The 72,089-nt window shown below is 39.7% G+C and overlaps 1 protein-coding gene and 1 non-coding gene across 6 annotated transcripts; both read right to left on the bottom strand.

Moving 5' to 3' along the window:
* Positions 1-21,658: 21,658 nt before the first annotated feature.
* NDUFAF6 (NADH:ubiquinone oxidoreductase complex assembly factor 6) lies at positions 21,659-60,659 on the bottom strand. 5 transcript variants are annotated; one of them, XM_060116316.1, is made up of 10 exons: positions 60,453-60,659; positions 54,700-54,799; positions 42,335-42,457; positions 37,242-37,298; positions 33,016-33,118; positions 31,092-31,225; positions 29,936-30,037; positions 27,486-27,542; positions 23,830-23,910; positions 21,662-23,175 (listed from the first exon to the last, which is right to left on the bottom strand). In XM_060116316.1, the coding sequence occupies exons 1-10, from the start codon at positions 60,647-60,649 to the stop codon at positions 23,047-23,049; spliced, it is 1,083 nt and encodes a 360-aa protein (XP_059972299.1). In that variant the 5' UTR covers positions 60,650-60,659; the 3' UTR covers positions 21,662-23,046. The 5 variants fall into 5 exon arrangements, with proteins under 5 accessions (XP_059972301.1, XP_059972303.1, XP_059972302.1 ...); XM_060116320.1 differs by lacking the exon at positions 54,700-54,799 and having other exon boundaries at positions 21,661-23,175; positions 60,453-60,530; XM_060116319.1 differs by lacking the exon at positions 60,453-60,659 and having other exon boundaries at positions 21,661-23,175; positions 54,696-54,794.
* Positions 29,208-29,331, bottom strand: LOC132501132 (small nucleolar RNA SNORA14). The gene has a single exon (XR_009534166.1). It is a non-coding gene; the product is annotated as a small nucleolar RNA SNORA14 (small nucleolar RNA).
* Positions 60,660-72,089: the final 11,430 nt, after the last annotated feature.

Below are 72,089 nucleotides of genomic sequence, written 5' to 3'. Positions count from 1 at the left end.
TTGAAGTCCAGTGCCCAGATGAGGCACTTGGAATTTACACTGCGAGCAACATAGCTGCCCTGAGAGGTCATGAGCAGAGGAAGAACTTGAGGGAAATGGCGTTTGAATGTTAGTGGAAAATCTGGCATTGGAGAGCTTCTGCCTAGGGACATGCAATTTTTATTAAGAATTCCAGAAAATCGTGAATAGTGCAAGGAAAAAACAAAACCAAACCCTGCCTCTTTCTGGTCAAAGATTGATTTTTCTAATAATAAAGCATTAGGTAACAGGACCATTAAGACCTCATTTAAAAATTGATCTTTTTTATGATATAACCAGGTCAGCTTCTAGAGGGGTGGGTCACCACCCTTGTTTAGAGCTTTCAGAGGGTTGGGTTCATTCCACTGGCCCTATGGGAGATCCCAGCAAGTGGCTCTGTCTTCTTTTATTGGTTTGATTTTATATGGTTACCTTGCCCTGCTCACAAGACCACTGATCTGTGTTTGACAAAGAGTCTTTCGTGGTAATTAACCAAAAAAACCCTGGAGCTAGTAAGGCAGAAAGATTTCTAGGCTTAAGTAACTGGTGAGATAGGGGTGCAGCTGGCCTCAGGCATGCCTGCAACCAGGAACTTTGGTCCTTCAAATCTCTCTTGTGCTGGCTTCATTCTCTCAGGCTGGCTGGCTGTACAAGACTCACAACCTAAATGGCTACATCATTAACTTCCTTCCCTTCCTCACCAGAGGGAAATTTAAGAGTCTATCAACCAACCCCAGCCTGTGGTCTAATTTGAATCCCAATTCAAATAAACTGTGTTTTAAAAAATGAAAATTTGCACCTGACTTGGTATTTGATAATGTAAGAAATCATTGTTAATTTTTAAGGCAGGGTGGTAGTATTGTGCTTATTTTTTTTAAAGAGTCCTTATCTTTTGAAATTCATACTGAAATGTTTATTGTGAAAGCTACGACGTTGGGCATTTGCTCCTAAATAATAATGCAGGGAGAAGTGGGTGAGGGTTGGGTGAAACAAGATTAAAGAGAACCCTTCTTCACCAGAACCAACTGGAAAATTCCAGAGAAACACTGATTAGGTCATGTACCCACTCCTGCCCAAAAAGATGCTTATGGTTGCCCTGGGGAGGAGAAAATTCCTCCTCAAAAAAGGGGGGGGGGTGCTAACCTAGACTGATAAAATAATAAATGTCTGTTTTGGGGCCTCAAAGAAATTATTTTTATTTTCAAGCATTTTGAGCCTGCATGTTTGGTCCTGGTGACCTGATAGGTTAAAATTTCCAAGACCGTCTCAACTTCATTTAATGTAATTTTTTTCTCAAAAAAGTGTATAACTAAATATGATTTGTTTGTGTACACCTTTGTACAATTTCATATGAATGAGTGACTAAATCTGCAAGTCATTTGTCAAATCTTGTGTCCTTGGTTTCAAAAAACTGGGTGGGTTGCTCTACTGTTGAGCACACTGGCAAAAACAGCAAGAATCTCGTGATCTTTCTTCTTTACTTCTGTCATTTGATCTCTTCATCTGTCTGTTGACCCACTTGAATGGGATCCTCATGACCTTAGATTCTGTTGATCGTCCAGGTCTAGGTGTGGTAGGTGTGGTTGACCTACAAACAATCGGTGAAAGATATGTTTGCTAAGCAACTGAGAAATAATGTTTTCCACATTAGACTCTATTTGGGGTGTGAGGCTTTTTTTGCTGGCTGCCTGATAATCATCATTCCAACCTTCTTTGAATGAGACTCTCTTGAGATTGTGAGGGCAGGAAGTTAGGGTTTGCAGAGTCCAAATCATGATATCCCCTCTTAGGCTGCAACTAAATACAAGGCTCTTGATCTAACGGCGTCTCTAATGGTTGGTGGCAGGGAGGAATGGCTGGAAGGAGGATAGTAAGGGCAGGAAATGGGCAAGGAAGTCAATGCACACAGGGGAGAACCACACCTGGCATTAGACAATAGGTATGAGAGTGGAAAGGAAGAGACAAGTCTGAGAAACTGTGAAAGAAGAATCCGTAGACCTTGGTGACTAAGTGGACCTCCAGAGAGAAGAGGAAGGGAGAGTCCGAGACCGCTAAATGGCTTTAATCTGTGATAGAGGCAAAGGAAATGCTCAACCTTTAATAGAAATGGAGAAGCTGGGAGTGAGAGCATGGCACTGTACGGGGCTAGACACACTGAGATCGGACGAGACAGAAAACCATCTCAGGTGGTTGGAAACCCAGCATCACTTGTAGTTAATATTCAGGAGGGGAGGTGCAGAGAGGTGGAAACCCCAGCACCAGGTCAAAGACCAACCCAGTTAGGGGTCAGAGGGCACCAGAGGGGCCACACAAGTCAGTGACAAAAAGGATTCCCAGGTGATCTTCACATACTTGTACGTGGCCCTGGAAATGTTGAGATTAATCAGCTGGAATAGGTCTATTTTTCCTCTCCTTTTCTCTTTCTTTTATTTTTTTAACTTCTTATTATGGAACGCTTTTAAAATAAACAGAAGTAGGAATAATATAATGAACCGCCATGTCCCTATCACCCAGCTTCAACAATGATCAGATTGTGCTTAATCTTTTTCATCCCAACCCTCACCCACTTGTCCCTGCATTATTATTTTGAAGCAAGTTCCAGACATCATAGCTTTCACAATAAATATTTCAGTATGAATTTCAAAAGATAAGGACTCTTTAAAAAAAAACATAAGCACAATACCATTATCATGCCTTAAAAATTAACAATGATTTCTTATATTACCAAATACCAAGTCAGGTTAAACTTTTCATTTTTTAAAAAACAGTTTATTTCAATTGGGATTCAAATTAGTCTACAGATTGGGATTGGTTGATAGGCTCTTAAGTCTCTTTTCCTCTATGGATTCTCTCTCTCCCCCCATCCTCATTCCTCACCCCATCCCCACTCCCTACCCCCCTTCCAGTTTATTTGTGAAGAAATGAATTTGTTTGCCCATAGAATTTCCCACACTCTGGACTTGGCTGGTTGCATTCCCTTGGTGTAGGTTGGCATGTTCCTCTGGCTCGCCATGTCCTATACGTTGGAAGCCTTGATCAGATTCAGACCCACTTTAATTTCCAACGTTATGCAAACGGATGCCAGTGACGGTGTTGGAGGGAAGCCACTGGCAGCAGATGCGATCAGCGGGACATAGTGTAAAGCGGGAGGGTTCTGAGAACCCCGAGGCCCCTCAGGGAGGGCGACCTGTAAGGGGCAGGCAGAGGAGGACACTTCTGGTAAGGAGGGGCAGACGCGCAGCCGGGCCAAGGCTGAGGCGGGACCTGGAGGCTCAGACCGGGTGGTAGAGCGCGCAGGTGTCTTCACCCCAGACCCGGGCAGTGGCGGGGCTGCTGACCCCTCTTTACCTGCAGTAGAAAGTAACCTTTCTTCTGCAGGGGCTTCTGGTGGCCCCAGAGAGAAAACAGGCAGAAACACTGCCGGATGCGTGGGCAACACGAGCCTCAGGGACGGGGCTAAGAACCAAACACGCACAGCTCCTGGCTTTGATCCGGCACCCGGGGCGGGGGAAGGGGAGGAGGCTCGCTGCCGGGTGCCCCGCCATATGACGAGGCCAGGCGGTGTCCTCCTGGCCCTCAGTGTGGCCATCTCTTGCAACAGGCCCTGTACCTGCCTTTGCAATTACACCCTCGCCCACTGGCCGGCCTGGCGCCTCCCTGCAGAGGGCTCCTGCTTCTCCAGCTGGTGCCAGGCTTCTCCTTCAGGTGCTAGAGAGATCCTAGCGATTGGCCTGCTTTCCCTCACTACTCAGGGACCCTGCTCTTCTTCAAGGTGTCCACTACTCAGTATCCTCACTGCCGTGTACCACTTTCTTGCTGCCTATGGCAGTATTTATAGTCACCTTTGTGCTAAGCTTTCAATGATAAAACTTTTGGACTCTTACAAAATCAGTGGGTTGCACCACCACACAGACACCTGGTCTCGGGTCAGTGGATCAGACCAACTTGGCCACCTGTGCCCCAGCAATGCCCATTTGTCTGGTCCAGCCTCGCTGGAGAGCCAGGAGCAACAAGTCCTTCTCTGCTTTGGAAAGCCCTGGAAAGAGGCTGGGCCTACCACAAAGGTCTCTCTTCAGAGGAAAATGCTAGACAGGGCTTCTGAGCCCTAATAGGAAGCCTGTGAGCGGACCGGCGCTGTCAATCAGCTTCCCTTCTCTAACTGCCCAGGCATCCCAAAATCTCAGCGTCAGTCACTGCTTTGCTTGGCATCTAAGGCCGCCTCTGTGACAAGGTTAACTTGATACCAACAGATGCCTGATAGCACTCATTAACCCCCAGTGTAGATTAGTATAAAGATTTGATTGCCTTAACCATGAATATCAAGACTTCCAGGAAATGGATGGGGGCAGATAGGGTTCTGGCAGGCGGAGCAGCCCTGCACGGATCTGGGTGTGTCTGCAGATGGGGCTACCCTAAGACGAAGGCCCTGGCTCTTAGTAAACGGCCAGGATGGGGGAGGCAGGAGATGTGGAAGGAAAGGAAACTGTCATTTTACGGAACATCGAGACAGGCATTATGCTGGTGCTGAGATCCATGCAAAGACTAACTTCTGGGAAGGAGTGTTAAAAACCATGCAGGTGAAAACAGGCATTTTTTGTTACTCCTCTCCCGATAAAATAAAGCCAATCTGTGCAGAGTGAAAGAGGTCTTGAAAGAAAGTGGATGCCAGCAGCAGGAAACCCCTCTGCCTGGCACTGACCCCCCTGCCAACACAGCTCATTTCCTCAGCAAAAGCCCCTTAATAGGATCTCAGCCTCAAACAAGGCACGGGGCGTAGGGCTGGCACTGTTGATGCAGCTGCTTCGGAGGTGCCCTGGGGCACGGCTGGAGCTGAGCCGTGGCTCAGGGATGACTTCAGCCCCATGCTCTCGAGATTCCCGCAGGCCCCTCAGTCCCCACCTCTTAAAGAAGGAAGGACGTGTCTCACATCCAAACTCATCTCTGCAGGAATTCTGCCAGGAACTACTTACCGGCAAATGGAGCCAATCTAGGTATTTCCAGCACACGAACCAACCTCCCTGTGCCCACTGAACAGGATGCAGGTTCCCTGAAGCCCTCACAAAGAAGCTGCAAAGGTCACTGGGTCAGGCCTGGTAAATGGCCAATGTCTTAAACCCTCTGTAGGCCCAGGAGCCCCCAGGACAGCCCTGGGTGCTATGCAAGCCTGCAAGCCTGGCTGGCTAGGGGCCCTGTGCTAATGAAGTCAGCCTTAGGCTTTCAGACAACCAGCCATATGGTACTAACAGATGCAAAGCTAGTTGGTTTGACTGGGCAAGGAGGGTATATTTAAATTCTAAGTGATCTGTATTATCACCAATGCTGTTTCCCTGTTAGAGAAGTTACTTTTTACTGCTTGTTGCTTTTCTAAAGTTATTTTCTCCCTCTGACTTAGACAAATAACATAGGGAAGGTGATTAGAGGGGAAAAAAAAGGGGGGGGGGGGAATCATGGGAGATATGCTTCAAAACCACAAACCTGAGGAAAAGGGGAAGTGAGGGAGAGAGGGTTTTTCTGTTTTTAATTGCAGTTGAACTGCACAGAACAGTGCTATAGAAGTGAATTATGACACCAGAAATTCTCTGCCCAGCTTCTGGTTGTTGATACATTTTAATTCTTATGTGTGACATTAACAGTTTTAATGTATATTAATTATCTGCCATCTGGCCTATTTCTTTTAAACATACCTCTGAATTAATGGATTTTTATGTGCCTTTTGTTTTGTTTATATAAATCTTTTTTTTTTTCTCAAAATTCAAAGTGAAAAGAAACCCGGCATTCATTTTTAGACGCTCATTCTCTAAAGTTGAAGAGATAAAAATGTATTTCTTCTCTTAAGTTTATTTGTTTGATAACCTGAATTTATTAAAGCATCCAAAACGTAAAAGTCCAAGATTCAAACCTTAATGGTAGTGAGATTCCAACAGATGAAGTCCAGTGACCTGGTTTTCTCTTAAAGTGACAGAAGTATGTATATAAATAGATTAAAATAGCAAACACTCATGTAGCACTTATTAAGTCCTAGGCACTGTTCTAAGTACTTCATAGGTATTGACTCATTTCACCATCATAAAGATTCTACAGACTAGGCACTATCGTTACTTCATTTTAAGGATGAAAACATGGAGGCACAGAGAGGTTAGATAACTTGCTAAGGGTCACACTCTAGGAAGTAGGGAGCCAGCACATAAATTCAAGCTGCCTGGTGCCAGAGCCACATTCTTGTCCCATATGCTATGACTTTCAAACCTGAAAAGAGCTTCCCTTAGGACACAGTGGTCCCTCAGGGGAGCTGCCTTGAACTCCTGAGCTGAGTCCTTGTCTGGATATGAGGTTCATGAGCTGAGGGGCTCCTGGAGGCAAGAATAATGAAGGTGCAGAGATGCTGAGGAACTGGCCCCAGCCCGTGGGGGTGGTACGTGGCTGCACAGGTTTCAAAGTCATTGTGTAACATCAAGAACATATTCCACGATGAAGAGTGGCCCCCACTTGCCACAACTAGAGAAAGCCCTCGCACAGAAATGAAGACGAACACAGCCCTAAATAACTAAATTAAAAAAAAAGAACATATTTAACTGCTTTTAGATAGTTGTAAAGTCCTTAGAAAAAATTAATATGTAATCATCAGCAATATTTTAAAATCAACAGATTTTTTAAAATCACCAACTATGTTAAAGCACATCTTTAATGTAAACCACATACATAAAAATAAAGTGGTAGCATTAGTTTTATGGAAGTAACACAATTTTTACCCTCAGTAATTTTAGAATTAATCGATAATTGAGATAATGTACATGAAAGTTTACAAGTTTGATTAACATTGTTGAAATGTCATATGGCTCCATAACTAACTGATTTGCTGTTGTTGTTTGTTTGCTTTCTGTGCCTTCCACTAGAACATAAACTCCATGAGAATAAAGACCTTGTTTACCTTGTTCCCTGCTATAGAACAATGCCGGGTACATAGCAAGTGCTCAATAAATGAATGTATGAACGAATGAGTGTATTCACCAGCCTTGTTGAGGCTGTGAGCTTGGATCAGCTCTGTGAGTCTGTGGACAATGACAAGAAAGGAAGAATCTCGAGGAATTCTGCCATTTAGAGGGTGGGCGTAAAAACTGGAGTCAGAAAGTCATGAGTGGGAGGGAGAGCAAAGCATGAAAGTGAAGGATCATGAAAGTCAAGAGTTGGGAGAAGTTTGGGAAGTGGTGAACAGCATTAGGAAACACTGCAGAAAAATTTTAAAGGGTGATAAAGGGAAGGCACTGTTGCATTTGGTCTTTGGGGCTGAGGAAAAGGCAGCTGCAGAAGAGAAAGTGGAGTGGAACCCCATTTGCACAGGAATTAAGGAATAATTAGGACACTAGGCAGGAAGCTTGGCAGTGGACAGAAGGAGAGCAAGTTGACAGCACTGGGCCGTTGCCTGCAGAATGCAAGGACCTTGTTAACTCGGCAGAAGAGTGTCGTGTTGCCACTTTGTCACTGTCTCAAGTGGGGGCCCCCTCTCACTTGTCCTTTGTCCTACAAGAACAAGAGGGGCCTTGAATTTCATGAGTGCCCCAGTGATGCTTCTGAGAGCTCAGGCTTTGGAATCAGACTGTCCAGCTTCAGATCCGAGTTCTTCCTATTATCAGTTGAAGAAGAAGAAATTACTTGAGTCCCTAAGTTTTCTCATTGGTAAAGTAGAGATTCAGTCACTGAATATTATTAAGTTCCTACCATGTGCCAGACACAGTTCTACTGAGGGAGTTAACACACCGGCGATAAATAGATCTCTGTACTATTCCAAAAACATGAAGCTAACTAATGTTTTAAAATTCTATCTTGACTTCTGTTTCCAGGAAGATGGAGTAGATATACTTTTCCCTGTTGCTAAGTAAAACTTAAAACCCTGGACATGAGAAGACTCTGAACGGTGGAGAGAAAGAGACAGACAGGCTAGGGACTTTGGGATCTGAGACACAACCTGGTGATGAGTTCCCTGGGTTTTCTTTGAGCTTCGGGGTTCCCAGATTTGGAGCTGAAGAAGCTGGCATCCCCTAGAAATGTCAAAAGGAGCAAACAAACAAAAAGTGGGATAGGGAGGGTGGGAGGGAGGGAGACGCAAGAGGGAAGGGATATGGGAACAGCTGTATATGTATAACTGATTCACTTTGTTATAAAGCAGAAACTAATACACTATTGTGAAGCAATTATACTCCAATAAAGTTGTAAAAACAAACAAACAAACAAAAAGTCCCCAATAAAAGTCAAAAGACCAGGAAAGGGGCAACTTAACAAGAATAAAAACTTTAAACTGGGCCTCCCTGGTGGCGCAGTGGTTGGGAGTCCGCCTGCCGATGCAGGGGACGCGGGTTCGTGCCCCGATCCCGGAGGATCCCACGTGCCGCGGAGCGGCTGGGCCCGCGAGCCATGGCCGCGGGGCCTGTGTGTCCGGAGCCTGTGCTCTGCAACGGGAGAGGCCACAGCAGTGAGAGGCCCGCGTACAGCAAAAAAAAAAAAAAAAAAAAAAAAAAAAAAAAAAACTTTAAACTGTAACAACTTACCCCAGCCAAAAGCCACAGAAAAAATGGTAGCTCCACTCCCACCCACACCAGCAAAGGGGGAGTGGGAGCCTAGACTTCCTGTCCAACAGGGTATATCAAAGGACCCCAACTGCAACCCCCCCGACACACGCACATTGAAATGGTATAAGAGAAGCCCATAGGGAGTCAGACTTTCATCCCCACCTGACAGTAATGGGTCGTGCCCCTATGATGTCAGGAGAGACCACATGGGGCATCTGAATTCCACCCACAGCAGCAGTAACAAGGCACCCCTCTCCATCCCTACTGGGGTGGTGTCCAAGGCGGCCGAGTGGAGAGTCAGGACTTTCACTGCTGCCCAGAGATAAGGAGGCCACCTTTCTATGGTGTCAGTAGTGGCCACATGGGGAACAATAACAAGGCAGTCCTAACTCTCCCAGCCAGGGTAATATATATTGGTGAATGCCTCGTGGGATCCAAACCTCCCACCCCTGTCCAGCAGTAACTAGGAGCCCCTTTCCTCTCCAGTGTCAACAGAGATCAAGTTGTGAATCTGGACTTCTACCCCAACCTGGAAGCAACAAGGCAGTGCCCCTCCCTTCCTCTGCCAGGACTCAGAAGAGCCAGTTAAAACAGAAAGTTTAAGTAAGATCCAGAGTCTCATAACGTAACATCCAAAATGTCCAGTTTTCAACTGAAAATTACTCATCACATCAAGAATCAGGAAAGTTTAAACTTGAAAGAGAAAAGATCATCAATAGGTGCCAACACTAAAATGACAGAGATATTACAATTATCTGACAAAGATTCTAGAGCAGCCATCTCAACAATGCTTTAACAAGCAATTATGAACGTGCTTAAAACATGAAAAAATAGCAAGTCTGAGCAAAGAAATGTAACGTCTCAGCACAGAAATAGAAAATTTAAAGAAGAACAAAGTGGAAATTTAAGAACTGAAAAATATAACTAAGTTAAAAAGTCAGTGAATGGGCTCAACAGCAGAATGGAGGGGTCAGAGGGGGAAAAAAATCTGTGAACTAGAATATAGAGCAATAGTAATTGCCCAGTTTGAACAATACAGAGGAAATAGACTGGGAGAAAAAAAAAAAATGAACAGAGGCTCAGGGACCTATGGGCCCATAACAAAAATCTAACAGTGACGTTGTCCAGATCCCAGTAGGAGAGAAGAAAGAGAGCAAGGCTGAAAAATCACTTGAAGAAATAATGGCTGAAAACTTTCCAAATTTGGCCAAAGCATAAACCTACAGTTTTAAGATGTAAGTAAATCACAAACAGGATAAACCCAAAGAAACCCCATACCAAGCTAAACTTCTCAAAACTAAACACAGTATTTCTTCTTATATTTATTTAAATGTAATTTTATGCCACTGAATATAGTAATAAAATTTCAACAACAACAACAAAAACCCCTAAAGACAAAAAACCTTGAAAGCTAAGAGAAACAATACCTTACATAAAGAAGAAAAACAACTTGCATAATAGCAGATTTCTCATCTGAAACCATGGAAGCCAGAAGGAAATGGCATAACATTTTTGAAGTGCTGAAATAAAAGAACTGTCAACCCAGAATTCTACATCTAGTGAAACTATCCTTCAAGAATGAAGGGGAGGGTTTCCCTGGTGGCACAGTGGTTGATAGTCCGCCTGCCTATGCAGGGGATACAGGTTCGTGCCCCGGTCCGGGAAGATCCCACATGCCACGGAGCAGCTGGGCCCGTGAGCCATGGCCGCTGAGCCTGCGCGTCCGGAGCCTGTGCTCCGCAACGGGAGAGGCCACAACAGTGAGAGGCCCGCATACCACAAAGAAAAAAAAAAAAAAAAAAAGAATGAAGGGGAAATCAAGACATCAGCTGAAGAAAAACTAAGGAAGTTCATCAGCAGCAGACTTATCTTAAGAAAATGGCTAAAGGAAGTTCTCTAAACAGAAAGGAAATGGAAAAGGAAGAAATCTTGGAATATAAAAAAGGAAGATAGCACAAAAAGAGTAAAAAATATGAGTAAATACATTTTCTCCTCCTCCTAGGTTTTCTGAATTACGTTCGAACATTGAAACAAAAATTATAACACCGTATGATGTTCTTCTATGTAGAGGAAATATTTAAGACAATTAGAAGCAGGGGAAGGCAAAGAAATGTAAAGGGAGATAAGGTTTCTAAACTTGACTTGAACTGATAACATATTGACACCATTAGATTGTAATAAATTATGCATATGTAAAGTAATACCTGGAGCAACTACTAAAAAAGCTACAAAGAGATACACTCAAAAACACTATAGCCATAGGAAAATGTACAGATTAATGTAATTATGAAATTAAAATTAAAACAGTATAGATAAATAAAACATAATTCAAAAAAAAGTTCAAGTAACCCATAAAAAAGCAAGAAAAATAAAACAGAAAAATAAGAAATAGAACAAACAGAAAATAAAATGGCAGATTTAAATTCTAACATCAATAATTACATTAAACATAAATGATCCAAATATACCAACTGAGGGACTTCCCTGGTGGCGCAGTGATTAAGACTCCACGCTTCCAATGCAGGGGGCCTGGGTTCAGTCCCTGGTCAGGGAACTAGATCCCACATGCATGCCGCAACTAAGAGTTCGCATGCCACAACTAAGGAGCCAGTGAGCCACAACTAAGGAGCCCTTGAGCTGCAACTAAGGAGCCCTCCTGCCACAACTAAGACCCAGTACAACCAAATAAATAAACATTTTAAAAAATAAAATAAAATAAAAAATAAATATACCAGCTAAAAGACAGAAATTGGCAAAATGGATTAGAAAATATGACCCAATTGAATGTTGTCTACAAGAAACTCAATTAAATATGACTATATATGTAGGTTGAAAGTAAAAGGATAGAAAAAGACATATCATCCAAATATTAATCAAAAGAAAGCCAGAGTGGCTATAATAATATCAATAAAGAACATTTTAGAGCAAAGAAATTTACCAGAGATTCAGAGGGACATGACATTATGACAGAAGGATTAATCCACCAAGGAGACATATCAATATTAAATATGATGGAGGCACCAAACGATTAAGAGTTACAAACCACATGAAGCAAAACCTGATAGAATTAAAAGAAGAAATAGACAAATACACAATTATAGTTGGAGAATTCAACATCCCTCTCTCAACTATTGATAGAACAACTAGACATAGAGTCAGCAAGAATATAGATCATCAAGCAACAGGATTTAATTGACATTTATAAAACACTTCACCTAACAAGAGCAGAATACATATTCTTTTCAATTGCTCATAGAAAATATGCAAAGATAGGATTATATCCAAATTTCACATTTAAAAAAATCCACTAATCAGATCTATTGATACTTTAAATATCTAGATATAAATACTGGGGCTTTTTGGAGTTATTTTATCAAAAGCAAAGATTTCAAATGAAATTTATTTCATGTTCATTGGGAATGATGTTGACTGCATCTGCCATCACCACTAACTTCTTTCTTTCTTGCCCAGATGGGGCACAGCAAATTAAGGCAGGGGAGGCACTCACTTTAAATAAACAAAAGTTATGAAAATCTGGATTTACAGAGAAGATACTTTCACATTCACAGATGTTTTCGCAAAAGGTTGGCCAAAATATTGTTTTATTGGAAGCTCCCCAATTTTAGCCTAAATTCTCTCTTCTAACTGAATAGTACTGTTTACATTCCACTTCTATAGGCAGTTTCCTACGTTAAAGCACATGTACAGTGGCTCTGATGAAAGTTTGTCATTTACCTTCTCTGGGCACACAAACATAAACTCACAAGCACACATTTGATCACTATTGTCACAGAGCAGCAAGATGAAATTTGAGCCTGTTATTCAGCAAAGGATATATGCACATACATTTCATTTCTTCAAGCTCTCAGCCCCTCAACTGACCAGACTGCTCTGGTTATGAGTGACAGAAATTCAAATCAAACTTGCTTAAGTGAAAGGGAGGAACTTCCTGGAAGGCCCATAAAACTCAACTGTTGGCAGGACAAGGGGTGCCAGTGGAAATCAGGTACAATGGAACCATGAATTAGATGTCTTTAGGACTTTCTCTTCCACTCTCTTTCCTTTATTTCTACTTCTTTCTAAATAGGAATTTCATTTCTCAGATTTCCACGTGGCTGAAAACATGGCCACCAGTGGTTCTTGAGACTCACATCTCTTGCCATCTGTGTGTCTGTTTCCCCAGCTCCAGCTCAAATAATTTCAGGAAATGAGAGATGCTGGTTCATAAGACAGCAGGTGGTAGATATATGCTATAGTCACATGGTTCCATCCGCCACAAACACCTCTTCAAACCCTAATCCCCCTGGTGAATACCTAGTTTACTACAAACGTTCCATTTAAGCATCATTTCCTCTAAGAAATTCTTTTCTAGTATCTTCTCCTTACAATAGAGTTTAACACTGTTCTTCGGATCCCTATATACCTTCTATGTATTTACGTCTATCATGGATCCGGTGATGCTTTATTTTGCTTATTTGTTTACAGCTCTCTTTCTACTGGACCCTGGCATCATAGACACCTTTCCTTTCCCACCCTAACAGGGCAGCTAGTTTGCTGAATGACTGCCGATTTTTTTTTAAACAAAACCCATTGCATAACTCATTCCAGGTGTAGACAATGAGCAGTTGGAACCATCAATGTGCTCACTAATGTGCATGAAGTAGTGACTACAGTAGCAGAAGCAATCGCTGATGTTCACCCAGGAAGAATGAAAAGGCCTGCCCCAGGCTAGGGTCACACTTCGCATTTAATTGCATTCTCTACTCCCTAGTGTGGTCTCCTTGGCTCAGGAGAGATAAAACTCCAAACAGAAAGTATCATGTCAACCTCAATAGTGATTTAAATCACTACTAAATATCTAAGCAGTTACATCCCAGAAATGTCATTGAAAAAAATTCCCATCTAGGGAGTCTGCATCAAGATTAAAAAATTTAAAACTCAAGACACACACACACACACACACACACACACACACACACACACACACACACAGCAAAAAGGACCCTTCCACTTTCCCCCTTGAACAAAGAGGGAAAAAGATGAAGGAAGAGCCAAGTGATTTTTTTTTTCTTTAATAGTGGGAGAAAATTTACCACGGACAAGAGATGCCCTTTGCCCCAGATAATAAGTTCTCCACATCTAGGAGCTCTGGGCACCTGCAGAACCAAGCTCAGGCCTCCCAGTGGCCTATGGACTGCTCTGTGGATAAGACAGGAGAGTGGACTTTCAGCAAAGCAGCCATCCCTCAGAGCCACGCCTGCCCCAATTTCCTTTTCCCTCCTGTTTCTCCATCCTGCTCGATGCATTTTCTAGGAACATTCTATGAGCCTGGACCAGTGCAGCTGCACTGGAGGGGGGTGGGGATTAGTTGCAATAAATCTCGCAGTAAATTAGTTGCAGTAAATCTTTTCTGGTGGGAGCAAAATAGGTATCTTTGACCTCCAGTTTTTCACCAGGACCCAGCTGGATTGGTCCGTCAGAGCCCATACTCCAAGGCACACAGTGGCTTAATTTTCCCTCTGATGTTCAGGCAACACAGCATAAATTCCTCTATTGCTCATCCATCCTCTCTCACTCTCACTTACAGGCACAGACATGAAAAAGTCAGAGAGAATAAGAACTAGCTCCCCACAGCAAGTTTACAAGGTGAGCTGAGCAGCTGTGTGGGGCATCAGTGCATATAGGACATCACTAGAATAACTCAGAAATGCGTTTCCATTAACTCAGGTCCCACAAGCAATTCCTCACATAACCAGTAGATGTGAATTTGTCCCACGTCCACAGAAAAAGTCGGGAAAATAGTCCTCACCAGCACCATCCACACTAAATTAATCTCAAAAATTTATTGAAATGAATATGAGTTTGGACGGGCTAAATTATTAGTCTGCCTCATATTCCTTGGTCGAGTACAAGTGCCCACTTCTCTTGTTTATTATGGTTGACATCTGAGCTAACCAATCAGAAAACAAAATGGAAATCTTGTTTTACTTCGTATCTGTCCAAAGCCAAGAGAAAAAAAAATTAAAAAAGAAAAGTGTCAAGATGATTTAGAACTCTATTTCAAGTTTTTGTTCAGAGGCATGCTAACTTGCAATGTGGTTTACAGGCTTCTAGTTTATTCTCCTCCTCTCTTCTGTTGCCTCTTCACTGTTTGAGGAGGGGGAAAAAAAGGAAACCAAGACAGTGAAAGAGAAAGCTGATGGGGTGGACTAAAGTTTGATTGATGCTCCAGAATATGCCATTTTGGACAAACGGTAATTTAAAAAAAAAGATTTATGAAAAATGATCAAGTGTGACCACTCACTTCTCAAAGAGTCTTTTATTTTTAATAAAAGGGGGTTATGAGAACATTTCTTCGAGAAGTGACCTCCTCTAATGTATTTAAAATACACTTCAGATTCAAATACAGATGGAAATTGAATATATGCCTAAGATGGCTGATGATACTGGTTCACGTGGATCTATACCTCACATCTTGCTTCAAATTCATTCCATGTAAGAAATCAAAACACAAAAAATACTATAAGAAATCATGGGAGAAAAGAATTTTTTATAATCTTCAAGTAGGCAAAGAATATATAGAATTAAATCAAAGGATAATCAAATGGCTTTTACATATATGAAAAGATTCATCCATAATAAGACAAAGTAAACTATTCTGAGAAGTGATGTAAGTACATAAATCCTGTGTTCCATTCTACCCAGGAAATCCTTATAAATATTGACAAAGGTTATTATGCTGGCTTTTCACAGAACATTACATGGAATGGTGGCTGAAATGACTTTATTTAGTTATTAAAGGAAGGTTTGACTTCAGAAGGCTGGAGGCCTTAGCTATATTTGGATTACAATTGCAAAATAAGAAAGATAACATATTCCCAATAAATTAATGTTCTTAGAATAAAAATTAAGAATATTTTTCCAATATGATTTTTCAAATTGTATTATTAAGCTAAAATGCAGACTAAAAAAAACTACACAAAATATACCAATTTTGTATATTATATGTGTGCCAAGGAAAAAATTGGAAGGACATAGACTAAAACGTTAATGGTGGTTTTTTCTTACCTGGTAAAATTATAGTTGATTTTAAAAAGGTTTTCCTTTATGCTTTTGTGTTTATTTTTTCCCCAAGATTTCTGCAATGAGCACATGTAAGTTACTTGTGTAAAAAGAAAATAAATACATTTTAGAAAATGATCTCTTAGTAAAGAGAGAATTATACACTCTCCCTAACCAAGACTCAAACAGATCTAATTCTAACGACCACATGGAATAGCTTATAAGAAAGGAGCGGAGGAGGTGTCTTTATATTGCCTGAGAACTTTCTCAGCTTATTAGTCCACTTAGAAGATTAACATAGGATAAAACCACTGCAGCAAGAAACAAATGTAAGATATAGTAAAATAGCTTCTCAAATCATTAATGTTGAGTCCTAAAGAATCTTTGTAACACCCATAAAAGAGATCTTGTGGTTTTAAAAAGCTCTAAAACTTGCTCTCCAAGAAATTCAATCTGTAGGCCTGTGTTTAAACACACAGGTTATTATTATATAACTAAGCAGCTGGGAAGATTAATCGTGATTAAAAATAAAAAGGAGGGCCTCCCTGGTGGCGCAAGTGGTTGGGAGTCCGCCTGCCGATGCAGGGGATGCGGGTTCGTGCCCCGGTCTGGGAGGATCCCATATGCCGCGGAGCGGCTGGGCCCGTGAGCCATGGCCGCTGGGCCTGCGCGTCCGGAGCCTGTGCTCCGCAACGGGGGAGGCCACAGCAGTGAGAGGCCCGCATACCGCAAAAAAAATAAAAAAAAATAAAATAAAATAAAAATAAATAAAAAGGAAAACACACAGAACACCATGGCAGGACTTGTTTAATGAGAGAAGGGTAACTCAAAGGAAAACAGTATTTGTACAGGGTAATAAAAAGTCAACCCACAGACTTATCAAATAAGAATAAAAATATTCTATCTGATATCTGATTCAAAAGGTACGTTTATCAAAGATCCGATTACACTAGAAATAACATAAACGATATTCATAAGCATATACACAAAATATATGTATTATGGACCATTCGTGATTTATTTCCAAATCTCATGCCATTCTTCAAATCCAAACACCTTAATATGTCTATGATTTACCTTTCCAGCCTTACTTTTCTTTCCTCACACCCTGCTTTCCAACTGTACCTGGTAATAGTTGCTTGAACACCATATACACTGTCTACTCACATTTTTTTTTTTTTTGGCTGCATTGGGTCTTCGCTGCTGCTCACGGGCTTTCTGTAGTTGCGACAAATGGGGGCTACTCTGTTGTGGTACATGTGCTTCTCATTGCAGTGGTTTCTCTTTGTTGCAGAGCATGGGCTCTAGGGTCACGGGCTTCAGTAGTTGTGGCACACAGGCTCAGTAGTTGCGGCGCACGGGCTTAGTTGCTCCATGGCATGTGGGATCCTCCCGGACGAGGCCTCAAACCCTTGTCCCCTCCATTGGCAGGCGGATTATTAACCACTGTGCCACCAGGGAAGCCCTGGCCACCACAGCTTTGACATGAACTTCCAGTTTGTCCTATACATATCAGCCCCAACCCATTTCCTCGGATCCCCCTACCCCACCTTATACTCTGTTATGTTTATTCAGACCATAAAGATTTATGGAGTAGCATGAGGATCTATGATAGGTTCTGGGGACACAAAGATGAATAGAACATTGTCTTGCACTCAAAAGAACTTTGGCTGAGTGAGGGACAGATGTGTAAACAATAGTTAAAATACAGTTGGCTTGCAGGGAGAAAGCATGGCTATGCTTAGTGAAACCAGCCTCCAGTTGGTGATCACTTATTAATCCATCATCCACAAATTCTCCTAAACTACTGCTTGCAAACTCGAGTGCTTACAGAGTAAGCAGGTAACACGAATTTATGAATCAGGTTGGGTGTGAGATAATAGCTCATGCTAAGACCTGTAGCCAAATGGAGAGTACCTGTCCTATCTAAAGGCATTCAATTACTCACTTTTTCAAATGCCATGCCCGAATAACAGAATATGCCTGCAGGCCTGATTTGGTTCAGGCTGCCGGTTTGTGAGTTCTGTATACTAAGATTAACAATGTCGTTTAATGTTTACTACGTGTAGGTCCCTCTTCTAGGCACTTTGCAAGTATTAACTTACTCCTCACAGAAACTGTGTAGGTTGATGTTATGATTTTGCCCATTTTACAAAGGCACAACTTAGGCACGGGAGGGTTCTCATAACTTGCTGAGGTCACACATCTATTAGGGTGGTGAAACTGGGAACTGAACCCAGTCAGGCTCCTTCACAGCCCACACTCTTAAAAGAAGTACTTCATAGCACTATACTGCTCTGTATCTAAACTTTCAAAATTCCTTTATTCAGCTTAAACTACAAAATGATTTACATATTTTAAAATGTGCCAAATATTATTCCTTTTTTGTTGTTGATCAAACTTTTTGATTGGTATAAACAGACATGATGTAAAAATTTGACCATCTATCCGTTCACCTTTCCATAAATTTCATTGCATTTCTTGCTTACCACCATCTTTCTCATTTGAAGATCCTAATTCTTTAGAAAGAACTTTGCAGTTATACTCCAAGAAATACATGTTCATTATAGGAGAAAGCAGGTAGAGTTCAGTGTTATTTAAGGTATTTTCACGATGACTCCCCATCTCCTCTCCGTTCCCTCCAGTCTACCTCTGACATCCTTCCTAATTCTGGGTGTATGTGGATTATTAATCCTCCAAACAGTAGGACAATGTTTTGTTTCGTTTTCAATAATTGTCAGCATAATGTTTACAACTCTGTGGATCCTTCTGGACAAGGCAATGGATCAGGCCATGTCTTCAAGGAAGTCCTATTTATATGAGCTAAAACAAATCCACGGACACCTAGGCATTTGGTGAAACAGGCAAAATATAAACTCCCAAGTCTGTGATCTTAAGTCAAAATGTTTCACTAGACCAGGAGATGTAGCCACTTTTTATTCACAAACTTTCCTAAGAACTCTGGACGTTACATTATATTTTTACTTAGGTAAGTTGAAGCCAAAAAATGAAGTCTTAGAGAGGCTATTGGTTCGGCCTCCTGGCCTTTGTTCCTACTGCTTCCTCAGCCAGGACCTCCCCACAACACCTGCACCCCCTTCCCAAACCCTGCTCCCTACCCGACCTTCCTGAAACTCCTCACACGCCCCCTCCTCTGAGAAAACTTTGACCTCCAAAGTGGTTACGTGTCCTTCCTATATATACCCAGTGACCAGCACTTAATATCTATTTCAGTTGTCTACTTATTTCTCTAATTTGTAGTTGGAACTTATGTAGTAATTATACTTCTTAACCTAATTTGTACCTGAAATTTATGCAGTTAACACTTATTTCTGGAAAAAAGTTGTGCCCTTGAGCTTTTAAACTTGGCTGTTTATTTTACAATCTCAAGAATAGTAAAAATATATGGGTTGTGGGCTTTGGCATTGAACTAATGTGGGTTTGGCATCCAGCTCTAGTTCTAATGGCTGTGTGACCTTGAACTGAGGCAGTTTTATCCTTTGGAAAATAAAGACCTACTGCTCTGTGAATATTAAAGCTTAGGAGCACAAGAGCACATCACCTGTCCAAGTTCGTGCTAACTGTTAACTGCTGTTGTATTTCTCAAGAGTAATTTAATTTCATCAAAAGGAGAGATTTAACCACAAGAATAGAAAAAATAATGCCAGCTGATCTGGAACTACTCAAATGCACTTTATGATAAGCAACTTTACCTACATTGAGATGAATACTTAACATTTGTTATCTGTTGCTACCTATTCAATATCAAAATACATCTTAAATGGTTTGAAAATGTATCTGACTCCTTTAAATGCTCTAAAAAAGAGATCTGAAAAATGAAAAACAATGTTGGCACCATCTACGGGAGTATCTTTTATGCCAGGAAATTAATAGTACAGTAAATGTCACCGAATAAGACCCTATCTTAATCTCTAGGAGACTGGAAACGTCAGTTCATCCAACTCTCTAAGCATCAAATTTCAAACGGCTTAGAAAGTATTTTGAAATTATTTAAAGTAAATTGGCTTCCGAGCCAGTAAAAAATCCAGTAATCCAGCTGAGTGTTTAAACCCCTCTTTTTAACCCTTCTTAGATAGGAACTAAGATGCTTAGTGATTGATTGCTGCCAGATTTAACCTGGTAAGACCCATAGACAATTCTTACTAATGAAGACTATCTCTAAGGAACTTTTCATCTCTGGACCATTCAGAATCCCAAGAGGAAATGTGTCCCACTTCCCTGTATTTTCCTCTTTTAGATAAGCTTTAAGCTCTCTAAAGCCACAGGATTAAATAAGAGGATATTCTTTCAGCATCAGTATAAACCAAAAGTACACTAACATAAACAACAGCATTGTATGTTCATTCATTTATACATTTATTAATCTCCACTTGCTCTAAATCAGAAGCCATACGAGGTGCTGGGGGAATCCCAAGATGAATAAAACAATGTATTCTTGCCCTCAAGCAGCTCTCCATTTGAATTTTATTTGCAAAAGTGTAATACTTTAAGCCATCATTAATTCACAATTGAAGTAGGCACTAATTCATAGCTGAAACCAAAGGCCTGAGATGGCACAGAGAAATGGTACAACAGAGGTGAGAGTGGGCAGGAAACATGGCCACTAAAAAGAAAGGAAAAGAAAACTAGGGCATACTTCTGGTTTTAGGAGTCAGAGCCTCATTCAGAGTCCAGATCTGCCAACTACCAGCAATGTAAACAATTTTGGTTTTTGCAATTAGTACGTATGTTATAATCAAAAAATTTTAATTACCAAAAATGTTCCTTGTTTCAGTTTTGAAGATCAGATGAGGACACTGGAAAGTATACATACAGCACAGAGCTTTTTAGTGGGAAGCTCGACTAGTATAGTAGTTTTTTAAAGAAATGTAGTATCCCCTTAATGAATGTTCAATACAATTTTGTTAATTTAATTTACATTAATACACTTTTTTTTTGCGGACGCAGGCCTCTCACTGCTGTGGCCTCTCCTGTTGCGGAGCACAGGCTCCAGACGCGCAGACTCAGTGGCCATGGCTCACGGGCCCAGCCGCTCCGCGGCACGTGGGATCTTCCCGGACCGGGGCACGAACCCGTGTCCCCTGCATCGGCAGACGGACTCTCAACCACTGCGCCACCAGAGAAGCCCTACATTAATACACATTTTGTTAATACAGTTTTGTTCATGATGATAATGCTCAGTAATAGAGAGTGAAGCAAAAGGCTAAACAAAAAAGTAAGAGCCTTCAAATCAGCCACATCTAAAGTCAAATTAGGGTTCGAGCTCTTGAAAGAAGTTATTTTATCATCATGGACAAATTTTCACAGGGTGGTAAAGAATAAATGTTAGAGATATAAGGCCCTCAACATAGCTACTGACACTCCTCAAATATTAACTTCACTCTTCATGATCCCTAAATAAATGCATTTCCCAGCTGTCTTGGACGCCTGGGTTTTGGCTGCTCAGCATGCAAACCTATTTTTTTTTTTTTAACATCTCTATTGGAGTATAATTGCTTTACAATGGTGTGTTAGTTTCTGCTCCACAACAAAGTGAATCAGTTATACATATATATATGTTCCCATATCTCTTCCCTCCTGTGTCTCCCTCCCTCCCTCCCTCCCACCCTCCCTATCCCACCCCTCCAGGCCATCACAAAGCACCCAGCTGATCTCCCTGTGCTATGCGGCTGCTTCCCACTAGCTATCTACCTTACGTTTGGTAGTGTATATATGTCCATGCCTCTCTCTCGCTTTGTCACAGCTTACCCTTCCCGCTCCTCATATCCTCAAGTCCATTCTCTAGTAGGTCTGTGTCTTTATTCCTGTCTTACCCCTAGGTTCTTCATGACTTTTTTTTTTCTTATATTCCATATATATGTGTTAGCACACGGTATTTGTCTTTCTCTTTGTGACTTACTTCACTCCGTATGACAGACTCTAGGTCTAACCACCTCATTACAAATAGCTCAATTTCGTTTCTTTTTATGGCTGAGTAATATTCCATTGTATACATGTGCCACATCTTCTTTATCCATTCATCCGATGATGGACACTTAGGTTGCTTCCATGTCCTGGCTATTGTAAATAGAGCTGCAATGAACATTTTGGTACATGACTCTTTTGAATTATAGTTTTCTCAGGGTATATGTCCTGTAGTGGGATTGCTGGGTCATATGGTAGTTCTATTTGTAGTTTTTTAAGGAACCTCCATACTGTTCTCCATAGTGGCTGTACCAATTCACATTCCCACCAGCAGTGCAAGAGTGTTCCCTTTCCTCCACACCCTCTCCAGCATTTATTGTTTGATGAACATATATGCAAAAATCCTCAACAAAATACTAGCAAATAGAATCCAACAGCACATTAAAAGGATCATACACCATGATCAAGTGGGGTTTATTCCAGGAATGCAAGGATTCTTCAATATACACAAATCAAGCAACGTGATACACCATATTAACAAACTGAAGGAGAAAAACCATATGATCATCTCAATAGATGCAGAGAAAGCTTTCGACAAAATTCAACACCCATTTATGATAAAAACCCTGCAGAAAGTAGGCACAGAGGGAACTTTCCTCAACATAATAAAGGCCATATATGACAAACCCACAGCCAACATCGTCCTCAGTGGTGAAAAACTGAAACCATTTCCACTAAGATCAGGAAAAAAACAAGGTTGCCCACTCTCACCACTCTTATTCAACATAGTTTTGGAAGTTTTAGCCACAGCAATCAGAGAAGAAAAGGAAATAAAAGGAATCCAAATCAGAAAAGAAGAAGTAAAGCTGTCACTGTTTGCAGATGACATGATACTATACATAGAGAATCCTAAAGATGCTACCAGAAAACTACTAGAGCTAATCAATGAATTTGGTAAAGTAGCAGGATACAAAATTAATGCACAGAAATCTCTGGCATTCCTATACACTAATGATGAAAAATCTGAAAGTGAAATCAAGAAAACACTCCCATCTACCACTGCAACAAAAAGAATAAAATATCTAGGAATAAACCTACCTAGTACTTCCTGAGCCCCTTCCCCATTCTTCTCTAAGGGTGAGGATGGGAGGAGACGTGCTTCCCCCTGCCCTCTGGTGGCTGAAGCATGGCCTGCAGCCTAAGCATAGCTCAAACGATACTCCCTCCTGGGGCTCGGACTCTGAAGGGATGGCACAGCAGACACTGTCTGGGCTGCTGCGACAAGGGCGGTGCCTGCAGCAGAATCTGGGAATCACGGCCCCACAGCAACTTCTCATTAATTCTGTGACCTACACACTCATCCAATAAGTGAATTTTCTCCTTATGTAAACAGTTCCTGTTGTTTGTAAACAAGAACCCTAAACTAGTACACTTTGGTAAAACTAATAAAAGTAAATATCAGTGCCATGAAATTATTTTAATATCTTTTTCTCCATGACCGAATATACAAAGATAATGGAAGTAAAGTATTCTTCTGCTGTAAAGATGGGTGGAATATATCAAAATCCACTTGTTGAATTTTCTTTAAATAGTCCTCCAGAGCAACCTGAAAAAAGAGAATAATGGTCACTAGATCACAGAATGATTAAGTCTCTAAAAGAAACAAAAACAAACCCAGCAGGTATTAAGGCTATTTTAGTTTTCCTGAGATGGTCTTCTACATACTAAGAATGTAAATGAAAATTTTAAAAGAGAGAGAGAATAAAGACATCTTCTACGAAGTTTTCTATGAAGCCAGTAAAACTATGTCACAGATCTAGTACTAGAAACATCAAGCCAATTCTGATCATAATTTAGTGTTCTGGTCAAAATGTGAAAGAGAAATTATTTGCCAGGCCTTATTACTAGATTCTGTAGAATAAAAAGGGGCGTTTCATTTGAGGAAAATGAACCCACCCCCCGCTACACACACAGAAACACACAGTGCCATGAGGGGGAGCTCAAGTTGTTTCTTTAAAAAATTATTTTGTGAAAAAGTTTAAAGGGCGTCCATGTTCTTGCTGGAAAACAATTTGCAACCAGGGAGAACAATCACAGGTCCCTATGAACGTCACACCATGCTCCCCCCATCACACAAAACTTGACAAAGATTTCTCTGGGACCGGGGGCCAGGATGGAAAACACTGATGATGGGCAGTGCTCCTTATGCTTTTCAATCTTATTAATTTGTAAATTTTTATTAAACAGAGAAGCCACCTACTTTTGCCCTGCACAGTGTGAAGCGGCCCCACCGCCTTCTCAGCCCACGTACACAGCTCCCCCTAGAGTTCTGCAGCGCAACCTGTGTGACCCACAGAGAGCATGTTTGTCCAAAGGATTGTGTGTTCTCCCAGACTTCTATACACTATAAACGGATGAGTGTACATACAAACAAATTCATTCTCTACTTTTGAAACCCTGCACTTATATATATGTACAGCAACAAACATGTGCATTAATGTACACAGATGCAAAAAAACTGGAAACAATCCAGAAGTTCTTTGACAAAAAAATAAATGTTCACACAATGAAATATTAAGCTGCCATGAAATAAATGTAGCTAGATGCAATAATATGGATAAATCTTAGAAACACTCTGTGTGTGTGTGTGTGTAACCCAGAAGACATAAACAGAAAATGATCCATTTTTATACAGCTCAAAAAAAAAAAAAAAAACCTAAGGAACTTCCCTGGTGGCGCAGTGGTTAAGAATCCGCCTGCCAATGCAGGGGACACAGTTCGATCCCTGGTGTGGGAAGATCCCACATGCCACAGGGCAACTAAGCCCATGTGTCACTACTGAGCCTGTGCTCTAGAGCCCGCAAGCCACAACTACTGAGTCCACGTGCCACAACTACTGAAGCTCGCATGCCTAGAGCCCGTGCTCCGCAACAAGAGAAGCCACCGCAATGAGAAGCCCGTGCACCGCAACAAAGAGTAGCCCCTGCTCTACGCAACTAGGGAAAGCCCACGCGCAGCAACGAAGACCCAATGCAGTCCAAAAAAAAGAGCAACATTTTGGTTAGGAATACATAAAATAGGGAAACGCTTTTCTAGAATAAAAGCAAGATAATAATAAATACAAAATTCAGGATAGCTACTTGGAGGGGGAAGGCAGAGGAGAGGCAAGGGGATGAGATTGGGAAAACACATGAGTGCAATTTAATGGTGACATTCTAGTTCCTGGATTAAGTGGTGAGTTCATGGGTGTTCATTATGTTATGCTTTATAATACATGCATACATATATATTCATTTGTAGATATCAAATAAAAAACACGTTAAGAGAAAAAACTTTGAAGATATTTTAGTGTACTTTCACATGTTCTCTTTTATTTTTGGAAAAAAGGGCTCATGTTATAATGTTCTGTAAGCTGCTTTCTTTTAAAATCAATTCATATGCTGATATTAACTTTCCATCTCTAAGAACTTTATTATGTTCATTTTAATAGTTTTATAATATCCAATTATAAAGAACAGTTAATGAAATTAAGATACAAGCACATGAGAGAGTATTATACAGCCATCAAATATTATTAATAAATATTTCTAATGATGTGGTTAAATGTTTGATAAATAGGACACTGCCATATAAAGTGTAACTTTAAATATACACAGAAATTCAATTAAAAGAAAGAACAGTGTAAACAGCATTTATCTCTGGGTCTGGGAATTGTAGGTGACTGTTATTTTCTTCTAATATTCTTTTTATATTGTCCAAATCTCTATTATGAGAATGTAATGCTTTTATAATTAGGAGAAAATTCCATTAAAATACAGATGAAACATGACCTGAAAATTAGAGCTCAACTGGGCATTCACAAATTAGGATTTGGTTCATGGTTAATGGTAAATAAATTGTTCAAAGTAACAAATTCATTGTGAAATTCTCAAAGATGTTACTATTTCTGAATATAGCTTCTTAAAACCTCATCTATAGAGCACAACATACTCTACCCTAGACTAGTCATTTTCAAGTCATTTTTAAACAGCAAAACCTTCTTTGAACAAAATAATTAACAGATGCTCCATATATAAAACAAATGAGAAGAGATGTGCCCCAGCTGGACTGAGGGTGTAGGATAGAAGCAGCTCCTCGGAAATTGCCATGTAGTCCCTCCACTTTCTCCTGGCACAGGACGGAAACAGAGCTGGGCTCCAGCCCCTAGAGTTTCTGATCCATTAGGTCTGTGGTGGATCCCAAGATCTACATTTCTAACAATATCCGAGGCATATATTGCTGGCCCGGGGACCACACCACTAGCCTAAGATAGTGGTTCTTAGGCCTAGCTGCACTTCATGATTACTGGGGGAACTTTTAAGAAGTACCAGTGCTAGATCCAACCTCTTTGATATGATTTAACTGGTTTGGGGACGGGCCCAATATTGCTTTGTTTTGCTTTAAAAGTTCCCCAAGTGATTCTAATGGACAAGCAGAGTTGAGAACAACCTATTTCACAAAAGTGAACAAAACAGACAAAGTCTTGAACTTTCTTAGAGCTTATAAGTCAAGACAGGTGATGGGGTACTTCCCCAGAGGTCCAGTGGTTGGGACTCCACACTTCCACGGCATGGGGTGTGGATTTGATCCCTGGTTGGGGAACTAGGATCCTGCATGCTGTATGGTGCAGCCAAAAAAAAAAAAAGAAAAGAAAAGAAAAGAAAAAAATAGAAAAAAAAAAAAAGAGAGACAAAAGAGATGATAGTACATCACCGAAAAACCAAATAAATAACAATTAAAAATGGTGATATAGAATGTTGACACAGAAAGAGATGCTCGACACCTCATTTATACAAAAAATACATCTATAATTACATGAACATAACAAATCCAGAAAGATGAACAGACATTATCTCTGGAAAGGACAGAACTGTGCGAGCATTCTAATTTCTTTTGCCTCCCCTTATGTGAACATCTAAAACATTAACGTATTACCTTTATAATAAGCAAACCCAGAAAAGAAAGAAAATGATTTCAAACACTCAGATCTGAGACCCAGGATAGAAGATGTGAAAGGATAGAAATGAAAATATATTTTAAGGAAAAATGTAGAAGGTATGTTTGGTACTGTAGAACATGCATGAATTTTCCATTTTCAAACATCACAAATCTTTGAACCTTGGTTTCTATCTATAAAATGAAGTAAACCACACCTAGGAATAATGTATGCAGTGACCTAGCTCAGAACCTGTCCCACAGTAGGTGCTACTAACCGGAAGCTATTCTCATTTCTTTATGTATTTTACCACAGTGGTTCCTGAACCAGGCAACACATCAGAATCACCTGGGGAATTTTTAAAAATCACAGATCCTCTTAGAAATGCTCCCCTCCCCAACCTCAAGAGTCTTGTTTAGTAAGAAGACCCCAGGAATCTGTATTTTTGAAGAAGGCTTCCAGATTATTCTGATGCAGCCAGCTCAGCACTGGTCTGTGAACCACTTTCGGGAACCAGTGCTACAATATGGTCACTAAGGACAAAAAAAATAATAGACTATTAAGTCATACTTATGTGGCTATAAGTAGCCTAACACTCCTATGAGGTGGTTTCTCCTATGATTCCCATCTTACCTATGAATAAACTGAGGTACATAGTGATTAAGGAACTTGTTCCACAGCTAGTAAGTGGCAAAGCAGATTCAAACCGATGCAGTCTGGCTGCAGCCAGTGCTAATGACAATTCCACTCACCTGCCTCTGGGGAACAGAGGCATGACCTTCACCAAAAGCAGAATGTAACTAACAAAACATACCATAGGGAGGAAAACAAAACAAAGACTCCAAACTAAAGAACTGCACTGGGAACCTTATAAAATAGAAAAAAAAAATTATACACATCTGTTTCATTAATTAAACAACCTTCTCTGTTAATCTACTTACTGTTTGAAGGAAAGCAGGAAATGCTTTCACAGGAACACTTCTGTGGAAGGACCTAGCCTAAAAAAGGAAGACAAAAGGAAACTGGTTTGAAATATAAATATTTCTGGAAATAAACACTCTCCCTCTGAAAGTGAACACAAAGCAACACCAGCAGTTTAAATCAGCACTGCTAGGAACGCTCTCGAAAGCAAGAAAACAGTTCTCACCTCCTGCCGGTTGAGATTAATTTACCAAACCTAAAGGAATCAGGAAAAGGTACTATATTAAGAATTCTCTTCTTTCTTACATTTGGTTTTGGCATTTCCAACTGCCTTATAACTTTGACCCCCCCAGCTCTGTGGTAAGGGGTAAATGAAGACATACAGGTGACCCTAGAATAACATGGGTTCACTTACACGCAGATTGTTTTCAACAGTAAATACTACAGCACTACACGATCCTTGGTTGGTTGAATCCACCTTTAACTTAACTCCCTGATGGATCATGTCCCAACTATTCATCTTGGATCTAACCTCATCTATCCAACCTAACACCCTACTACTCTGGACTACAGAGCCCTGATCCACTCAGGCTGATGTCCATCATCCAGCCCTCACCAAGCCCACTTCTGTCTAAAGGTCTTTGTTTATATTGTCAGATACTGCTTCTTATTCCTGACTCACTTACCCCATCTACTACAATTGCTCTCTTCAACATCATCCACAATTTACTAATCATCATACCTATCTTTTCTCTCAATCTCTCCAAGAAATGCAAAACTTCAGTATTCCCCATTCTTGGAACTTGCTCCTCCCTAGGTTTCCAAGACACTGACTCTGAGTTCTCCCACTTCTTTTTTTTTTTTTTTTTTTTTTTTTTTTTGCGGCATGCAGGCCTCTCACTGCCGTGGCCTCTCCCGTTGTGGAGCACAGGCTCCGGACGCGCAGGCTCAGCGGCCATGGCTCACGGGCCCAGCCGCTCCGCGGCATATGGGATCCTCCCAGACCGAGGCACGAACCCGCGTCCCCTGCATCGGCAGGCGGACTCTCAACCACTGCGCCACCAGGGAAGACCTTCCACTTCTTTTGATCATTCTTTCCTTCTCCTTCTTCCTATTAAATGGCCCTTCCTCCTCCTACCTGAGAAATGGAGGTGGGCTCAAGGCTCTGCCTTTGGTCTTATTGTTTAAGTGTATATTCTCCTTGGACAACAGCAAAGCCACACTCAGAGCTTTAAACATAAGCCTTCCACCTGGATGACCCCCCAATCTGTATCTCCAGTTCTGACCTCCTCTTAAAGTCACAATCCTACAGTCTGCATTTTAGCCCACCTCCCTAAATGCCCTCTAATCCCCTTACATTCAATGATGTCCAGCAGCTACTGATCAGCACCCAGCACACCACTGCATTTTTATTGTAGTCTCTGACTGGCACCATCACCATCTATATTTGAACTCCATGCAGCCTTCGACTTTCCTGCTTCCTGATTCTGCTACAGTCCAATCAGTTATCAAGTCTAGTTGATTCTTCCTCTGCTATATGTGTGTATATATGTATATATATATAGACATTCACATACATACATATACATGGAAAACATCTACCCTCTCTAAATCACTCTATATTTTAATGACTTATTATAGCTTAGTTTTAAGTTTTAATATTATAGCTTTATATATATTTTATATTTAATATATTTAAGTTATATTAAATATGATAATCACTTGTTTGTACTTTCTGGGCTTTAATAACTTACATGTAAATTTTAGTTTCAGGAACTATTTTGACTGAGCAACCTAGGTAAGTTACATTCGCTCATATCTTGGAAGCATTTAGAGTAAAGCTACTAAGAAGGTTTAAGCATGCAACAAATCAGACACTTCTTTAAATGTGGCAGTAAGGAGATTATATACTAGAGATTATTATTAGAGTAAACAGGATGAAAGCCAAATTATAGTATGGTGAATGGTGCCATGGTGGTGAGGGCCTTGAGGTAAAATGAATGTACAACACTTATGCAAAAAAGGTTAATTGGGAGGGGAAAATAAGAAACAGAAGGGTCCAATGGGCTGCCTGTAACTTCAGAAGGCAGTAGCAACAAACCAGAAGATAAAAGGGGCAAGTTATCAGAAAGGCCAACTGAAAATACCAGCTGGGAACTGCTGACGATGCAAGGTCCTGGAAGAGTAGAAGAGGCATCAGCCTTGACAAGGCAGAAAGGCACACTGTCCCCTGAGAGAGAAATAGTGAGTGGATGGATCAGAGAGGAGCCTAACTGAGGAAGCTGAGAGGGAGAAGGAGATTTTTTAAAAGTAGAAAAAGTTTATAATAATCCCTGAGATAAATCTATTGGGATTTCAGTGAGCGATGGATATGGACTGCCAAAGAGAGAACACTTCAACCATGCTCTAGGAGTAGCCACAGCTAGAAATGATAGTTTCCTAAATGATTTGGCAAACAGAGGCTACTTACATGCTTTAGATGCAAGTGTGCCTGGCTGGCCGTGTCATATACCACATCTCTCACATTTTTATCTTGGCTCTTCCGTAGAAAATCCTCTTGTGAAACACCATGCTGTGTGGGAAAATGTACACTACATCAGGATTCAAAAAGCACAATTAAAACTAGCTCAAGAAAACTGGTGATAGAACAGTATATACAGTAAAATGCCTATTTTGTTTTCTTGGTTTTTGTATTTTTTGGCCACACCGTGCAGCTTGCACGATGTCAGTTTTCTTTTCTTTTTTTTTTTTTTAATATTTATTTATTTGTTTGTTTGTTTCTTTGTTTGGCTGCACCGGGTCTTAGTTGCGGCATATGTGGCATGCAGGCTCTTTCATTGCAGTGTGCGTGCTTCTCTCTAGTTGCGGTGCACAGGCTCAGCAGTTGCAGCGTGAGAGCTTTCTAGTTGCGGCGCAGGGGCTCCAGAACACACAGGCTCAGTAGGTACAGCGCTTGGGCTCTAGAGCATGCAGGCTTAGTTACCCCGTGGCATGTGGGATCTTAGTTCTCCAACGAGGGATCGAACCCGCGTCCCCTGCATTGGAAGGCGGATTCTTAACCACTGGACGAGGGAAGTCCCCTACTTTGTTTTTTAAAATATATCTATATGTATGTGAGTGCATATTTAGACACACACACAGACACTCTCTCTCCTGGAAGAATATGCAACAAGATGCTAAATAATGACAGTTGTAGGTGAAACAAAATAAAGCAAGAAACAAACAGATAAGAAGCTTTAATAGAAAAGATAATAATGAACCTCCTCCAGAAAACAAAAGTTCTCATAAACAGTATTCTTTTTAATGGATTAGTTCCTCCTTTAAAATAAAATAAAGAACAGGCTAAGGTGACCACTAGGAATATTTACTGTAATTGCTTGAAAGGGAGTAAGGCATCAACATGTAAGTACACCAAGTGAGGTTCTCTGAACCTTCTTACTCATAGCTCCACCACAGACCTAAAATGCCTGACTGATAAAATTCTGACTTGATAACTCTGGAGCAAAAAAGCAATAAGCATGTGTTTCAAAACGGTCACTTGAACAGACTAAGCAAAGAACAAAGACAGGACATCCCTCCCCATATTCTTGAGGTAAATAATTAGAGGGTACAAACAACGGCCTTACCAGCATACAAATATCCATGGGAAGGAATACTCTTCTTCTACTACCATGATACGGCGTTGCTCTCAAGCAAGTTACAATGCCTTGTGCTTTTCCAATGTGACTTGCGGCATGATCTGCATGAAGATCCTTTACACCTATGATTTTAGAAATCAACTGGGCTGCTCTTTTCTCTTTAAATGCATAACATGTCAACAGAAGCAGCATAGTGAAATGACCTAAACATGTAAAAGGTGTTTCTCCCATGTTTTATATCTGAAAAACAGGATTTCTGAGAGCAAAACTGGGCACAAAGACAAGCTGACCATTCACCATAAACAGGTTTCTGAACTTCAACTTTTAAATAAAAGAGTTTTCCTCAGAGTACAGCACACCAAGAGCACATTTGGAATGTTAATTAGCTATCGTGGAAAAACACTGCAAGTCTTGCATTTCTTCTCCTCAGTGCAATTTCCATATGACCTCATTTCAAGTATATGCTTAACAAACATTCTGCTCTTTGCTCCCTCCTTTCATTGTGTTGGCAAACATGTCACTGAATGTGCAGGCAGAACACGCCCAGGAAATTTGGTAGGGACCTGGGTTATTCTTTTAGGGTGACATAAAGACATACTACCTTCTTCAAATGCATGATATTGTCCTTGTCCCCAATAATTTCCTCATTACAATAAGACCTCACCAACTCAGAACAAAATCAAAGTAGGAAAAATACCATCTAAATGGCATAGTTTTTTTTTTTAAGACACATCTCATAAAAACTTTTAGATACACAGTTTTATTTCTTCTACCTTTTGTTTTTAAACATGGGGAAGTATTATTGACAGAGAAGGAAGGAGTCAGGCCACAGGCCTTCCAAATTGTAGGAGATGCATAAAAAAATAGAATCATCTGCAATTACCAGATTATTAATTACAGCATTCTCATGAGGTAGCTAAAGTCCTTTTATGAGAGCCTGGGTATTGTGATTAGTCTACATTCCATTCCAGAGAAAGGTATATATTATATTCCCCTTCTTACTCCAAAAAACAACAACAAAAAAGCTATTCCTTTCTAGTTGGTGCAAAGAAAAACTTCAGTGTTAAACTGGTTAGACTGTCAAATTATGAAAGAGTGAAGTCTAAAAGGTGTTTTCTTAACAGTATGCAGGTTCCTTAAAAAACCAAAAATAGAGTTACCACATGATCCAGCAATCCCACTCCTGGGCATATATATCTGGAAAAGATGAAAACTAATTCGAAAAGATACATGCACTCCAATGTTCACAGTAGTGCTATTTACAATAGCCAAGACATGGAAGCAACCTAAGTGTCCCTCAATAGAAGAGTCAATAAAGAAAATGTGGGGCGTGTGTGTGTGTGTGTATGTGTATACACACACACACACACAATGGAATATGACTCAGCCATAAAAAAGAATGAAATATTACCATCTGCAGGAATGTGGATGGACCTAGAGATTATCATACTGAGTGAAGTAAATCAGATAAAGACAAATATTATATAATATCACTTATATGTGGAATCTAAAAAATAATACAAATGAACTTATTTACAAAACAGAAACAGACTCACAGACTTAGAAAACAAACTTATGGTTACCAAAGGGGAAAGAAGGGGTGGGGGATAAATTAGGAGAACGGGATTAACAGATAACACACCACTACACGTAAAATAGATAAACAACAAGGATTTACTGTGTAGCACAGGGAACTATATTATCTTCTAATAACTATAATGGAAAAGAATCTGAAATACATATATATACGTATAACTGAATCACTTTCCCGTACACCTAAAATTAACACAAATTGACACTTTCCTGTACACCTGAAAGTAACACAATATTGTAAACCAACTACACTTCAATTTTAAACAGAAAAAGGTGTTTTCTTTAAAAAAGAGAAGGGTAAAATAAAAAAAAAACTTACCCAATATTTCTAGTGTTAGATAAAGAAGAGAGCTCTGTGTGTTTTCAGCATAATTTTCCAGTTCCTGGATGTTACGATATGCTTTGTCATCCAAATTTTTTTCCTACAAACAAAATGCTTTATTTGCTTGACGAATTGTCAATATTTTATTTTTAAAAGGCACAATTTTTTTGCCCTAAAGAACTGAGTAATAAAGAATAAAAACTTTTCGTATAAATTATTACACAATAAAATAAGATTAAAATATTAAAGTCCTACATGTTCAGTACTTACAAATCACCCCTCAAAATAATACCTCAGGAATAATCTCAATGCACAAATCATCACGGACATGGGGTTGGCTTAATTTTTACTTCCTTCTAAAGCCTGAGGTATCATGAGAAACTGACAACTGAGGTCTTACTTAAGTACTTCAAACATTATCTCCTTAATCCTAACAATTCCCAAAAGAAATTAATACTTTTTTCATTTCACAGATGAAGAAACTGAGTTACCAACAAGTTAAGGAATACGCCCAAGGTTGCACAGCGAATTAGTGGTGGGGAAAAGATTCAAACCCACATATTTTGACCATTAAGCCCATGCTCTTAATAAGAAAAAGGTGCCTAGAAAAAGAAAGGCGATCACAACCAGGCCCTGCACCTCATTCCCCACAAAAGAAACTATGCTCAATAAACTAACGGTTGATTACCAGAACACACTATATTCAAGAAACAGAAAAATGTAAATCTTAGAACGTCTAGCAACTTCTATAATAATGCATTTACAAAGACTTGATGGCCAAGGTAATATTATTCCTCCACCCCTTTCTCCTTTTTTACAATCAGGAGAAACTGGCACCAGCAATGAATCCCAGGGGAAAAAATATGCTCCAGCTCCATTACATTTAAAAACAAATTGGAACATAATTCATATACCATAAAATTTACCCTTTTGAAGTATACAATTCAATGGTTGTAGTATATTCACAAAGTTGTGCAACTATCACCACTAATTCCAGAATGTTTTCTCTGCATCACCTCAGAAAGAATCCTGTATCTATTAAGCAGTCACTTCCCAGTTCTCCCTTTCCTTATCTCCTGACAAACCTCTAACCTTTTGTCTCCATGGATTTGTCTGCTGTAAACATTTTATAAAAATGCAATGATACAATAAGTGGCTTTTTCTATCTGGCTTCTTTCAATTAGCATGTTTTCAAGGTTCATTCATGTTGGCACATCTTTTAGTATCTCATTCCTTTTAATTGAAGAAAATATGAATAATATTCCATCGTATGGATACACACATTTTGTTTATTCATTCAACTATGAGTTGTCCCCACTTTTGGACTATTATGAATGAACATTTGTGCACAAGTTTTGTGTGGATACGTTTTCATTTCTCATACCAACCTAGGAGTGAAATTGCTAGGTCTATGATAACTCTATGTTTAACTTTCTGAAGAACTGCCAAACAGTTTTTCCAAAGCAGCTGCACCATTTTACGTTTCCATCAGCATTGTATGAAGGGTTCCAATTTCTCCACATCCTCACCAACACTCATTATTGTTCATTCTTTTTATTATAGCCATCCTAATTGGTATGAAGTGGTATCTCATTGTGGTTTTGATTTCCATTTCCCTCATGAAAAGATGTTGAGCATCTTTTAAGGTGCTTATTACTCATCTGTATATCTTCCTTGGAGAAATGTTTACTCAGATCCTTTGCCCATGTTTAAGTTGGGTTATTTGTCTTTTTACTGTTGAATTATAAGAGTTCTTTATATATTCTAGATACTAGTCCCTTATCATATATATAACTGGTAAATATTTTCTCCCATTCTGTGGATTGTCTTTTTGCTTTCTTGAAGTTTTTACTTTTGATGAAGTCCAATTATCTATTTTTTTTTTATTGCTTGTGCTTTTGGTCTCATATCTAAGAAGTCACTGCCCAAGAGAAAGTTAAAGAGATTTATGCCTAGGTTTTCTCCTAAGACTTTTACAGCTTTAACTCTTACATTTAGGTCTTTGATCCATTTTGAGTTAGTTTTTGTACATGGTATGAGGTAGGAGTTCAAATTCATTCTTTTGCATGTGGATATCCAGTTGTCCCAGCATTGCTTGTTGAAAAGGTTATTCCTTCCCCCACTGAATTATCTTCATGCCCTTGTCAAAAATCAGCTGACTATCAATATATAGGTTTACTTCTGGACTCTCAATTCTATTCCATGCCAATATATAGGATCTATATGATCAGTATATATTGATCTATATGTCTATGGCAGGTCAATACTACACAGTTTGATTACTGTAACTTTGTAGTTAAGTCTCAAAATTGGGAAATGTGAGTCCTCCAACTTTGTTCTTCTTTTTCAAGATTCTTTTGATAATTCTGGGTCCCTTGCATTTTCATATGAATTTTAGGATCAGCTTGTCAATTTCTCCAAAAAAGGCAGCTGGAATTTTTATAAGGATTATACTGAATTTTTAGATCAATGCAGGGAGATTGATCCCAGTCCTTTACTTTTAAATATCCCTCCATACAAAAGCCAAATGTTATTTTCCATTAAACAATGGAAAAACTGCTATTTTTTCATTAAGAAAAAAAGAGAGATTTTCCATTATCTCTGTCTTGAGTTCTCAAATTTTCTTTACCTCATGAAAACTGAAGACACCTAAAAATACATTTTCTTAGTACTAATTAATTCTATAGGCCAACTGAGCAATTTTTTACATGTTAAAGTCATTATCTCATTTTTGCTCATATTATTACTACTATAGCCTATGGTTATTAATAGATTGTATCCAAATAAACTAAGTAAACTTACATTTTCAGGACAACAATATGTGATAAATATCAGGCCAACAAGGACACTCAGCCAACAATGTGTCAGAAAGATTACACAAATCAGCCCAGGTCATCAAGCAATTCGCATGCTTGGTTAGAACTAGAACTTAGTTCTAAGAACTCAGTATAAGATTCCATTTGCTAGAACTGTTGAACTTTCCTTATTCCCTCTATTTGGACAGAGATCCAAGCACTGGGTATGCATAATGATATGTGTACAACTACTCAAGTTTTGATGATATTAAGGAATTATCCATACTTTTTAAATCATATTATAGTTATGTTTTATACAAGTTTTTTTCTCTTTTTTAAAATTTTTATTTTATATTGGAGTATAGTTGATTTACAATGTTGTGTTTAGTTTCAGGCATACAGCAAAGTGATTCAGTTATACATATACATACATCTATTTTCAGACACTTTTCCCATTTTAGGTTATTACAGAATATTGAGTAGAGTTTCCTGTGCTATACTGTAGGTTCTTGTTGATTATCTGTTTTATACAAGTTTTTATCCTTTCAAGATACATGTATATGTACAGATCAAATAATAACATGTCTGGGGTTTACTTTAAAATAATCTAATAGGGTTTAGGGAGGGAAGTTGGTAGAATATAGATGAAATAACATTGGACATGTATTTATAACTATTAAAGCTGGGTAGGGGCTTCCCTGGTGGCGCAGTGGTTGAGAGTCTGCCTGCTAATGCAGGGGACACGGGTTCGAGCCCTGGTCTGAGAGGATCCCACATGCCACGGAGCAACTAGGCCCGTGAGCCACAACTACTGAGCCTGCGCGTCTGGAGCCTGTGCTCCGCAACAAGAGAGGCCACGATAGTGAGAGGCCCGCGCACCGCGATGAAGAGTGGCCCCCGCTTGCCACAACTAGAGAAAGCCCTCGCACAGAAACGAAGACCCGACACAGCAAAAATAAATAAAATTTTAAAAATAAATAATAAATAAATAAATAAATAAAAACCCAATTATAAAGCTACAGTAATCAAGAGAGTATAATTTTTTTTAAATAAATAAATAAATAAATAAATAAAATAAAGCTGGGTGACAGACACATGGAAGTATATTACACTATTCTCTCTACTTTTATATAAGCCTGAAAATTTGTTTTAAAAACTTTCTGTTTTAAAAAAACAAACTAGTAGAGTGTGGTGTGCACATGCATGCCTCTGCCTGGGTGCCTGTCTTTGCCTGTCTCTAGGTACGGGGGTGGGCGGCTGAGGTGGGTGGCGTGCAGTGATAGAGAATGGATAAAATGTTTAGTACAGTTCTCTAAAAGTTTCCTTCCTCCAAATATTAATACACATACTAAAACATTTCCTCCCTGAAGATTAGCTTAAGGATTAAAAAGGAAGAAAAAACTTAAGACTTGAGCAATTTCAACTTACTCTTTCATCAATGATTTTCATAAGCCATCTTTTAGTCAGATTATGTCTTTTGACAGCCTAAAAAAAACAAGAGTTGTAAGTTTTAGAAAGTACTGGAAATGACTTCTGTAGACCTGAATAACATAAACAAACCAAATACAAAACTAGGTAAGGGGGCTCCCCTGGTGGCGCAGTGGTTGAGAGTCCGCCTGCCCATGCAGGGGACACGGGTTCGTGCCTCGGTCCGGGAAGATCCCACATGCCATGGAGCAGCTAGGCCCATGAGCCATGGCCGCTGAGCCTGCGCGTCCAGAGCCTGTGCTCCGCAACAGGAGAGGCCACAATGGTGAGAGGCCCGCGTACCGCAAAAAAAAACCCAAAAAAAACTAGGTAAGGGAGCATTTGTAATAACGCATCACCAGATAGATAGCTATGTTAAAGAACTAGGAAAAAAAGAGAATGTCCCTGGAAAACATTTCAAAACATTTCCAAGTAAGGATAATATATCCAAAACTTTTCCACTAATTTGTCTTTATTTTCTTATATTATTGGTAATTCAGTGATTCCACTTTCAAAACAAAAACGAAACAAGAATTAAGCAGAGCGGAGCTTCTCTGCTATGTGATATGTCCCAACTTCTATGCTTACTTATTACACACAAACTTTTTTCCATAAAAATGAAGACTCTATTTAATATAAATAAACACTTTCCAAAAAGAAAACAGTAATAAAGCTCCAAAGAAAACAATCTGCAGGGTACAGTGTTATCTTACAAGTAAAGACACTCTAGTAGGAAAGAGAACACCTAGTGCTCAGATCTTGGCCTCTAAAACCACTCCCCACAAAGGAAACAAGAGTCTAGAAAATGGGTGATTCCAGAGCTGGAGCAAGGGAGATTCAAGATGATTCTAGACTATTTTATTGTGCCAGAAAATAGAAAGTGCTGAAAAAAACAATGGGAGGCATGTCAGGACACAGAGGCCAGTTTGAAGGGACTCCCACTGTCCAAATCTGGGACTGTTTGAACACCAAAATAATTAAGTATAGTAATAAGTTATAAACTACTGAAAAAAAAACAGGAATTCATGAGTTTATACAATAATTAATAAACAAATAAATAACATAGGAGAGCGAGAGCATTTGCTTATAGTAGAGTGCCAAGTGGTAAATGTGAACAGAGCATCAGAGTTGTGAAATTATCATTCTGCAATCATAATAGTAAAGACTGGATAAGACAAGAACCATCAATGAATGCAAGAAATTTCACAAGAAGTTGATGAGGAACAGTGTATTTGCATTGTCTTAAAGTTGATTAGTTACAAGGGGAACTATAATTATACAGTAGATTACACATTGGGGAAACCAGGCAACATCTTGACTGTTAACGAAAATGAACAATGCCAATAAAGGACAGATGGACAAAATGTGTCTCCGGATGTGATACCCTGAGAATACATCACCTATGCAGTATTCTGGCCAAGAATGCATAACCTGAATCATTTAATCATGAGAACACATCAGACAAATCCAAAATGAGGAATGTTCTACTACCAAAAAAAAAAAAAAAAAAGAAAGAAAGAAGGGATTACATTCTTCAAAAATATCAATGTCATAGAAAACAAAGAAAAGCTATGGAAATGTTCCAGATTAAAGTAAGCTAAAAAGACATAACAAAAAAAATACCTGACTGGATCCTACACTGCAGGGGAAAAATACATTAGTGGATATTATTGGGTCAAGTGACAAAATTGGAATATGAGGGCTTCCCTGGTGGCGCAGTGGTTGAGAGACCGCATGCCGATGCAGGGGACACGGGTTCGTGTCCCGGTCCGGAAACATCCCACATGCCGCGGAGCGGCTAGGCCCGTGAGCCATGGCTGCTGAGCCTGCGCATCTGGAGCCTGTGCTCCGCAACAGGAGAGGCCACAACAGTGAGAGGCCCGCGTACCGCAAAAAAATTTAAAAAAATTGGAATATGAATGGAAAATTAGATGAAAAGTGTTATATCGAAGTTAAATTAACTAAAGTCAGTAACTATTCTGGTTATATAAGAGAATGTCTCTATTAGGAAATACTAAAGTATTTAGGGACAAAGGGACATGATGTATGTAACTTATACTCAAATGATTTAAAAAACTTATGAGTGTGAAAATATATACAGAGAGAGCATGTTAGCACACATACACTTGAGTGAGCACGCAAAATGGTTAACAAATGGGATAAAACGTTAACAACAGGTAAATCTAGGTAAAGGATATAGAAATGTTCTTATACTATTTTTAATTTTGTAACCTTTCTGAAATTTTGAAGTTATTTCCAAATAAGTTTTTAAAACATTGTTTTCTTACCAAGTCAACACTAAGTATATTTTCACAATAAATAAATATAGTAGTGAAACAAAGTCTTAGGAATATATCCTACGCTTCAACTGAGACTCTAAGATGTCACTGATACTAAAATGTAAAGGCTGACATGCTCATCAGTACACATTTATGTGACAAAGGGTGGATCTGGGGAGAACGGAGTCCACTTTGCCCTACAGGAACTTAACAGAAGCTAAAAGGGCTACATGGAGTTGGTTTCCAAGTGCTCTCAGCATTATTACAATTACATAGCAGGACTCTCTACAGGCCTCTCTCCCCAGTCCCAGGAATCAGCCTGGGATACCTCAGTCATTAGAGTCCTGCTCTTGTTTTATTTGGCACATGCCTGAGTAGGGCAGGACTTGTTTGATCTTTGTAACCACATCATCAAGCACCATTCCTGGCACAGAAATGTACTCAATGAATACTTAACCACTGAAAAGTCAGACTCCTATTTACTCAAGACTGACGCTATAACAGCTGCAGTTCCTTGACCACAAAATATAGCTCTCTTGTCTGATTCTGAAGGAAATCGGAGATCAAGATAAAAAATAAATATTTATAAGAAGCTGAAAACCTGCTGAACAAAACTATGAAAACTTTGAAATAGAAGCCAAATAGAACAAAAACCTTGGCTATAAATATTAGAAATTATAGATATTCAACTATTTTGTACCCTAAAGGCACCAATGAAACAGTGTGGCAAGAATGTACTCTTTGGACAACATGTCACTGTTTCCCTATTTAATCTTCTAAAGAACCTGAAACTCTGCAAAGAATCAACTGAAAGTTTGACTGGACAGTGGTGCAATAAGGGTATGTTCTAATAGAATGGGGAGGGGTAGGGAATATGCAATCAGGACAACTGGTCTGAACACTACCTGCTTCTTTCAAATACTCATATTAACCTTCAATACCTGTCATATCAGAAAGCTGGCCAGGGACTTCCAGCCAGTGGCACGGTGGTTAAGAATCCGCCTACCGGGCCTCCCTGGTGGCGCAAGTGGTTGAGAGTCCGCCTGCCGATGCTGGGGATACGGGTTCGTGCCCCGGTCTGGGAGGATCCCATATGCCGTGGAGCGGCTGGGCCCGTGAGCCATGGCCGCTGAGCCTGCGCGTCCGGAGCCTGCGCGTCCGGAGCCTGTGCTCCGCAACGGGGGAGGCCACAACAGTGAGAGGCCCGCATACCGCAAAAAAAAAAAAAAAAAAAAAAAGAATCCGCCTACCAATGCAAGGGATATGGATTCAATCCCTGGTCCAGGAAAATCCCACATACTGCAGAGCAACTAAGCCCATGTGCCACAACTACTGAGCCTGTGCTCTAGAGCCCGCGAGCCACAACTACTGAGCCCACGCACCTAGAGCCTGTGCTCCGCAACAAGAGAAGCCACTGCAATGAAAAGCCCACGCACCGCAACAAAAAGTAGCCCCCGCTCACCACAACTAGAGGAAGCCCGTGCACAGCAACAGAGACCCAATGCAGCCAAAAATAAATTAATAAATTTAAAAAAAAAAGAAAGCTGGTCAACATTAATCAACAAAATTTAAACAGCTATTAAAACTGGACAAATTGGCATACACATAAACATTGTGTAATTCAGATATGTTTTCCAGAATTTTTTTAAGAGACGCGAAGGCAAGATAAATTTGTGTTAAAGAAATCTCTGACCTTTCACATTATTTCCTGACAAAGGTCAGAATCTTCAGTGCAAGTCTTAGCATAAATCTCTAATGCAGTCAGGTTTGTATATAAAATAAATAAGAGTTTCTGGATTTTCAGAGAAACGTTTTTCTCAACTGAGTCACCCAGGATGAGATTCTTGAAGTGGGATGAATAAAGGTAAACAACTAATCTAATACTCACAAGCTTCCCATCCACTCTTTCTTCTCAGTCCCCAGTGGAGGGGCCTGGCTTTCCGTCCTCACTGAGGCTCTGTGAAGTCAATCTGGGGCCCACAGATGGGGCCTGCCTCTGCTGGGGCGCAGACCTGAGAAGAGGCGTACCACTGCCAGGTCTGTCGGTGGTTCCTGTGACGGAAACTATCTTTTGGCGTCCACCATATTACAATGGGGACACACATCGGTGATGAAAGGTACCTAATTCCCTTTCTCTGTTCATAGTTCAGCATATTTCTCAACTGTGCATGGCTGTTTGTGAATGAGGGATCCATACAGCTTTAACGTAAAACTAATTACTAAATACATCTAGTTTACAAATAATACCCTAGCCCATAGGTTTCCATTATCGGACACCTAAAATTCATCAACAAATATGCAATTCTATCAAACTGGACAAGGCAATTTTAGATTTGTGTCTGGACAACGATGAGAGCACATCTCCTGTCACAAAAGATCAATGTGTGATTTTCTACTGCCCAGAGTACGGATTAAAGCACTGGAGTAAGGAGCTGCTGGGCAGTCAGACAGAAAATGTACCTGCCACTGCTTCAAAATTTGTAGGGTTTAAATTCTGCAATCAAATATGTGGAAAATAACTTATAACATAAAGAGACCAGATTTCTCCTCCTTCCTTTAATAAAGAAATACACTGAAGATGTGTGCAAATGATTCGTGGATGATTTTAAATTCTGTCAAATCTAACATATATCTGAACATTACATGAGCCTAAAATTATTTTCAGGATAGATTCCCCATTGACACTATCCAAATTGTATGTAACAAAAAGTATGCTCAAATAACATTCTTACAAATGAAAAGTAGGGGTCTTTTTGGGGGGTTGTTTTTTTTTACCTTCCATAGTTCAATGGCCACAGGCTGACGTGGTGGACTGTCACAGTATATATCATCCACAGTTTTTTTCCAAAACTGCATTCTCATCAGTCCAATTGTTTTCTCAGAGACAGAGTCCTTAACCTGTAAATAGTGTTTAAAAACTTTAATAAATGCACGGTTCACAGTCTCAAAAACCAGCATTTGTAACTGCATAATCATATAATTCAGCCAAAAATTAAGTTTCTCTACATTTAATTTTTCCTTGAAGTTATGTATCATTTAAATTATCATCATTATAAGTTTCCTAAGTAAAAGCTACAAATTATTCGGTGCTTATTCAAAAATATTTTAGGGCCTCCCTGGTGGCGCAAGTGGTTAAGAGTCCGCCTGCCGATGCAGGGGATACGGGTTCGTGCCCCGGTCTGGGAGGATCCCATATGCCGCGGAGCGGCTGGGCCCGTGAGCCATGGCCGCTGGGCCTGCGCGTCCGGAGCCTGTGCTCCGCAACGGGAGAGGCCACAACAGTGAGAGGCCCACATACCGCAAAAAGAAAAAAAAAAAAAAAATATTTCAAGGTCTGCATTCAAAAATAGGAGCAATTCTTCTAGAAAAAAATTGCAAGAAAAAACAAAGAGAGGGAGGGGGATCATTTCGTTTAAAAGAAATTTAAGAAAGAGATCAACCAGTCACATGTAGACCTATTTGAATCCTAATTTAAAGAGACAGAGACAACTAGGAAAATCTGAACACCAGATGTTTAATGATATTAAGAAATTACTGTTAAATTTTTAATATATAATAATGGTATTGTGGTTATTTTTTTAAGTGAGTTCTTTTGATGCAAACTGAAGTATCTGCAGATGGAAAAATTTGAGACTTACTTCAAAATAACCTGGAGGTGGGGATGAGGGGGGTGGGGAGTAAAGATGAGAAAACAAGATTGGCCATGAATTAGTAACAGTTGGAGGTGGGTGATGAGGTATATGGGGGTTCATTATGCTTCTCTCTCTACATATGAATATACTTCATGCTGTATAAGACTGAAGTTTTCCAAAACAAAGTTTTTCAATAATAAGTGGAAAAGAAGAAAAACAATCCTCACTGGGTTAGTGATAGCAAAAATATTTTTGAATCTGAAGATAAACCTAGGAAATAGAACCAGAGGCTTTTTAGAGGAAGCAGAGAAGGAACTAATATTTATTTATCAAATGTCAACAAGTACCAGGTACTGTAGCAGAGGTTATCTGATCACAATCCTCACAACGAACTCACAGGGTCCTTACGAATACACCCATTTTACAAACACAGAAATTATGGCTCAAAAAGGTAGAAGTTTATCCCATGCTCTGCATACTCACAGCTCTTATAATGGAACCAGAAGGATATGTAAAAGATTGTGGGAGAGGGGAGGAGTTGACTACAAAGGGACACATAAGGGCTGATGGAATTGCTCTGTATCACGACTCTGGTGGCAAATACGTGACTCTAAGCAGTTCTCAAAACCTATAGGACTGGGCCTCCCTGGTGGCGCAAGTGGTTGAGAGTCCGCCTGCCGATGCAGGGGATACGGGTTCGTGCCCCGGTCTGGGAGGATCCCATATGCCACGGAGCGGCTGGGCCCGTGAGCCATGGCCGCTGAGCCTGCGCGTCCGGAGCCTGCGCGTCCGGAGCCTGTGCTCCGCAACGGGGGAGGCCACAACAGTGAGAGGCCCGCATACCGCAAAAAAAAAAAAAAACAAAAAAAAAAACAAACAAACAAAAAAAAAAACCTATAGGACTGTACACCACAAAAAGTGAATTTTATTGTGGTACATTTAAATAAACTCATTTATTCACTAAGTAACTTTTTAAAAGAAGATTATTAGACTCTCTCCCTCACTTACTACTGATTAAGAATGGCGCTGGGTCAAGCAAGAATCACCAATGCATGCTAAATCTAGGAGGTAAATTTTTTATTTTTAATTGAGCTATAGCTGACATATAACAGTATCTTAGTTTCAAGTGTACAACATGATTTGTATATGTATGTATATATTGTGAAATGATCACCATAGGTCTAGTTAATATCTATCACCACACATAATTAGGAATTTGTGTATGTTGAGAACTTTCAAGATCTACTCTATTAGCAACTTTCAAACACATAATACAGTATTAGCTGTACATTACATTCCCATGACTTATTTACTTATAACTGGAAGTTTCTACCTTTTGACCACGCTCACCCATTTCACCCATCTCCCACCCACTGCCTCTGACAACCAGCAATCTGTTCTCTGTATCTATGAGTTTGGGGGGGGGGGTTTGTTTTGCTTTTGTTTTTGTTTTAGATTCCACATATACGTGAGATCATATGGTATTTGCCTTTCTCTAACTTATTTCACTTAGCATAAAGCCCTCAAGGTCCATCTGTGTTGTCACAAATGGCAAGATTTCCTTCTTTTTTATGTCTAAGTAATATTACATTGTGTAGATAATACCATATCTTTATCCAGTCATCCACCAATGGACACTTAGGTGGCTTCCATGTCTTGGTTATTGTAAATAATGTTGCAATGAACAAGGGGGTGCATGTATCTTTTCAAGTTAATATTTTCATTTCCTTTGGATAAATACCCAGAAATGAAATTACTGGATTATATGGTAGTTCTAGTTTTAGTTTTTTGAGGCACCTCCATGCTATTTTCCACAATGGCTGCACCTATTTACACTCCCACCAACAGTGCACAAGGGCTCCCTTTTCTCCACACACTCTACAGCACTTGTTATTTCTTGTCTCTTTGATAACAGCTATCCTAATAGGTGTGAGGGGATATGTCACTGTGGTTCTGATTTGCACTTCTCTGATATTAGTAATGTTGAGCACATTTTTTCATATACCTATTTGCCATATATGAAGTAAATTTTGATGAGGACCATGGTCTTAAAATGTCTCCTCATATTTAACAAGGAAAAAAATGTTAACATCTTGACTAGTGACCAAAATTGGTATCGCCAATAAGAGGCATACAGACATATAATGCCTCCTTGTGATTCCCTGAGAAGGACATATTCCATTTAGGTAGTTAAGCATTAGACTAGATATATATAAATATAATCATGACAAAAAATAAACTCCAAATGAGAAATGCTCAATTTTTGAAAAGGAACAATATTGTTTTTAAAATGTCAATGTAATAGAAGACAAAGAAAGGCTGTGGAAATGTTCCAGATTAAAGGAGGCCAAAGAGACATGAAAACTAAATGCAGTACATTATCCTAGATTGCATCCTGTACAGAAGGGTTAAAAAAATGCCATAAAGGACATCATTGAAATCATCTGACAAAACTGGAAACCAGAAGGTAGATTAAATAAATGAACTGTATCAATCTCAAATTTACTCAAACTGATAACTGTTATGTAAGAGAATATTCTTATGGTAATGAAATGCAGCTCAAGTTTACAGGGATAAGGGCCATGGTGTAGTCAAGTTACTGTAAAATGATTCATAAGAAAAACAGTGCATGTACGTGTGTGCATATTTGTGTGTGTGTGTGTATACACAGAGACAGAGAGAGAGGGAGAAGGGGAGAGGGGCACAATATGATAAAGCAAATAGGGCAAAATATTAACAAAAGGGTATATGGGTATTTGTACTACTCTTACTTTGGTGTGTGTGAAATTATTTCCAAATAAAAAGTTTTTTTTTTTTTTTTAATGGTCTTGGTGCTGGGTGGGTCTCTTAGCAATACTTAGTGTTCAGATCCCATGGCATATGGTCTATTCTCAATACAGCATCAAGAGTAATCCTTTAAAGAAGATGTGGCATATATATATATATATATATCTACACACATATATATACATATATATACACACACAATGGAATATTACTCAGCCATAAAAAAGAATGAAACAATGCCATTTGCAGCTATACGGATGGACCTAGAGATTATCATACTAAATAAAGTAAGTCAGAAAAAAGACAACTACTGCTTACCAAAGTGATATCATTTATTTGTGGAATCTAAAATATGACACAAATGAACTTATCTATGAAACAGAAACAAACTCACAGACATAGAGAACAGACTGGTGGTTACCAAGAGGGAGGGATGGATTGGGAGTTTGGGATTAGCAGATGCAAACTATTATATACAGAATGGATAAACAACAAGGTCCTACTGTATAGCACAGGGAACTATATTCAGTATCTTGTAATAAACCATAACGGAAAAGAAAAAATAAATAAATACATTTTTAAAAAAGAGTTAATCCTTTTAGGAGGGAGATCAAGAAGGCAGAGTAGGAGGACACTGAGCCCACCTGCCCCCATGAACACATCAAAAATACATCTACATCGCTGAAATCAACCTGGAAACTGGCAAAAAGGCTCTTCTACAACCAAGGCTGTCAAGAAAGATGCACATGGAGTCAGGGAGGAAGGGAGGAGAACCGGTTAGGTTGGGACCCAGGCCCTTAGCAGGGGACACAGAAGAGGAGGGGGATATCACACACAGGCTCAGGGAACCACCCTGGGAGGCAAGGGGTTTGAGCCACACATCAGGCACCCCAGCCCAAGGGTCTGACACTGGTAACACAATTACCCTTAGCTGGTTTGAAAACCAGTGGGACTTACTGGAGGGCTGTAAGAAACCAAGACTCTGCTTGTTAAGAGTGTGCACACACTTACTTATTCCCGGGAATAGCATGGAGGCTGCGGACTGAAAACTGCCTGCGGCTCTGACCAGCTGCCTGCTCCAGCCTCTCCTGCTCCAGCACTGCTCTCCACTAGGGTGAAGGCTGTCATTGCTAAGGGGAGTGCACACACTTAAAGAAAAGGAAGCCAGCTTGGACCTGACTCTGCCTCTGACTAGGGTGAAGGCAGCCATTAACAGCATGCACATCAGGCTGCAGGCTGAAAACTGCCTGGGGCTCTGACTGGCTTCCCAGACCATTCCAGCATGCACCCCAGCCTACACCAGGCGCCTGTTCCAGCCCCTCTTGCTCTCGACTAGGACTGAGGTGCCATTGCTAGAGGAGTGCACACGCTTAGAAGGATGGGAACCAGCTCAGATCAATCCTCAGGGCTTGTGCTCCAGCACCTTGGGCGCCAGACCCTACCCAGACAGGATGGTGACTGCCACTGGAAGAGCAAAGGAAAAGCCCCAGCTCACACCTGGCTCTGGCTATAGCCCCTTCATCTATAGCCCTACCTCCCACCAAAGTGGTAGCTGCCAGCACACCCCAGGAGAAGACATGACCTATGCTCACTTCAGATCCAGCTCTCCCACCAAAGTGACTGGGCACAAGCAGACTGCATAGGGGCAGTCCCACCCAAGGACACCCCTTCAAGATTGGGACAGGTAACCAATCTTATCACCTAACTCATAGAGACAGAGAAAGTTAAACAATATGAAAAGACAAAGGAATATGTTTCAAATGGAAGAACAAGAAAAAGCCCTGGAAAAAAACCCTAATGAAACAGACATAAATAATTTACCACATAAAGTATTCAAAGCAATAGTAAAAAGAATGCTAACTAAATTTGGGAAAAGAATAAATGAACACACTGAGAATTTTAACAAGGAACTAGAAAATATTAAAAAGAACCAGTCAGAGATGAAAAATACAATAAATGAAATGAAAAATGCACTAGAAGGAATGAACAGCAGACTAGGTGATAGAGAAGAACACATAAGTGATCTGGAAGAAAGAATAATGGAAATCACCCAATCAGAACAGCAAAAAGAAAAACAAATTTTAAAAAATGAGGATAGTTTAAGGGACCTCTGAGCCAACATCAAGTGTACTAACATTCACATTATAAGGATTCCAGAAGAAGAGAGTGAGAAAGGGGTAGAAAATGTATTTGATGAAATTATGGCTGAAAACTTCTTGAAGCTGAAGAAGGAAACAGATTTCTAGGTACAGGAAGCACAGAGAGTCCCAAGCAAGATGAACACAAAGAGACCCACACCAGGACACATCATAATTAAAATGGCAAAAGTTAAAGAGAATCTTAGAGGCAGCAAGAGAAAAAAAAAAAGAGAGAGAGAAAGAGAGAAAAGCAGAAAAACATACAAGGGAATCCCCCTAAGGCTATCAGCTGATTTTTCTGCAGAAGCTTTGCACGCCATAAGGGAGTGAGTGGCATGATATACTTAAACAGCTGAAAGGAAAAAACCTATAAACTAGGATACTCTACCCAGGAAGGTTATCTTTCAGAACTGAAAGAGAGATAAAGAACTTCTCAGATAAGGAAAAAACTAAAAGTTTATCATTAGTAAACCAACCTTACAAGAAGTATTAAATGGTCTTCTTTAAGTGGAAAAGAAAAGGCTACAAGAAGTAAGAATTTATAGGGAAAAAAAATCCCACTAGTAAAGACAAATCATATAGTAAAGGCTGTGGATCAACCACTTAAATAGTAAAGCCAGTATGCAGATTATAAAGCAAAAAAAAAAAAAAAACTGTAAAAGCAACCATAACTACAATAAACAGTAAAGAGACAGACATGAAGATGTAAAATATGACATAAAAAACACAAAATATGAGGGAGGGGAGTAAAAAAACGTAGATCTTTTAGAATGCGTTTTAACTTAAAAGACTTATCAGTTTAAGTCACGTAGATATAATTATTGGTCAATGTATATGAACCCCATGGTAACCACAAATCAAAAACCTACAATAGATACATGAAAACCAGTAAGAAACGAACGCAAGCATACTACAAAAGAAAATCATATAACCACAATGGAAGAAACAAAATGAAGAAGAAATTAACAGAGAAGAACTACAAAAACAATTGGAAAACAAGTAATAAAATGGCAATAAGTACATACCTATCAATAATTACTTTAAATGTCAGTGGACTACAATTACTTTAAATGTCAAAAGACACAGGGTGGCTGATTGGATAAAAAAACAAGACCCTTCAACATGCTGCCTACAACAGACTCACTTCAGGGATAAAGACACACACAGAGTGAAAGTGAGGGAATGGAAAAAGGTATTTCATGCAAACAGAAACGACAAGAAATCAGGAGTAGCAATACGCATATCAGACAAAATAGACTTTAAAACAAAGGCTATAATAAAAGAAAAAGAAGAGCATTGTATAATGATAAAGGAACCAATACAGCAAGAGGATATAACATTCATTATCATATATGCACGTAATATAGGAACATCTAAATACATAAAGCAAATATCAACAGACATAAAGTGAGAAACTGACAAAAACACAGTAATAGTAGAAGACTTTAACACCCCACTTACATCAAAGGACAGACAATCCAGAAAGAAAATCAATGAGTAAACAATGGCCTTAAATGACACATCAGACCAGTTAGAATTAATAGATATCTACAGGACATTCCATACAAAAACAGAATACAAATTCTTTTCAAGTGCACATGGAACATTCTCTAGAACAGATCACATGCTAGGCCACAAAACAAGTCGGAAAAAATTTAAGAGGATAGAAATTATACCAAGCATCTTTTCTGACCACAATAGTATGAAACTAGAGATCTATCACAGGAAGAAAAATGGGAAAAACACTAACACATGGAGACTAAAAAACCAATGGGTCAATGAAGAAATCAAAGAGGAAATCAGAAAATACCTCAGGACAAATGAAAATAAAAGCACAACTTTCCAAAATCTATAGGACACACAGCAAAGAAGTTCTAAAAGGAAAGTTTATAGTGATACAGGCCCATCTCAAGAAACAAGAAAAATCTCAAATAAGCAACCTAACCTACCATCTAAAGGAATTAGAAAAAGAAGAACAAACAAAGCCCAAAGTCAGCAGAAGGAAAGAAATAATAAAGATCAGAGCAGAAACAAATAAAATAGAGACCAGGAAAAAAAAAAAAGAAAAAAGTTCAATGAAACCAAGAGCTGGTTTTTTGAAAAGATAAACAAAATTGATAAGCCCTTAGCCAAGCTCATTAAGAAAAAGAGAGAGAACCCAAATAAACAAAGTAAGAAATAAAAGAGAAGAAATTACAACTGATATCACAGATACAAAAAAATCAGAAGGGAAAACTATGAACAGTTACATGCCAATAAATTGGACAATCTAGAAGAAATGCATAAATTCCTAGAAACTACAATCTTCTGAAACTAGACCAAAAGAAATAGATAATCTGAACAGACAGATCACTAGTAATGAAATTGAATCAGTAACCAAAAAACTCCCAGCAAACCAAAGTCCAGGACTGGACAGCTTCACAGGGGAATTCAACCAAATACACAAAGAGGAACTAATACCTATCCTTCTCAAACTACTCCAAAGTACTGAAGAGGAGGGAAGATTCCCAGTTATGAGGCCACCATTACCCTGAAACCAAAACTAGACAAAGACACTACAGAAAAAGAAAATTATAGGCCAATATCTCTATTGAATATAGATGTAAAAATCTTCAACAAAATATTAGCAAACCAAATTCAACAATATGTAAAAAGGATCATACACCATGGCCAAGTGGGATTTACTAAAATGATGAAAGGATGGTTCAATATCCACAAATCAATTAATGTGATACACCATATTAATAAAGGATAAAAATCACATGATTATCTCAATAGACTCAGAAAAAAACATCTGACAAAATTCAACATTCATGCATTCATGATAAAAACTCTCATCAAAGTTGGTATAGAGGAAACATCTCAACATAATAAAGGCCAATTATGACAACCCCATAGCTAACATCATACTCAATGGTGAGAAGTTTCTTCTCTAAAATCAGGAACAAGACAAGGATAACCACTCTCGCCACTTCTATTTAATATGGTATTGAAAGTCCTAGCCACAGCAATTAGACAAGAAAAAGAAATAAAAGGCATCTAAATTGGAAGGTAAGAAGTAAAACTGTCACTATTTGCAGATGACATGATACTATATAAAGAAAACCCTAAAGTCTCCACCAAAAAAACTATTAGAACTAAGAAATGAAGTCAATAAAGTTACAGGATATAAAATTAATATAAAGACATTTTTTGCCTTTCTAATACACCAATAATGAACTACAGGAAAGAAAAAGCAAAAAAAAATCCCGTTTAAAATCACATCAGAAAGAATAAAATCCTAGGAATAAATTTAATCAAGGAGGTGAGAGACCTATACTCTGAAAACTAAAAAACACTGATGAAGAAAACTGAAGATAATACAAAGAAATGGAGAGATATCCCATGTCCATGATTTGGAAGAATTAATATTGTTAAAATGTCAATACTACCCAAAGCAATCTACAGATTTAATGTAATTCCTATAAAAATACCCATGACATTTTTCACAGAACTAGAACACATAATCCTAAAATTTATATGGAACCACAAAAGACCCTGAACAGCTGAAGCAATCTTGATAAAAAAGCATAAAGCTGGAGATACCACACTTCTTGATTTCAGACTATACTACAAAGGTATAGTGATCAAAACAGTATGGTACTGGCATTAAAACAGACACATAGATCAATGGAACAGAATACAGAGCCCAGAAATAAACCCATGCATTTATGGTCAATTAATCTTTGACAAAAGAGGCAAAAATATACAATGGGGAAAGACAATCGCTTCAGTAAGTGGTGCTGAGAAAACTGGACAGCTACATGTAAAAGAATGAAATTAGAACATTTTCTCATACTATATATGAAAATAAACTCAAAATGGATTAAAGACCTAAATGTAAGACTGGACACCATAAAACTCCTAAAAAATAGGCAGATCACCCTCTGACCTATGTCATAGCAATATTTTTTTGGATCTTTCTCCTCAGGCAAAGAAACAAAGGCAAAAATAAACAAACGGGGCCTAATTAAACTTAAAAGCTTTTGCACAGCAAAAGAAACCATCAACAAAGTGGAAAGACTACCTACTGAATGGGAGAAAATATTTGCAAATATTTGCAAATGGTATGTCTGTTGAGGGGTTAATATCCAAAATATATAAACAGCTCATACAACTCAATATCAAAAAAACAAACAATGCAATTAAAAAATGGGCAGATGACCTGAATAGACACTTTTCCAAAGAAGATATACAGATGGCCAAGAGGTACATGCAAAAATGCTGAACAGCACTAAGCATCAGGGAAATGCACATCAAAACCACAATGAGATATTACCTCACATCTGTCAGAATAGCTGTCATGGAAAAGACCACAAATTAAGAAATGTTGGCATGGATGTGGAGAAAAGGGAGTTCTAGTACACTGTTGGTGGGAATGTAAATTGGTGTACCCACTGTGAAAGCAGTATGGAAGTTCCTCAAAAAACTAAAAATTGAACTACCATATGATTCAGCAACTCCAATCCTGGATATATATCCAAATTAATCAAAAATAATGTACATTATCACTTGTATGTAGAATCTAAAAAATAACACAAATGAATAAACATAACAACAACAAAAAAAGAGAAGCAGACTCACAGATATAGAGAACAAAGTAGTGGCTACCAGTGGGAAGAGGGATGAGGGGAGAGACAAGACAGGGATAAGGAATTAAGAAGCACAAACTACTATGTATAAAATAAATAAGATACAAGGATATATTGTACAGCACAGGGAATACAACCAATACTTTGTAATAACTTTAAATGGAGTATAATCTATCAAAAATATTGAACCATGGTTGTACACATTAAACTAATATTGTAAATCAACTATACTTTAATAAAAAAATTTTTTAAAGGGTAATCCTTTAGAAACATGACAAAGATGTGATGATGTCTTTCTCTGCTCAGAACCTTCCAATGGTTTTCCATCTCACTCAGAGTAAATGCCAAAGTGATTGAAGTGGTCTCCAAGACCTTACTTTTCTGGCCCAGATACCTCTAACCTAATCTCCTCCCACACTCTCCCTCCTTTCTCTGTTGTGCCACACTGGCCTTCTTGTCTTTGAATACGTCAGGCACACTTACATCTCAGGGCCTTTGCACTTGCTGCTCCTTCTGTCTAGAAGACTCTTCAGCCACGTATCTCACTCCCTTGCCTCCTTCAAATCTTTGCTAAAATGCCACCGTCTCAGTGAGGTTTTTCCTGATCACCCTACTTAAAACAGGAACCCCTGCTATACCTAGCCTTCCCTAACCTCCTTAATTTTTCTGTACAGTATTTACTTGTTCCTCGAATACAGGGACTTTGTATGTTTTATTCAATGCTATAACCCAGTACCTAAAATAGTGCCTAGCATATTTTGGACAATACTTGTTGAATGAATGAATGAACAGGACTGTGTGTACAAAAAAGCAGTAAGACAGACAGCCATCGGGAGATGGAAGTGGCATCTTGTGCAGGGCAGTGGGACCAAGAGGCAGCCAGGTAGACACTGCCTGGAGTGGCACACAGGTGCGAGGCTACCTGCACAGTTGAATTTATTTAAATTAAAAAAAAAAAGAGGCAAGACATTCCTATAAGGTGACAGAGAATCAGGGAAAATATGGAAGATTTATTTATTAAAAATGGAATTTTAATTATTTTAAAGTTATAATGGAAGATCACATTGGGTACTATTTATTGTTAAATTATGACTGACTTAAGATGCTGAAGTATAGTTTATACCTGAAAAAGGATGAAGTAAAAAAATATAGACCCATGACTTCTAGAAATACACCGAGGACAAACAGCCAGACTCTATTACTCTCTGCAGATTTATAGTGTTTAACCACAATTATGCCTCAGTACTATACTCACATCCTTTCATGTGTTCCTACTTCACGTCCTATCATATTCACCAGAGAGGCTGTGTCAAAACTTATACTCTTGAAGACTCCAAACCCTCCCGCGCTTCCTCACTCTCAATAACTAACCTCTCCATTTCATTTACTGAGAAGATCAACGCAATTCTATCTCAACTCCCTCATTTACATTCTCCATTTCAATTTATCTTATATCAGCACACATTCTTTCCAGTATAAGAAAAAGAAGAGTCGCTCCCTTGTTTGTAATTCTTTAGAAAAAAGTGAGTTAGTATGATATAAGGTCTGCGTTTGCTATAATTGCTTCAATTTCCATTTCACTTTAAAGCTAAAAACTCAATTTAAAAAGTGCTTTGAAGAACTGCTATATACATGTAAATTATGCAAATGTAAAGAATAAGCAGTAATACTCTGATTAACCTATTCAATTAACAGACAAATGTGCAATGTTAATTGCATAGTTTTATAATATCCTTAAAAAAACAAATTCCAGGATGGTCTTTCCAAAAACATTAAGTTCATTAGCTAGTTTTATTCTTGGAATTGAACTGTTAAGCAGGAGAAAGAAATCACCAGCAGAAACCTTAAACACATCTAACATATAAATTACTACTATATTTATTTATTGTTCAGCATTAAACATATTACATCACTATTTTTACAAATAATTTTTAAGGTATTTTAATACCAGCCTGAGCCAGTTCCACATTGAAAGCTCTCAGTGCAAAAGCAGAGCTTCTGGATTCTGCAGGGAGTAGCAGGGAGCATAAATAGCCTTCATAATCTCGTTTCCTATAATAAATAAGCAAAAAAAGATAATTACTTTTCACTTTCCAAACTGCACACAAAAAAATACTGACCAGGGCTTCCCTGGTGGCGCAGTGGTTGAGAGTCCGCCTGCCGATGCAGGGGACACGGGTTCGTGCCCCGATCCCGGAAGATCCCACATGCCGCGGAGCGGCTGGGCCCGCGAGCCATGGCCGCGGAGCCTGTGTGTCCGGAGCCTGTGCTCCGCAACGGGAGAGGCCACAGCAGTGAGAGGCCCGCGTACAGAAAAAAAAAAAAAAAAAAAAAATACTGACCAAAATGAACCGAAAACAAGGCTTCAACTCAAAATAGCCCCCAAGTTCCCTATATTTTATATCTGTTTCTCTACAATTATAAAAAATTTATCTGCTTCCAATCCCAGACCAGTTAAAATGAATAATCAATCTCTATTAATTTATTTTGACTTATATAATATATATATATAATTTTAACTGTTTCAGAATCACTTTGGTTTTAGTAAGAATTCAAATGAGTTACAGATGTAGAAATCAAGAAAACAGTGCCAGCAAGTATTGGTATGAACTCATGGTTTTGAATGCATAGATAAATATATACATAAGACAGAGAGAGAACAATATGGGGGGGGGAGGGTGCGCCTGTGTGTATGCGCACACACTCACACTTACTTCTATTTCCCTACAGCATCTGCTGACAAAGCCTAGAAACAATGATATCCGCCCCCATACCCGCAGTATCAGTGAACACACCTTGATTTCTCCACTGAAAGAAACTAAGGCTCCTTGAAGGAATGACTGTCTCCAGGGCTGGTGGAAGGAAAATACCAAATAAGCCTGAAACATCTTCTTGAGCAGAAAGTAAACAAATGTTCAAAGAATGGAGTGACTTGTTAAAAGGACAAAGAAGTTGGCTTGATGAAGTTCTATTGGCCAAGTCTGGGACAATTTGAGCATCAAAAAAATAATGACAGTAAGATTGTAACAGGACCCCATCAGCTCATACCAATATAAATGAATGAATAAATGCAAAGAGAAGGAAAAATTTGACAACCAGTACAATGCCAACTGATAAACCTAGAAGACATGATTGAATTTTTAAAATCACCACCTGATAACTATCAAAGTAAAAACTGATTCAAGCAAATATCAATAAATGTCTGAAAATGTTAAACAGGTGAAAGTTTGATAGAAAAAGAATATTTACATAGTATTAAAGTATCTCCTCACAAAATAAATATTATTTGCTAACATTCTTATTAATTTACAAGGGAGAAACCTGAAAGACACTTGAGAACCAAGTAACAAAAAGTTCACTCCACAGTAATAGGATAAATCAACACCATGTGCTTTCTGACATGATACTGAGAAGAGCACAGCATAACTTCTGTAATATTCCTGCAAAAATTGTGTAAATCATGAGTGAACATTAAATAAACCCAAACTGAAAGTCTACAAAGTAGCCTGTCCTGTTTTCTTAAAAAAAAAAAAAAGTCAAGTTCATGAAAGATAAGGAAAGACTGAGAAACTGTTCCAGATTGGAGAAGACTAAAGACACGTGACAACTAAATGTAGCATGTGATCCTGGATATACAAAAGACATAACAGACTAATTAGCAAAATGTCAATGGAGTCTGTGGATTAGATGGTAATAGTGGATCAATTTTAATATCCTGATTTTGATGGTTATACTATGGTTATATGGGAGAGAATCTTTGTGTATTACAAACACACACCAAAATAATAAGGGGGGTAATGGGGCATCTACATCTTATTCTCAAGTGGTTCAAAACGTTAACAGTGAGGGAATTTGGGTGAAGAGTACATTGGAGCTCTGTGTACTATTTCTGTAGCTTTTATGTGAATTTGAAATTACTTTAAAATGAAAAGTTAAAAAAATATAATCCTTACTATATTCATTCTAGGATGACTTAAGTATAAAGTGCTTACCAGGGCTTCCCTGGTGGCACAGTGGTTAATAATCTGCCTGCCAATGCAGGGGACACGGGCTCGGGCCCTGGTCCGGGAAGATCCCACATGCCGTGGAGCAACTAAGCCAGTGCACCACCACTACTGAGCCTGCGCTCTGGAGCCCATGAGCCACAGCTACTAAAGCCCATGTGCCACAACTACTGAAGCCCGTGTGCCTCCAGCCCGTGCTCCGCAACAAGAGAGACCACTGCAATGAGATGCCTGCGCACCCCAACGAAGAGTAGCCCCCGCTCACCACAACTAGAGAAAAGCCTGCGCGCAGCAACGAAGACCCAGCGCAGCCATACATACATACCTACATAAATAAATATGAAGTGCTTACCAGACTGCCTATTGACAAGGCTACTTTCACTGTAATACACTGGAACCTTAATATAACAGTATTTCCTATAAAACAGTACTCAGTATAAAATGGGTCCAACCTAATTCCATGGAGTTTAGGTTTGAAATTCAGACTACTTCCACTTTTCAATTGGTTCACACTTCGTCGTGTGGCTAACAGAGAACTTAAACCTTCACAATTCCCCCAACTTCCACATAAACAAACGGAAGAAATCATGAACAGATAGCAGTAACCTTGTTATCACAAGACAGCTCTACTAAAAAATCTCACCATATGCGGTTTCAGCTACAATATGGAGAGTTCAGACAAAGCTTTATAGCTTATAAGTATAAGCTAAATATATACAGATATAAACATTTCTAAATTTTATTTTATTATAAACAGTCTCTAAACTTCAAAAGCGTTTAAAACACGTGAAAGTTAATATGAGACAGTAAGAAAACACTGAATAGGAATCAAACTACAATCTTAATTTCCATTATTCAACTAGTTATTGACAGAAACTTGAAAAATGAGGCTTGATATTGTGTTTCATATCTCCTTAAAAATAACATGTGAAGTACTTCAAGTTTCTTACACGAAAATGAAAAATGAAGACATAACAGAACTGTAACAGTCTTTGGGAAATAAGATATTCTACACAGCTAATGGTTTACCCTGTTAACAATTTTTAAGATACTTTGGAAATTTTTCTAAACACTACTACCCACTTCTTTACATTAAGTAGGATATACTATCAAACCATTTCTTCATCAATCAGGATCATTGTTATCAACGTTGATTACTGATATACAAGGATAACCTATACGTAGCTAACCAAGGTCCAGCTACCTAAGAACTGTTCCAGATAATGCGAAATGCTATGCTAAGATGGCTTTATACAGCAGCAGGGTCAATAACCTTTCATTCATTCATTCATTCAAACATTTATTCAGTGCCTAGCACGTGCCAGGCACTGCGCTAGACACTGAAGATAGGTATAGACTTCAGTCTAGCAGGGAGAGACAGACATATGAGAAGTAAGCATATCTACTGCTAGGACTGCTATGCTAATTCCACGGACCTGTGCCACTGAAGCACAAAAGAAGAAGTGGTTCCTCAGTGAGGCTGGAGAACTGCACTTCCAGATATCACCACTACCACCTCCTCATCTTATTATAACACTAATCCCAAGGCCTGAGGTGGTGCTCCTCAAACCAAACCCCAAGAAGCCTATGTAAGTTAGGCTTGAGATTTTCCCAGGAAGCTTGATTCCTAGAAGATCCTCGGCTGGCTAATCAGATTGTAGCCTAGTATCCTGTCTGATATTTGGAGGCCTTGCATAAGATACATGTCCAAAACAACCTTGCACACACAATTTCGGAGGCCAAATCTTGCAAAGATTAATGGACAATTAGAAGCTAAAAGTTCTAATCTTCCTTTCAAGTTCATTTTGTTTTTATTTTAAACTATTTATTGAGCATTTGTTATGTACCAGCATTTTTATATACACCATGTAATTTAATCCTCAAAACCATGTTATAAAGTAGAAGTAGAAATCTACAAATGATGAAATCGCTGAATCTTAAAGTAATTAACTTTCCCAAGTGACAGAGCTAGGATTAATAAACTCAGATGAGGTCTGCCTGCTGCCTGCTTTTCGATAAATCACTAGAGTCAACGGCCTCCATTCCACTTAAATACCAATATGGACAGATTAAGTGTCTGGCCATTTATAAATATATATTTGAGAAAAGCTGTTATGTGATATCCACAGACTATTTCTAATGACCTGATTTCCACTAATGCTACCTTGTTTCTCCTATAAGCAATCAACAAGTAAATAAGGTGGGGTAGGAACACTATTTTTAAAAGTGATTAGAAACGAAACAAAATACTGAAATGCATGGGAATGTTGTCGTTATGCTACATTTTTTTTTCTTTTTTGTGATATGCGGGCCTCTCACTGTTGTGGCCTCCCCCGTTGCGGAGCACAGGCTCCGGATGCGCAGGCCCAGCGGCCACGGCTCACGGGCCCAGCCGCTCCGCGGCATATGGGATCCTCCCAGACCGGGGCACGAACCCGTATCCCCTGCATCGGCAGGCGGACTCTCAACCACTGCGCCACCAGGGAGGCCCGTTATGCTACATTTTGCTACAATGGAATTCAAAAAAATTGGATATACTAGCCCAATCAAATTCAAGATAGTTTAACTATATTCTAGCACTTCTCAGAAGTCCTTGAGACCAGGTACTTTGAGACTTTTTGCCACTGTTACGAATTAAGAGCAGCAAAAGGGCAGCGGGGGCGGGGCCGGGGGTGGTGGTGGTAAGCCATTCACTCCTTAAGTCAGGCCTGGATTCCAAGGCAGGCCCCTGCCCACATGTACCAGGTAACCTGATTCATCCAATTTATCCCACAAATGATTAACAGCGACTCCTATGGGCTATACCTTTCGCGTGTTACCAGAATAACTGACTTTATGAGGCTTAGATTCCACTGAACTCAGGTGAATTCCAGAATCTCTCTAAACCTTCATTTCCATGTCTGCTAGATGAGATAATAAAGTTTATACCGTACTCACTGTACCCCTGCTTTGTGCCAGGCATTGTTCTAAATGCTCTAATCCACATAACTGTAAGTGGTAGGTCTACAACTGTTCCCTCATACTTTGTAACGAAAATTAGATAATTTACTTGTAAACTACTTGACATACTGCCTGACACATAGGAAGAACTCAAAGTTAACTACTGCTTAATTAAAATTAGTTACTAGCCATCTTTCAAATTTTAAAAAGCTATTCATGCAAAGCGTTTAATTAGGTAAAAGTTAAGGCTCGGGCAAGGTGACAGACGAAGGAATTTTTTTTTTTTTTTTTTTTTTCTAAATTTAGGGCTGTGTTGGGTCTTCATTTCTGTGCGAGGGCTTTCTCTAGCTGTGGCAAGCGGGCGCCACTCCTCATCGCGGTGCGCGGGCCTCTCACTATCGCGGCCTCTCTGGTTGTGGAGCACAGGCTCCAGACGCGCAGGCTCAGTAGTTGTGGCTCACGGGCCTAGTTGCTCCGCGGCATGTGGAATCCCCCTAGACCAGGGCTCGAACCCGTGTCCCCCGCATTAGCAGGCAGACTCTCAACCACCGCGCCACCAGGGAAGCCCGAGACGGAGGAATTTTGCCATAAATTTGTGACCAGTGTGAAAGCTCCTGTTGCCTCACTCCCCCATACACCCGAGCTCACACGCTGAGGGACACAGGGAGGGTGCAGGTCCGCCCCGAGGCCCGCCGCGCCCACCAGGGTCCCTTTCGGCCTGCTCCCCAACCTCCCGGCCGGGGGCAGTCCGGCTCGCTCACCGCAGCAGCTCCAAGCAGTAGCGGTCAGTGCCCGAGGCGCCAGGTCCGCTGACCGCGGCCACGCTCCGCCCGGACCCCGCGGGCTCCGGGAGCCGCCATGCGTGCGCCCACAGGCCCCTGGGCGGCCGGCAGCGGCACAGCCCGGGGACGCCGGGCCGTAGCGGGCCCCACGCCGACACCAGCGTGGAGGCCGCCATGACAGGGACACAGCCGTGCCCTTCGACCTCGCGCTGTTAACGCGCGGACACGCCTCGCCTCGCCACGCCCCGCCACGCCCCCGGCAGCTCTGCCTGCGCACCTCTTAGCGGCGGGAAGGAGGCCGCTGGGCGCCAGTCGGAGATGAGACAGGTGTCGCTGTGGTCCCCTGTATCTGTGCCGCCGCCGCGCTCCTAGGCCTTATAGGTTCCAGAAAGGCCCCGCCTAAATTCGATGGATCTCGCCCGGGCTCTCCCCCTTCCTTCCAGGTCCTTCTGAAGATGTATTGATACTTATCGAGGCAGTAGGAAAGAGAATAATTTGACAGTTTACTAGGTTGATTTATAACTTTTAAACCTTTATTCACATGGTATATGAGCCTCCTTTGGCACTCTTACCATCAGGCCCCTCAAATATTATAGTTGGGTCTAGTTGCCACGACCTGACTTGGTCCAAGCCAGCAGCTGCCTACATCTGGATCCCAGTAACACCTCCTGCCTCCAGATTTGACCAGATTTTTCGCGCTGCAGCCACACTTGTTCTTTCCAAAGGGTGCCTCTGATCATGGCCCCTCCCTGCTTGACCAGTTTTACTGCGTGTTGGATAAAGCTTCAACACGATAGTAGCCTCTCTTTACCTTTCAGCCTCAACCCTAGCTATCTGCATTTGTGACTCCATTTTAATGTTTCTCCTTAAACCTATGGGAGAGTACTCTGTTGTCTGAACCTAAGAACTCCAGCCAATTCACCCTGCTTTGGTTTTACTCCCTGACACTGGCCCTCTTCAGCCTATGCAGGACCTCAGTCCCTCCTGCATAATATTCTCTTTTCTCTCTGGGCTTCTGTCCTTTAGTTCTGACAGACACACACTAGTGTTTCTGATACCAAAGTTTAATAAACCTGCTCAATTTTAAAAAGTCATTTATCTACATCTCTAGTTCTGGTCTCCTGCCTAGCTGGACTTTTCCATCTCCACATATTGCCATTACTTCAAAGTATATGTCTAAAAACCAAATTAAACTAACTCCTCTTCTTAGTCTTTTTATCTGGACAGTGTCCCCCTTCTCACAACCAGGGGAAACACTTTGGAGTCACCATTACCTCTTCCTGCTTCTGTATCTAATGTTATCTAACTTGTCAGGTCCTGTCAATTCGTTTATCTTCATATACTCACATCCATGGCAGCATAACTTGTGCAAAACTACCTGGATTCAGATCCTGGTTCTACCTCCTACTATCACTGTGACCTCGGGTGACAGACTTACCTTTTCTTGTGCTTCAGTTCCCTCCCCTATGAAATGGTAATAGTAATAGAACCTGCCTCATAAAGTTCTTGTGAGAATTAAATGAGTTAATATCTTCAAGGCATCTAGGGCAATGCCTGGCCCATAAATAGCACTCAAAACAAGTCATCTGTGTAGGGAAAACATGAAGAAAGGCTGTTTAAAGGGACCAAAACGAGGGCTTCCCTGGTGGCTCAGTGGTTGGGAGTCTGCCTACCGATGCTAGGGGACACGGGTTCGTGCCCTGGGCCGGGAGGGTCCCACATGCCGCGGAGCAGCTGGGCCCGTGAGCCATGGCCACTGGGCCTGCACGTCCAGAGCCTGTGCTCCGCAACGGGAGAGGCCACAACAGGGAGAGGCCCGCGTACCGCAAAAAAAATAAATAAATAAAGGGACCAAAAAGATTGTTGGGTATCTTAATGGAAAGTTAGACATTGTCCAGTTTATCTGATTTTATGGGGGTTTTGTGCCTTTCAATGTCTTTGAACTATTTTACAATTCTGTAAGTTGCAGAATATTGACAATAATGCAAATAATTCTTGTCCATAACTTATGCAAATTATATCCATAGGAGATTCAGTTGATTATTGTTCTATGGATATTATCTATTTTTGCCAGTTTCATATCTATTAAGCAGATTTACTTAAGCATTCCTGACTGCCTATAGATGTCTAGTAGTTTGAATACTTTTTTTTTAATACTTCTTTGAATTGGTTGCAAAATCTTACTGGTTCCCCCACTAATTAACGAGTTAAATGAAATTTTTAACATGTGTTGACTTTATATCTGTATGAGATAATGACTATACAGTTTTGTTAAAAAGTATTTCTTAACATTTATCATTGGCTATTATTAACTTCTCTTTTGTTTTATTTCCCGTACCCAATTTCACATCTTTCTGATGGACCTGTTTCATTTGTTTTCTTGTCTCCAGGCCAGTCAACCTATATCAAAAAATATAGCCATTTCTAATAATTCACATAATCATAAATGCATACTAAAGATGTTATGAGCCTTTAGATATTTAAACTTGAAGGCAGAATTTCCATTAATGGCAATAGAGGAAAAATTAAGAAACTTTAAAATTATTCTATGGATAACACACTGTCACCAACTAGCATTTATTGAACATCTATTATTTGCCAATCTTGAAGTTAATTTTTTTTAGAATTATGAATACATGAAAATATTTCCTTAGTGTAATCTCTTGGTATTAAAATCAGTATATTTGAAATATGCGTGCACTTTTCTTCAATCAAGGTTATAATCAAGGCAGAAGCTCAGTGCTTAACCAAAAAATTAACATTAAGAAATAAATGCCCACAGAAGCACAATCTGTTGACTTGGCCTTTAGCTGTGGCAGTTGCTTACTCTGTCATCTTTGAGTTTATGACTCTCTTCATGGTGACTATAACTGATTCATCTGTGTAATTGTGAATGAAATATAATAAAATTTATTTCCAAGCTTTAGCCCAATAAAGATTGTCCTATGGTTGTTGCTACATTGTAAAGAGTTATGCGTTATTGTTCCAGAATATTGCTCCACCTCTTTTTTTTTTCCATGGCCTCTGTTAAGAAGTGAGTTTCATTCTTTATGTTAAGAGTCAGGCTGGCCTGTTGGCTTTTATATGACACCTTGAGTATCTAAAGGGTCTGAGAGGGTCTGCACCAGACCACAGCTGGTTAAATCTCCCCAGACAAGAATACTCCACACACCTCCTCCAACTTCTCCATGGCCCTCAGGGATCAACTAACTTCTCCTCGGTCCATTTTCTTTTGTTATATGTTTTTTATTATATAAATGTTTTCTTCTTCTTCAATCTCATTAAAGGAAATTTGGAAAATATAGGCAAAAGTAGGAAAACATCATGCTAAAACCTATAATTCAAACAGTTACTATTCACATTTTGTATTTTCTTCCAACCTTTTTTCTATGCATAGGCTTTTTGCTTGTTTTTACATACTGCCTGTACAATGTCATTTTATTAGACTAACGTGCTCGTACACATTTTCTTATGCTATTATTTCATTCATTTTGAAACATTTATTAAGAATCTACTCTGTGCCAACACTGTACCAGTTGCCAGGATTCCAGAGTGAACAAATACATATGCTCCATGTCCTCAAAGAACTTATTCTTTAGTGGTAAAGACATTTAAACAAACACAAATCATCACAAATCAATATATAATTACAAAATATGATAACTGCTGTTGTATTAGTAAGGAAATAGGTTCAGCTGCTCAAATAAAGACACAAAATAACACTTCTGTAAACAAAGTAGACATTATTCTTTGAAGTAGCATTTTGGGTGTAAGCAATCTGGGGTTACATGGAGATTCCAGGGTCCCAGAGACATAGGCTCTTCCAGTCTGGTTGTTCTATCACCTGAAGAGGTGTAATTCTCACCTGCATGTCCAAGATGGCCCATTGCTAGTTCCACATGCCAGCCAGCAGCGAGAGTGAAAGGGGAAGGGGCAAGATGCCCTTCTCTTTCAGACAGGAGTTCCTTAACCATTTTTGTGCCGTGGCATATATGTGCTTCTTTAAGCGTTAAATAATAAGATTTAGCAGTGAGTCTAATTTCAAGTTTCATAGTGGTGATGAACATAAACAATATTGAAAAACTATTTGTGATTTCATTTGGTGACAAGATCACAGTTACTCCCAATACTTTTGTGCTTTGTTGCCTATATTCATAATTGAAGCCAATGCTAAATTTTAGTTAGCAGTTAGTAAAAACAGACGTAGTTTTTTTTTTTTTCCTATTCAAGGTCACAGACCCCTGTGAATTCTGTCCACAGCTTCCTTGAGTTAAGAACCCTCTGCTTCAAGGGCACAACCCTGAATTTGCACGTACCACATCTGCTCATATCCCATTGGTCAGAATTTAGTTTACTATGGTGGAAGCTGGAAATAGTCTTTATTCCAGGCCGCCATGTGCCCAGTTAGAAATCAAGGGCCCTGTTATTATTGAAAATGAGAGGAATGAATACTGGGGAACCACTAACAAAAAAGAACCAGATACTATGAAAGAATTTAACAGGGAGTCCTAATCCAGATTATGGGGTCAGGAAAAGTATCTCTGAGAAAGTGACAGTTAAGCTGAGATCTGAAATAAAATTCATAGTAATAGTAACAATACCTGTTATTTATTGGGTGCTTACCATGTACTAGGCATTCTTGTAGATATTCATTCAGTCTCACAACAGCCATATTCAGTTTAGGGTGACTGTTCTGGTTTTAGCACTGAAAGTCCTGCATTCTAGGAAACCCCCTGGTCTGGGGCAAACTAGATGGTTGTCACTCTACTGGTACTATTGTTATCATCCCCATTTTACAGAAAAGGAAACTAAGGCGTGAAAAGGTTAAATAATTTGCTAGTAATTGACAGAGACAGGATTTACACCTAGGAAGCCTGCTCCAGAGCTCACCTGCTTAACTACTGTGTTAGTTTGCTAGGGCTGCCTAGTAAAATACCACAAATGGGTGGCTTAAACAACAGAAATTTATTTTCTCACAATTCTGGTCCAAGATCACAGTGTTAGCAGAGTTGATTTCTTCTGAGGCCTCTCTCCTCGGCTTGTAGATGGCCGCCTTCTTCCTCTGTCTTCACATGGTCTTCCCTCTGGGTGTGTCTGTGCCCTCATCTCATCTTTTATGAGTATGCCAGTCAGATTAGGACACACCCTAGTGATCTCATTTTACCTTGAATTGCCTCGTTCAAGATACTCTCTCTAAATAACAGTCATATTCTGAGGTACTGGAAGTTAGGACTTCAACATATGAATTTGCAGGGGGACATAATTGAGCCTGTAACAACTGCTGTATAATACTGCCAGGCAAAGCGGATGAGGGTGGGGTAGTGTCTCACAAGAGGGAGCTGCATGTACAGAAGTCCTGAATCAGTAAAGGGTTCAGCACACTCAAAGAACAGAGTGAAAGCCTGCGTAGCTGGCACTTACTGAGTGTGCAGGAGGGTGGGCCATCTGAGACTGGAGAGGTCTCAGATGGTGATGTGACGTTTTGTAAGCTAGATTGAGATTGGAGGATTTTATTTTAAGTGCTCTGGGAAGCCACTTAAGGAATTAAAGCAGGGGGTTGACATAATGGGACTTAGATTTTAAAAGACAACGCTGATGACTATTTGGAGAAGAGATTTGAAGCAGGGAGATGGGTTAGGAGTTCATGGCTGCAAACTGGGCCAGAGCTGTTGGTGACTTGCACAGGTGTAGTAGTGGAGATGGAGAAAAGTGGGTGGATGTCAGACATGTGGTGAAGATGGCACCAACAGAACACAGAAGGTGTCAGGAAAAAGATATTGCCTGCTTCTTCCACCCGGCAGAACCCTCTGTGCGTTTATCAGAGGAGCCGGGTACCATCCTCAGTCCACAGAGGAACATCCAATGAGCTAATGAACCTAAGCATAGTGTTTCGACTTGCATCACCAGTGACTGGTCCAGGACTGTGCATGTTTCCCCGCTCTGGCCAAGGACACTTATGGAAAAGTCCACTATGGGGTTTCTGAGAAAAAAGCCTCACTACTAAAAGGAGACATAAGGTACAATACACTACTTATGAAACACTCTTGCCAAAAAGATTTAACATAAATCTAATTCAGCTTCTAAATCTAATTTTGAAGTTTATAAGGAATACAAGAGGAACAAGATAAATGATACCGTGGGGAAACATATCAGAATAATTCAAAAGAAAAACTCAGTGAGAAAACAAACTGGGAGAATGTTCTAAATTAAAAAGGACCAAAGAAATATAAACAAGTGCAATGTTTGAAACTTGATTGGATTCTGGCTTGAAAAAGATAAGCTATAAAGCACATTTTAGGGATAACTGAGGAAATTTAAACTTGGGACTAGACATTAAGTAGATGTCAGGGGATTACTAATTGTTCCTCAGTGTGATATTGTGGTCCTACAGGAGACATCTACAGGAAATAGAGGCTGAATTATGTAGGGGTAGAATGTTGTGATATCTGCAACTTATTTTCAAATGATACAGGAAACAAAATATAAATATGTATACACATGTCAATCGCAGAGTGAAGAAGAGAGATTAAGCAACTGTGGCATGTGGCAAAATGATATCAGTTGCTGAATCTAAGTGGAGGGTGTATGGGTAGTCATTGCACCACTCTCAACTTTTCAAAATGTTTACAGTTTTTCCAAATAATACCTCTTCTTCCTCTGGATTTCTGAAGGAGACACCTGTGACTGAAGCAACCATCCTGCAGCCATGAGCAAGACTAGTCTGAGGACCAAGCTGAAATGCTGACGTGGCTCTGGGTCCCTGCTGACATTAGTGAGTAGATGCATTTTCAACCACCAGAGCTGCCCTTCCTCAGAACTTTTTGCTCCGTGAAATAATCCACATTCCTTACTATTTAGGCCATTCTGAGTTGAGCCATTATCTCTAGTGGAGACAGGAAAAAAAGACTGAAAATAGAGTAGTCAAGAAGGCAGCAGGGAAGCCAGGAGACAGTGGTGTTACAGACATAAATTGTTAATTCACATACAAGTTTGCCCTCTGTTTTTTAAAATATTATAACATGGGGCTTCCCTGGTGGCGCAGTGGTTGAGAGTCCGCCTGCCGATGCAGGGGACACGGGTTCGTGCCCCGGTCCGGGAAGATCCCACATGCTGCAGAGCGGCTGGGCCCGTGAGCCATGGCCGCTGAGCCTGCACATCCGGAGCCTGTGCTCCGCAACAGGAGAGACCACAACAGTGAGAGGCCCGTGTACTGCAAAAAAATAAAAAAATAAAAAAAATAAAATATATATATATATATATATATATATATTATAACATGAATTTTCCAATATCATTAAGATTTATTTATAAATATTTTTATTTAACATGTTTGAATAGGTAATATATTCCTGTGGGAGATTAAACATGACCACAGATTTTTTGCAGCTACTCTCATAAAGAGGTAGAGTCTGTTTCCCACCCCTAGAATATGAGCTGTCTTTGACATTTGCTTTGACCAATGGAAGATAACAGAAGTGATGCTGTGAGCGCACTTCAGAAACCTTGCAGCCTCTGCTTTCCCCTCTTGAACACTTCTCTGAGTCTTCCATTAAGGAAACTGATTTAACCTACTAGAGGAGAAGAGGTCACATGGAAGAAAACCAGGCAAAAGCCAATACCAACTGCCAGACATATGAATGAAGTCCATTTGGACCTTTGTGCCCACCAGATCTCCCAGTTGAATTCCACCACATGACTGAGGCCAGGTAAACAAGCAGGACAACCCAGCCAACCCACAGAACCAGGAGAATTAATAAATCGCTGTTGTTATAAGTCATCCCGTTTTGGGGTGGTTTGTTATACCACAGTTGAGTACTAATGCAATTTCCATGGTGCAAAATATTTTAAATATAAAAATAGGGGGCTTCCCTGGTGGCGCAGTGGTTGAGAGTCCGCCTGCTGATGCAGGGGACACGGGTTCATGCCCCAGTCCGGGAGGATCCCACATGCCGCAGAGCGGCTGGGCCCGTGAGCCATGGCCGCTGAGCCTGCGCATCCGGAGCCTGTGCTCTGCAACGGGAGAGGCCACAACAGTGAGAGGCCCGTGTACCACAAAAAAATAAAAATAAAAATAAAACATAAAAATATACAAGTGGGCTTCCCTGGTGGGGCAGTGGTTAAGCATCCGTCTGCCAATGCAGGGGACACAGGTTTGAGCCCTGCTCTGAGAAGATCCCACATGCTGCGGAGCAACTAAGCCCGTGCGCCACAACTACTGAGCCTGCGCTCTAAAGCTGAGCCACAACTACTGAAGCCCGCACGCCTAGACCCCATACTCCACAACAAGAGAAGCCACGGCTATGAAAAGCCCACGCACCACAAGGCAGAGTAGCCCCTGCTCGCCACAACTAGAGAAAGCCTGCGCACAGCAGCAAAGACCCAACGCAGCCAAAAATAAAATAAATTAATTTAAAAAAAAGAGAGAGAGACAAATTACTTCTCTCTTGAGGACCAACATCTGCATTCCTATAAAAAATATATATATACAAGTAAGGACTTGAAGAGATATTTGTACATCCATAGTCAGAGCAGCATTTTTCAAAATTGCCAAGCAACCCACATGTTCACTGACTGATGAATGGATTAAAAACGTGGTATACACATACGATGGAATGTTATTCAGCCTCAAAAAGGAAGGAAATTCTGACACATGCTACAACATAGATGAATCTTGAGGACATTATGTTAAGTAAAATAAGTCAGTCACAAAAGGACACATACTACATGACTCCTCTTATATAAGGTACCTGGAGTAGTCAAATTCATAGAGGTAGGAAGTAGAATGCAGAGGGAGGAATGGAGCATTACTGTTTAATGGGTACAGAGTTTATTTTGCAAAATGAAAAGAATTCTGGAGATGGATGTTGGCGAAGGTTGCACAACAATGTCAATATACTTAATGCTACAGAACTGTATGCTTAAAAATGGTTAAGATGGTAGATCACAGCTTTTTCCCAGTTTGTTTTTGGTTTTGGTTTTTCTTGTGGAATCTTGCCATGTAGAAATTTTGTAATATATTTTTATATAGTCAAACTTATCAATATTTACTTTTATGGCTTCTTTTATGTCATCATTAGAAAGGCCTTCCTGATTTTAAATTTTTTTAAATAATTTTTCTCCCTTGTTTTCTTCTAGTACTTTGTTTCCTTCTATAGGGCTTCTACAGGTCCAATTTATATGTGTGTGTGTGTGTGTATGTATCTGTATTTATTTTGGAGGGAGTAATGTTACAAAGGCATGGATCCAACTTTTTTCCTTATATCTATCTAGTTGTCTTACCATCATTTATTTAGTAGCCCACCTTATCCTCCTTTGATTTGAGATGCTTCCTTTTTCACAGAGTAAAGTCATGTATGTGTTTTTTGTCTATACTCTTCCATTTGTCTCTCTATTAACATTCTAGTGCCACACTCTTTTAACCATTGATGGCTTAAAATATGTTCCCATATATATCTGGTACTATTAGTCCTCATTGCTCTTATCCCTTCCCAGAGTTTTACTGGCCATTCTTGTTTATTTTTTCATTTGACTTTTTGGATCAGTTTTTTTCTACTAAAAAAATTCTGAAGGTATATTTATTGGAATTATGTTAAATTTGTAGCTAACTTATATTTTCTCCAATTTTTGTTTTTATAAATCATTCTTAGATAAGCCATTATATTTAGTTGAATCTTTTCCCATAGCTGTGATTATTGCCTTATGATAAATTCCTAGAAATAAAATGTGAGCTTTTGAGATATCTGTCATTGCCAAAATTCTTACCAAAGAAATTATATACTCCTACAAACTGTGGATGAAAATGATAGATTTATTAAATTTTTTAAAAAGTCTTGCTACTCTCATAGGCAAAAAGTGGTATCTCACTTTTAATTTTCACTTATCTGATAATTAGTGAGATAGAAAATTTTTTGTTTGCTACCTATTTGTATTTAATTTTCAGTGATTTAATATTAACATCATTACCCATTTTTTCGTTAAAAATCAAAGTTTATTTCCAAGTACAACTTTCCTTATGCATTTTAATGCTGAAGGTCTTAATGTTTTTCTTTTCGAGTGTATAAGCTTGTATATATTATGTCTATCAAATCTATTTTAAGTATTTATCATATTTTTGTCAAATACTTTTCCAGTTTGTTTACTTTTAGCTGTCTACAGCATATTTTATGGTATGTAATTTTTTAATTTTAAAAGTTGTATAGGACTTCCCTGGCGCTCCAGTGGTTAAGACTCCACTCTTCCAATGCAGGGGGTGTGGGGTCGATCCCTGGTCGGGGAACTAAGATCCCACATGCCGTGTGGCACAGCGAAAAAAAAAAAAGTTGCATATATTCACTGAATAAATTAAATAATACAGAACCATTTGTTTATACTTAGAAAGACATTCCCATACAGAAGTCAGAGGTGGAGGGGAGGAAGAGCGACTATGGAGAAACCAGTAGGTGGGCTCCTGAGGTTGTCTGGGCATGAGATTATTGTGGCTTGGACTGGGATTGTGGCACAGAGGTAAAAAGAGGTGGACAGATCAATATGTAATTTGGAGGTTGACTTACAGACTGATCAATGGGAGAAGGTAATGAAGAAAAGAGAGAAATAAATGATGGCCTAGATTTTTGGCATAAGCAACTGGTGGAATGGGGGTACTTTTTCACATTCCTGAGCTAAAGAATGTGAAGTCTTTATGGGGTGATTAAGGGTATTTTGGTATATGATACTTTCCCAACGATATTCGTCAACATGTGATCCCCTTTAGCAGCATCCTTAAATATGGACTGACACACCCCTCAACTCTCTGTGGCTGCCCTCTTGGACCTGCCATGTTTTACTGTGCTTGCCTACTTTGTAGGAATCTTCTTTTTATGTTTACAAAGTGTTCTTGAGTTTGTCACGCATTCTCTTTGATGACTTCTTTCTAGGTACTGACGTGGGCTAACGTTTTCTATTCCCCAGTCAGTGGGAGCTTCAGAAGGAGTGTTTTGGGCACCAGAGGATCACAACACAGGCTGAGAGGCACTCCTCAGTGCTTTCTGCGGTTATCAGATTGTTGCACTGAGGGCCCTCAGGCAGTTCCTGAGAGCTGGTGCTGTATAACTCACCGCCATCTTTTATTTCAACATTAGGATCATCAAAGGAGAACTTGGTTTATGAGTGTGTGGCCTGGAATAGCTAGTCTGGAACTAATCAGTAAAAACGGCGTCAGCAGGTTTATTGTTGGTGTTGCTATTGTACAGAACAGTGCCCAGCGAAGCTTCTAGTCTGCCTTGAACTCCACAAACAGGTTCAGAGAACACCGTCATTTCAGAACATGATGGCAATGTCAGAGGAAGAAATAAAGTTCTAGGGGAAGAATGAAAGTTCATTGCCTCTGACCCTTGCGCCCCAGTACAATCCGTCTGATGCCTGTGTATGACTGCTTTCCCATAATGACCCAGAAAAGACAGCCCTGACTTCCTGCCAAAAGGACACACAGAGAGCTGCTTCTCTGAGAGCGACAGTGGCTTGTGTGGAGCTGTGTTTTCTAGCAACCAGTAGCATGTACTAACAAGGGAAAAGGTTTACTAGAGTTAGAAATGTCATCTGTGGTCTTGGAACAGCTTTTCTGGGCAAAACTTACTGATC

The sequence above is a fragment of the Mesoplodon densirostris genome, chromosome 13, assembly GCF_025265405.1.
Source record: "Mesoplodon densirostris isolate mMesDen1 chromosome 13, mMesDen1 primary haplotype, whole genome shotgun sequence".
Lineage (NCBI taxonomy): Eukaryota > Metazoa > Chordata > Mammalia > Artiodactyla > Ziphiidae > Mesoplodon > Mesoplodon densirostris.
The sequence above is the reverse complement of the archived record's forward strand: the minus strand, read 5'-3'. Positions and strand labels throughout refer to the sequence as shown.

What these genes read in the sequence shown, in the direction of transcription:
- NDUFAF6 (XM_060116316.1), bottom strand. Translation starts at nt 60,649, where the DNA reads ATGGCGGCCTCCACGCTGGTGTCGGCGTGGGGCCCGCTACGGCCCGGC. An exon ending in TCTAACACTAGAAATATTGG is followed by an intron (nt 31,226 to 33,015) that starts GTAAGTTTTTTT and finishes CTAAAATCATAG; the next exon opens with GTGTAAAGGATCTTCATGCA. An exon ending in TTCCTGCTTTCCTTCAAACA is followed by an intron (nt 23,911 to 27,485) that starts GTAAGTAGATTA and finishes TGGGTCACACAG; the next exon opens with GTTGCGCTGCAGAACTCTAG.